The sequence below is a fragment of the Eleutherodactylus coqui genome, chromosome 6 (genome assembly GCF_035609145.1).
Source record: "Eleutherodactylus coqui strain aEleCoq1 chromosome 6, aEleCoq1.hap1, whole genome shotgun sequence".
Classification (NCBI taxonomy): domain Eukaryota; kingdom Metazoa; phylum Chordata; class Amphibia; order Anura; family Eleutherodactylidae; genus Eleutherodactylus; species Eleutherodactylus coqui.
In genome coordinates, this window is record NC_089842.1 from 147143124 (window position 1) to 147215212 (window position 72089).

The 72089-nt window shown below is 43.6% G+C and overlaps 3 protein-coding genes across 3 annotated transcripts; 1 reads left to right on the plus strand and 2 right to left on the minus strand.

The window, feature by feature from the left end:
* Nucleotides 1–14594: 14594 nt before the first annotated feature.
* LIN7B (lin-7 homolog B, crumbs cell polarity complex component) lies at nucleotides 14595–49878 on the minus strand. Its single transcript, XM_066607905.1, has 6 exons — nucleotides 49826–49878; nucleotides 25153–25271; nucleotides 23210–23281; nucleotides 19225–19434; nucleotides 16481–16644; nucleotides 14595–15045 (listed from the first exon to the last, which is right to left on the minus strand). The coding sequence occupies exons 1-6, from the start codon at nucleotides 49860–49862 to the stop codon at nucleotides 15024–15026; spliced, it is 624 nt and encodes a 207-aa protein (XP_066464002.1). The 5' UTR covers nucleotides 49863–49878; the 3' UTR covers nucleotides 14595–15023.
* LOC136631497 (uncharacterized) lies at nucleotides 28095–30266 on the plus strand. The gene is made up of 4 exons (XM_066605798.1): nucleotides 28095–28356; nucleotides 28627–28768; nucleotides 28923–29073; nucleotides 29412–30266. The coding sequence occupies exons 1-4, from the start codon at nucleotides 28219–28221 to the stop codon at nucleotides 29887–29889; spliced, it is 909 nt and encodes a 302-aa protein (XP_066461895.1). The 5' UTR covers nucleotides 28095–28218; the 3' UTR covers nucleotides 29890–30266.
* On the minus strand, nucleotides 30811–35257 carry LOC136631500 (uncharacterized). The gene is made up of 4 exons (XM_066605800.1): nucleotides 33637–35257; nucleotides 33453–33547; nucleotides 32499–32645; nucleotides 30811–31775 (listed from the first exon to the last, which is right to left on the minus strand). The coding sequence occupies exons 1-4, from the start codon at nucleotides 33727–33729 to the stop codon at nucleotides 31526–31528; spliced, it is 585 nt and encodes a 194-aa protein (XP_066461897.1). The 5' UTR covers nucleotides 33730–35257; the 3' UTR covers nucleotides 30811–31525.
* Nucleotides 49879–72089: the final 22211 nt, after the last annotated feature.

Here is a 72089-nt window from a genome sequence, read left to right on the forward strand (position 1 = left end):
ATTACAAAGTGCATTATTATGGCCATACAGAAGTGTATAGACCCACTTGCTGCCGCGGGACAACCCCTTTAAGAAAGACGCAGCAACTATGTGAACAGCAGCTTACAGAGGAGAAAATGAGGTCGGCAAGATATGTCACTGAATATGAGCGTGCTGAAGAAAGTGTCTATATGAAAGAGACCGAAGTGTTAACTTTAACGCACACCCTGAAAATGATGTCAGAGAGGGAAGAGAAACTGTATGAGAACCCTGCATGCTGGGTCACGGTTGAAGAGCAAGACAGTGAAATCCTAGAAGTGGAAGCGCTAAATCAGCTGTTTTGTCTTCAAACTGATGTCTATGATGAACTTGAGAAGTTTACAGTGAGTCTTCAGCAGGAAGTAGAAGACATTAGTGTGGAGCTTGGTTACCAATGTCAGATGGCATCCAACTGGGAGAAGAAACAAAAGAGGTGTGAACAGTGGCTTACTGAGGAGAAGTCAGTGTTTCCTAAAGTTGCAAAAGAAAGGCGTAACAAGCTTGTGCACACTGAAATGCAAGGCTGGATTAGCGCTAAGACAGATGCTAAGAAGAGAACCCAGATACGGGAAAAGTCCAAAGGTGTGTTCCAACGACTGGTAGCAGAAATGGAGATCCTGCTGGAGAATATTAAGAAAGAGACTGAAGCGCTAACCCTGAAGCGCCCCCTGAAAGTAGTGTCAGGCATAGCAGAGCTTCAGCAGTTCTCAGAGAAGTTGTGCATGAAGATGAAATGCTGTAAATCAGATAGCCAAGCAGCTGAAAGAAGGGTTCAGAGACCTGAGATGTCTAAGACCTCGTTCAGACAGAAACGGAAAAAGGTGATCTTGTTAAAGAATTTAAAAGAGTTACAAGTAGCAAAGAATGCCAACTTATGTTTACAAAAGGAGACTACTGAGGCTCAGAAGGTCTCACAAGTGGACGCAGAAGTCTTGGAAGAACTGCAGCAAAAGAATAATGACGTAAAAGAGCAAACCCCGAGAGTGAAGAAACAGTTTGTCCAAGTGATAGAAGCCTATCACAGGGATGCTGGCTCCAAGGACCAACTCATCAGTGAACTGCAAAATTAAGTGGAGACTGTAATCCATAGCAAGGCCATGCTGGAGCATGAGCTACAAGAGGAACTGGAAGAATACAGAGACAAGGTTCTTGCGCTAGAAGAGACCTTCAAATTGGAGGCTCAGTTAGAAAGTCTCCACAGGCCGTCCCGCACTGAAATGGAGGACTGTGTTAGCTCCAAGGAGGATGGTGAAAAGACTGCACCTAAACTAGAAAGAGTCCCCCGAGCTTGGAGCTTTGACCCTGGAGGGCCAAGAAGAAAAGGCAAATGTGTGTGTGTGTGTATGGGAGAAGGCCTGGCTCGCATGGAGCTCTTCCTCTTTCTGACTTTGCAAAAGTTTATCGTGGAGCCCACTGTAGACAGAGAGACTTTGAGCATGGGACCGAAGCCCAACACCCAGGCCTCGTCAAGGACGCATTTCAGGACAGCTAAGTGTCCGAACCCACGGGCTCGAACAGAGGGGGAGGGTATGTGAGACAGTGACTGACAAAGTGCTGGAGGGTGGTTACGTGCCACCGAGCGGCCTGGGCTTGGTGGAGGAAGCCAGCATTTCTGTGTCAGTAACGTTATGTTACTGACACGTTGTAGATTTGTAAGTGGCTCCAAGCCGCATAGTTCGGGCCAGCTTTTCCTGGAGTGGTCAAAGCGAAGGGTGGGATGGCCACTCCCACGTACCAGGTGAGGCTGGTACCAGGCCTTATAAAGCCTGGGCCTGCAGGTTAGAGAGAGAGAGCATCTGGCTGAGAGCCAGAGAGAGGGCTCTGTGGAGCAAGTGTTGGCTGAGAGCGCCAAAGGCGAGGTTGACAGGGTGACGCCCCTAACCTCAACACCCAGGAGGGTGTGGTGAGACCTCCACAGGTCTGAGGACCGGACTGGCTGTGTGCAGCAAAAAAGAAGTATTCTGACAGTGAGTAGTCAGGAACAAGCATATGTATAGTGAGTGCTCAGACAAGCAGGTGTTTATTTCCGTTTTGGTTTTGTTTCTGCTGCAATAAACCCAGGCAAAGCCTGGACTAAAGAACGTTGTTGCCCGGTGTCACTGTCTCTGGCCGCGGATACCCACGCTGCTACTGCCCCTAAACGCTAATCCCTCACAATATATATATATATATCTGTTTGTATATATGCATACATATATGTATGTGTATATATATATATATCTGTGTGTGTGTATATATATATATATATATATATATATATATATATATATACACAAATACAAAGAAATGCAGTATGGCCTGCAGAGGCTGCTAGACAGACATTATGATACCTGCAAAAATAAACCAGAGGGTTAACACCCTGGGTGTGGCAAGAGGTAAGATACAAAAGAGCCAGTTCCTGCCAGACTCAGGGGAAGAGACACCTTAACAAAGCTGAAGGGCTGCAAGCCTGAGGTCCCGTGTGGACCAGTGAGAGGTGGTATGAAGGAGCTGCTTCTGAGACTCAGAGCCTGAGGTCCAGTGCGGATCACTGTGGGTGCTGTCACCCAGTCTGAAAGAGGAGGATGCCCTCTAGATACCCCAGGTGGGGGTTAGTGACAGGAACCCTGTGGGTTGTGTACCCAGGACATTACATCTGAACTGTGTTTTATGCTATGCACATAGGTTGCTGTGCCCATTCCAGTCTGAGAGGTCTGCGATCTGCAAGCGAGAGATCCCAGGTGAGTAACCCTCTTGCCGCAATATATATATATATGGTTGTCTCTGGCCTCTCTGAAGGCCAGAGACAACAAATCCTGTATAGAGGATGGACCTGAACTGTCAGGTACCACAGAAAAGTGGCTCTACAGTCAGCCATGGACACCTGCATTCTCCTCACATATCAACATGGAGAGAGAAAAGCTAAACAACTGCCTCTTTATGGACATCCGTATACCGGAGACTTTGTAGTATTAAGGCGTAAGAAAAAAGAAGACTTTTGCAAAAAAAAAACATATTAGTTTTTGATTGTTTTGTCTTTTGATTTGTTTTTAAGCCTAAGTGTGACCATGCTAGCTTTCTGTTAGCAACAACAGACAGCGAAACAACGTAGTAGTGTTTAAATTTCACTAATACCACTGAGGGATATCTGTAGGGAAATGTATCTGTATAGAATCCCCAATGATTACAATTGATTGCTTGGGGGATGAACAGAGAGGATTTTGTAAATATTTGGCTACTTTTAATTAACATACTGGAAAAATGTTATTGGTTTAATTTCATACCTAACACCACAGACTACTAAATGTAACTGAAAATCATATAGCCCAAGTGGAAATAAAATAATAAAAGATGATTTTAGAGGGCAACATCAAAGCGCCCTACCTGAATGGTGGGAAAAAAAACCTCAACTGTACTAATTGGTGTAAGGGAATATTCGTATAGGTAGGAGGCTTACTTCAAGCCATTGTATACATTTTTTGTTCTAAAACTCTCATACCTCCCATTTAGTGATACTCAGATGCATAAATTTGATATCAGTGGAAACAAAAATTCAAAAAAATGTATTTAGCAGGACTAACAATAAGACTGTCCTTGTTGCCCATAGCAACCAATCACAGCGCAGCTTTCATGTCTCAAGCTGCTAAGGTAAAATGAAAGCAGCGCTGTGATTGGTTGATATGAACAACAAGGACAATCTTACTGTTAGACCGTTTTGCTTTTCACATCTACCAGTCTGTTATTAGTGTGCAAAGTCATTTTCGAATAACGTTTGGTGGGCACATAATTCGTAAGTAGTACTCAAATTTTAAGGAAAAATGTAAGGTCTGTAAGAGAAAATCATCCGGCAATCCATCAGTAAGTGTGAAAACAGTGGAGCGCGTCTGTTCAAGTCTCATAGAAAGTCCTCAGAAATCCACTGTCAGAGCAAGCAGAGAACTGGACGTCATGCAGCCGACTGTGTGGGAGATTCTGCACAAACGTTTGCCCCTCATCAGTGAGCAGGATACTTCTGCGCACTGATGAGGGGTAAAAAACCCCGAAACAGCTGTCTGTGTATGGATTCTAGCTTGGTTTTCAATTCCTAATCAGTGTTACAAAGACCTGTATAAAGGGTCGGACATTGATTTGCATGAATACTGCCATCCAATAGGTGGCGCTGCAGAGGTATTGTTCCATCTTCCTCTTTTGCCAGAGGAGCATGGATGGCCTTATAAGTCTCTAAACCCCCTTCTAGATGCTCTCCTTAAGGAGAGATGATATCCTTCCCGACTCACATCACAGGCCTCTCACTAACCAAGCCAGGATCCTACTGCAGACTGATAAGGGGCAAACACCCCGAAACAGCTGTCTGTGTATGGATCTTGGCTTGGTTTTCAATTCCCAATCATTGTTCTAAAGACTTGTATAAAGGGTCGGACATTGATTTGCATGAATGCTGCAATCCAATAGGTGGCGCTGCAGAGGTATTCTTCCATCTTCCTTACTTGCATGGATGACATATTCACATGTATAACATTGCTTTGCTTTTCTATAACTTGCTAGTACACTACTTGTATATCCCGTTTGCATCTTTTGATGTAGTATGTTTTGCATGGCGATATCTTCCATAATATTTCGGATGTCTTTTGGTATCTTGCATGTGGGCAGATTGAGGATAGACTTGGTGGTTTCAAGGACCTCCTTTCATCTGAGTGTAATTGTACCTAAACTATAAATTATATACAAATATATAGACAGTGAATGGCCACTTTATTAGGGACACTTCATGATTGGAGCTTCACTGTATGGAAATTATACATGTGATCTTGGAGTGCAGCATAAAATCAGATGAGCAAGTTTTCTGCGGATCAGTTTCACTGTGAATCCACATTAGAATGGGAAAATTGAGCAATCTGAGCGACTGCCAGCAAGGCATGGTCTTCGGTGTTAGACTAGCTGGGGCCAGTATTTAAAAAGCTGCTAAGCCTGTGGGCCTTCCTAGATAACAATGTCTAGGGTATACCAAGAATGGTGTGACTGAGGAAAACATCCAGAGAAAGGGGATCCTGTGGAAGTAAATAAAGGAGCCAGAAGAGGATGTTAAAGGGGTTTTCTGGTCAAAAATACTATTGATGACCTGTCATCAGGATATGTCATCAGTAGTTGATTGGCCGAGGTCCGCTGCTCTGGACCCCGACCGATCAGCTGTGCGGGCGCATGCTCTCAGCGCCGCAGTAACAGAGGTCAGAGCAGAAGCCTTCGCGCCGACCTCTCATGTAGTGGCCAGCGCTGGTAATTGAAGGTACAGCTCTCATTTAAATCAATGAGACCCAAGCTTGCAGTTACAAGCGCCGGACACTGCATAGGAGGTCAGCGCGGGGGCTTCCGCTCTGACCCCTGTTTATTTGGAGCAGAAGTCTCCGCACCAACATCCCGTGTAGTGGCTGGCGCTGGTAACTGCAGGCACGGCTCTCATTGATTTCAATGAGACCCTAGCTTGCAGTTACAAGTGCCGACTACTACATGGGAGGTCGGCGCGAAGGCTTCTGCTCCTACCTCTCTTACTGCAGCGCTGACAGCTTGCGCTCGCACAACTGATCGGTCGGGGACCCGAGTAACGGACCCAGCTGATCAACTATTGATGACCTATTCTGATGATAGGTCAGAAATAGTATTTTTGACCGGAAAACCCCTTTAAGAATTATTCCTATGAACAGGCAGAGCACAGTCAAATTGAGCTTCTAATTGTATATTATCTACCAATATCCCAGGCAGCATAGATCATTGATATACTAACACACAGTACTCAGAAATAACAACATGATCACAATCAGAGAACACTACTGCATGATTTACTATCACGGACAGTACTACTTTATTGTAAGTACACAGACATTACAGCAGCATTCACAATTATCTGCTACAGGTTGCACGTTCATAGACTATGGTATAATAGTCTCTTGTAAATTCTTAACAATTACAGGTAGTAGAAAGGTTCCAGAATGACATCGCTAAGTTCAGAGTTCATTGCCATTATGGATACAGGAAGAACCCGGTGTTGATCTTTGGCCTGCGAAACATATATTTGCAGCGCCCACTGTGGTAAAAGAAGGTATGACATTATACAAGAACATCAAAAACACAGGTCAGATATTGTGCTCTTTCTATATGTGTACATGTCCAGTCTACTTGGCTGTCATCATGTACAGGATATAACATGCTTCACTTCAGAAGGTTCACAGTGGAATGAGTAACAAAGAGTGAAGGCACCACACAGTATATACCTAGATATGAGAACCTCCTTCAGTACATCAGGAACATACTCACTCACTACCATTACTTTCATCCTCAAACTAAATGAAGTGCAATCTTTGCCTGGAGACAGTCTCTTCTCTCAACACCTTAACCATTATCAACAGGGATTTTGTGCTGCATTGTATCTCTATGGCCAGCTATCTCCACAGAATGACTACTGAGTACCGTTGTATTGGGTATAAGTAATCTTGGCAAGCATGAAAGGTGCTAATGGGCGTAACACCCTTATTAAAGAAGCCTCAGAGATGAAGGAAGTTAGTGAATCGGAAGAGGTAGCAGAAAGCGTAATACAAAGTGCTTAGAGGTCAAGGGAGTGAAGGGTGCACAGATCAATGACCATGGTTAGTAATGAGTGAACGTTTGAAAAGTTTGGTTTGGTCAGTTTTCGGAATTTTGGTAAAAAGTTCAGTGCAGTCTGAAACCATTCAAACTGAACCTTCACCAAAATCAAACCTAAAACTGGTGTATAACACTGGCTATGAGCCATAAAAGCCCTGTATAACACTCTAATATCACATAGGAGAGTATCTAAGTACTTTAGAGCTGTTTTAAGGCAAAGCTAATGAAGAAAAAAGAAAAAGTAAAATGAAGAAAAATAATGAACAAAAAAGTTTACACTGGTCAACATTATTTTTCTCACAAGAACATTTAATGGTGATTTTAGTAGTATTTCATCTCATGAATTCAAATATCTTAACATTTTTCCATCAGGCAGGATTTTTTTGGGACACACATTTCAAGTTATGTAAGTCAGCACTATGTGAAATACAGTTTACTGAGAAAGTTTTTGATGATGATTGATGGGAAGATTTTACTTGTATGAATTTGGTGATACTGATAAGAACTTGGCCCCACATACATACTGCTTATCAGGTGTGAGTCTTCTTACCGGTTGCAAAAATGGTTCACATTTTATGCCAGTCTGATGATTTGCAGGGAACCGAAGCTCCAGTACCAAAGTATCCAGATTTAGTGACCATAGGTGACAGCTCCGACTCTGACCCAACTCATACTGAAGAGGAAACATACAGCTATTTGAGAAGTGATCCTACGTTTGAAGTAAGGAGATTTAAGGTTATTGCTTTATTGCTTGGAATGCAACTTGGGTCCACTCAATTCTGCTGTTTCTTCTGTGAATGGGACAGCAGGGATAGGAAGTATACTATATTCAAAAACAATGGCCTAAACATGCATCTCCTTTTCCGGGACAAAAAAATGTCAAATGTACTTTTGTGAATCATGAAAAAGTGTACTTGCCTCCACTGTATATAAAACTGGAAATGATGGAACAGTTAGTAAAATCAATTGATAGACATTCTGCAGTATTTATGCATTTGCAATCTAACTTTTCCAAAGTTAGTGATGTGAAACTGAAAGAAGGCATTTTTATAGGGCCACAAATAAAATCAGTGATCGATGATGAAAAATGTCAGGAACTGTCAAATCCATTGCAAAAAGTAGCCTGGCTGTCATTCAAAAATGTCCCCTCTTCTTTCTTGGAAATCCTAAATCAGAAAACTATTGTGATCTATTGAGTGATCTTGTGAAATCACACCAAGCTATGGGATGCAATATGTCTTTATAACTTCACTTGTTGGCCTCACACCTGTACTTCTTCCCAGAAAATCTTGGGGCTGTTAGTGACCGGCATGGCGAGAGTTTCCATCAGCAGATTTCTACGATGGAACAGAGATACAAAGGCAAGTGGAGTCCCGGCATGCTGGCTGACTAAGGCTGGACCATGAAGAGACATCCCAGAAGCAAAATATTCCTGTCAATCATCATTAAAAACTTTCTAGGTAAACTGGATTTCCCATAATGTTGACTTACATGGGTACTAATTTTATATAAGATTGAAATGTGTGTCACAAAAAAGCCCCGCCTTATGGAAAAATTCTAACAGATTTGAATTCAGGAGGTAAAATACTAGTATACCCATTAAATAGGCTTGTGAAAGAAAAAAAGTTTTGTTTTGTAGTCCAGTGTAATTTTTCTTTCTTCTTCTGTTTACTTCATTTTCCCTCTTCTTTTTCCTTCTTTTCAAAATAAGGAAAAGGAAGAATTTTAATGGGTTTGTCCAAGACAAATGACCCAAGGTTCGGGTTCATGTAGAACCAAACTTTTGGCAAAGTTCGACCTAAAACAGGGGTCAACTGTTTCGGTTTGCTCAACGATAAACATAATGATCACAACGTTTCCATTCATTGAACATGATCAGTCATGTTGGCGGTCCTTATAGGGTGCGTGGGACGATATTCCAAGGTTTGCTCTGAGATTCCATGGTTAATTGTTACACCTTAGGTCATGGGCCACTCAAGGCAGCACCATAGTATCTAATGTAGCTGAATAATGATTCTCTGGAGGCAACTGGGTCTAAAAAGACTGGGAATCTCAGCAACACAGGGAATTAGATAAGCAAACTTATGTTCATAACTATGAACACAACTGCAGGAGAAAGAATTAGCATAGACATAGATTAGATTTTTAAGAGTCCCATTCATACTATGCTGAATACAAGGAACTTTTCATAAATGATGTCCACTACCATAGTAGACAACCAAAGAGGAGTTTTTTGGTCAAAACTGTATCCCACTAAAGTCAACATTTAACATATTTTCCAAACAAGATGACCTTAGTGCCAGACAGATGTGAACATAGCCTAAACCTAGTGAAATGTATAGAGCATTTGCCTTATCCATAAACTCTTTTCAGTGTACCCTGGTCACTTGTCCAGGTATAAATGAGCCGCACTGGATGGCTGCTGCAGATTAAGCTTTATAGACTGTCCTTTAATATGTACATGTTTCCCTGCAGACAGTATACACCCTATATGGAGGGTTCACACCTATCACCTTCATGGTCCTAAAATGATTGGTCAGGTCTTCAGAAAATAAGGCATACTGATATTTACTAATGCAATTATATAGCTCAAATAATTTGAAATTGTAGTAGATTTTTTGTTACGAAGATTCATTGGAGGTAGGTATATTCATGCCATGTTCATTAGAAACTGACTTTCTAAAAACCGGATATTGCAGGAAGTTGTGCTTGTAGGCTGGTATCTGATCATTTACATTTCATTGTCATGTATATAATGCATAACCTTTGTCATAGAGGTCCTCAAATTGTTACATCTTGTGAGCCACAATCAACTTTAAGTGATGGGTAGGAGCCACATTCAAGTCCAAGATGAAGAGAAATGTTTAGGCTAGGGCTATAGGACATCTTTGGGAGTGACACTTGTTATGTGACCAAAGATTATTCCATGGCCATACTATATCGCAACATACTGTAAGTAAATGTAGTCATGTTGTAACTAGCAAGTTGCTGCAACCTGACAATCGCAAGAAATCCAAAACTGATGACTTCATTCACTTGCATTCAGATTTAATGTAGCAGGGCTATAGTGTAATATATAGCCACGTGACATGTTTTGCCCAAAGCCATCCATGTAGTCCTAGCATACATGTGAAGAAGGTATTACATAAGTACTAATGCCATCCGAATTGGCACAGTTTAATGGTTCGGATACCTGCAATAATCGTAATTGCCAGTGCACATGGCTACAACACAGGAATCTCTTGGTGAGCCGCACAAAAGAGGTCGTAAGCCACTGGTTGGGGACCACTGCTTTATCACGTACCTCATTTGGCCATGTCTGGATGTCTGGATGGCAAGTGAAGGTGTATGTCACCACTATGAGCTCTCATGTATTAACTAAAAGCAGAAGCCACATCCATCGTGACTACCAATGCTAGGTACAGGTTGAAATTAATGGATATCATAATCCTATTTCTTAATGTACTACAAGTAACAGGTAAAGTTGAGGGTTCACATACTTTGATTTGGGATGATAATTCAAAGCTAAACCTTGTAGCCAACAAGATTCATTTTAGGGAATTGCATTATAAAGAACTCCACATTGTTCAACTTCATACTGGTATTACTCCACTTGCAAGCAGGAGCAATTTAAAGAAGGGCAATGGTGAGAAACCAGATACCCCTCTGCTTCTCAGCAGAATACAACTTTTGTTAATGGCAGCCTGTATTCTCTAAATGGGCTAAGCTGATAGACGCCACTTGTTCCATTTAGAGAACATGTGCAGCTGGAAAAATACAATACATGCTTTAATGTTATCATAAACTCTATATCAAAAAATAAAACATACACATAAAAATATAATTCTAGCATAAATATTTCATTCATTACTTTGAAGCTCCACCTTAGACTAGTATTGGCAGATGTAAGATCTGGCATCTCTACAGTAAACCTTCAATACCAATTAAGCCGATTTGACTTCTTTTTGCACAATATTTTTCTCTGTACAGTGTAGAAAAATCTATTGCTATGTGGAAACCATCATCAGGGTGCGTTCACACATTGGGGAAATTCTGCGGTTTTCTTGTGGAATTTCCGCAGCTGATCCGCAGATTACAGTTACAGCAGAAAATCCGCAGCATTTTCCTGTGCATGTGATCCGGATTTGCTTTAACCCTTTCGAATCTAATTTGTATCCTGGTTTTCCTAGGGGGCTTACTCTTTTTCTGCTGTTATACAAATGGCACTATATGCTGGCTAAAGCCAGTACTGCAGGAGGTGACACGTTGGATAGGCTCCGACAGCAGAGAGGCTGGCAATATACAGTAAGAGAACCCCAACGGATGTCTTCCAACATCAGAGCTGTACAGCCTTAAATCATAATGTCTTTAGACGTCAGACAGTGGACTGGAAAAGGTTAATCCCATTCACTTTAATAGTAAATGTTTCTGCAACGCGTGAACACACGCTCCAGCAGGCTATTTTCTGATTGCAGACTGCATCTAGTGTTATTTAAACAAATGGGCAACTAAATTGGGCATTAATGTATATTAATGTGCAGGATTATGCAGTACAAAACGATTGACCTGCTAGCAGTTGGCTGCTAATTGTTTCCATGAATCAACAGAATGTTACACAGTGCAGAGTAAAAACAAAGTGGAAGCAAAATAAGAAGGTACTGAATACATGGCCTCATGTCCACGGCCGTACCAGTAAAACGCTGCGGTGTTTGTAAATACCGGGTCTGCCGGCATAGACCGCTTATGGCTGCGAGGGTACTGTGCATGCCCACGTGTCTCACGCACACGATCATGCTCATTGTGACTTTTTTTTGCAAAATCCCTCGCTCTGTTTCATATCAGGGTTGCGTATGAAATCGCCGCCCGTATGCAATGTATTGCGTATGGACAGCATTTGCATACGCTGCCCATACAAAAGTATAGGTCTCATGCTGCATGGTACGCAAAGAAATAGAGCACGACTATGATCCATTTCTCGTGCGTATCTACACGCACATGTGCATGGATCAATTAAAGTCCATTAACTTTCATTGACTCCATTCATCCTGTATCACGCGGCCGTGCATCGCACGCATAACACGCAGTGAAAAAATGCCCGTGGACATGAGCCCTAAACCACATAGATTCCACAGTTCACATTGAAACAGTGATAGTCAAAGCTGGAGCTTCCCTTGAAATGATAGGTCAATATTCCTAATTTGAACCACCTCTATTAACGTTCGTACTAACCCAAATCACTAGGAATATGAGGTACTAAATGAAGATCTAGGGGTTTTCTGGGACTGACATAATGATGACCTATCCTGTGCTTAGAAACTCCCTTTTCTAAATGCCTTTTTGCCCCTGAAGTGGCAATGTGGCCTCAGGGCTTCTGTCCCTTTTACCCATTCTGCCCATATTTAAATGGGTTATACTATTAAAAATATTCTGTATAGCTAAATCCAGCCCATAACTATGAACATTTGTATTTACACTTCCATCCGCAGATATTCCAGGACTAATGTTAGAATAGCACCACCCACTGTCATATTCTGTGTCCACCTCAGTAATTGTTCCACCTGCTTAGTCTTGTCTCTCTCTGCCCCACTGGGAATGTGGGGGATGCCTGGCGTGATGAGCGGCTGCTTCTGAAGTTTCTGCATCTTCTCTGATGTCAGAAGAGATGCTGAGGGAGTGATCAGATAGTGAAACTGCACTACTGCAGAGAGGCAAGAAAGATTAGGTGTGTCCCCCTGGGAACAATTAGTGAGCTGGACCGGGCACAAAAAGGCTCTTCAATACAAAGAGCAGGTGGCGCTATTCTAACATCAGTCTCAGAATATCTGGGGACAGAAACTTTTTTAACAAGTGTAAATACACAAAATGATTATAATTATGGGCTGCATTTATAACTAGAAACAAAATTTTTAGTGGGACAAGCCCTTTAAATGAAACAGGGCACTTACCGTTCTCACCAATCAAATAAGTAGGATGGCTGTAGCAGCTTACAGCACCCATGAATTCTGGTTAGAGAGGTTGCTGCTATCTTGTAAGTTGTATTATGTAGTTGTACATAATTAGAATTGTGAATCTTCTTTTGTTTAAACTCCACTGAAGCAGACAGATTTCCCATAATTACAAAAAATTGTCAAGAGGCAAAAAGGAAAAGAAATGTGCTACATTGTAGTCAGGCCTATTTTACCAATCTGCTGCTAGACTGACAATATCAAGTCCCCTGCCGAGCGTGCGCATCATGTGTTATTTTCAATCACTCTCTACAATAACTAATATGTTAATAGGAGCCTCGGAGATTCCCCTCCTGTATTATTCACTATAAATGGCTGATTATTATGTTTTTGGCTACGAAACCACTGATTGCATCTGCATGTATAGAGATGAATAATAACCATATTCACATAATTATCCACATAATGGCAGGATCATGACACACACAGCAAGCGCACATCTCTGCAACGTACAATAATGTGTTGCCGCTCACCACGCTGCCAGGATAAGGAAGCGCAATCTTTTCCCCATATCACAGTCTTCCCATAGAAATACTGAGGCATTCATCAGGCAGCGCCAGTCACATTCTCTATGACGTCACTGGGCTGTAAAATAACACTAGGCTTTCCTATTTAGTAAGGGTCTGGCTATAGTGGGGAAGAAGTTGCAGTCACACCCAGGCCTGTGCCTGAGGGGGCCTAAAGGTTATAGGGGGCATATAGGTGGCCATATAAGAAGAAACTGGCATTATAAATGGTACCTGGTAAGTAGGGGTCCTACTATAATTTTGGCACTGAGGCATTGAAGCTTCAAGTTACACCTCTGCTATTTAGAACATAAATATAATTAATGGCTACCTATCAATGTCTATTAGATGTAGTGGGATTGTTTTCTTCTCTCTGCTCTAAATTAGATCTCTTTCTGGTTTGATGTAAGAACTGGCTTGATCAGATGCTGCTTCTTCTCCCCTCTCACAGCAAGCAGTCTCATACAGACACTACAGGAGAGATACTGCAGCTGCATCCTCCCTCATCCCAGTCTCGTATCTACTGGTTTATACTAGATAGATTTTTTTCTGTTTTAGACGTTAGAAGGTTTAACCCTTTCCAATCCACTGTCTGACCTCTGAAGACATTATGATTTAAGGCTGCGCAGCTCCGATGTTGGAAGATGTCCGTCGGGGTTCTCTTACTGTATATTGCCAACCTCTCTTGTGTTGGAGCCTATCCAACATATCACCTCATGCAGTACTGGCTTTAGCCAGTATATAGCGCCATTGTATAACGGCAGAAAAAGAGTAAGTCCCCTATGAAAATCAGGATATAAATTGGATTGGAAAGGGTTAACATTTAGAGAGAGACTGCAGGTAGGGAGAATTATGTAATGCTTGAATGTGAGGAAGATGACACTTTCCTCTAATTACGTTTATTGCAAAGTTTCATGCATTCCCATGTACTACTGATTTGTGCAAAAATGTGTACAAAACATAATAGTAATTATAGCTATGTTTTAAAGGTCCTGCCGTAACCACAGGTGCTATGCCTTAGTGAGCTATCTTCTCCTCTAAAGCAGTACTGCGTTTTATTGAAAACATAGCTTTAGCACTGGCTTGTGGATAGCGTTATTTGATGGACTCGAGAAGAAGCATCAAACTGAACTCTGCTTATTATGGGCAACAAGGGCACTTTTCCCTCAAAGAAAGGTGTGGTACATAAGGCTCAGTGGTAAAATAGGCCAAAACTATAAGACAATCTCTAATCAGAAGCCCATTTAGAATCTGTGACTTGTTAAATAGTTTAGAAGCAGCATATAAAGGACACATCCTCAATGCTATCCCTCACCTGCACGAGTGCCTAATGGGCAATTGTCTCCTTTTCTCCTTGGCGAGTCCTCCTAGAAGTCTTTTTTCTTGATTTATAGTAAGAGTAGTGTTTATTACTAGTTAACTTATTTTAACTAAGTTTTAACGTTAAGGAAGTGGCCATGGAAAGTATAGATCATATCCTGATCTTATTGTGTAGCCCACTGATACCACCAAAGCTCTATACTATGATGGACCATCTCATCATAGACAGATCAAGATTCCCCCTTCATCATAAAACACCTCTATCAGGCCATCGGCTTCTAAAGGCAATATTGATTAGCTTCAAAAGATACAGGCTGCCATTTGCTCATTTCAAAGAATTGCAAAAACTCAAAGGCCTTCAAAACATGGTACCTATCAACTGTACTCCGCAAGCTCCTCACATCCTCCCCCACACAACATTACATGTACCTGGGACTCCCTCAAACAAACACAACTGAAATAAATACTGTACATGAGTCAGAGATGAGTTGTGTCAATAAATACATAGTAGAGGGTCCGGAGCTCATGAATTCTCTGGAACATCTATGAGAAGGAATGATTATCCTCGAGACTCAAGAGACCTGGAAGAAAAGAGGAGATGTTGGTCAGCATGAACAAAAAACCTTTAGCTATATCAAACAATGCAAAATAAAATCTATTAATATACAAAAACACACTACTAGGAGTCTAAATACGTCAAATTCAGTGAGAGCTTCCTCTAGTAGTGGCTACAGGCAGCGGGAATTTTACAGACTATTGTTGTATGAAGACATGGAGGTTTGGAGCTTTGTATTAGAAAATGGAGCTAATACACCTGTGAAGTTATACTGTATTATGTAATCACTCCACACAGAATTTTGGACGAACAGCAGAAAATAAACAATAAGGTAAACTTTAAGGCCTCCATCCCACGAGCGTGACGGGGTCCGCCGCGTAATATTACGCAGTGAAGCCCGTCACGGCGCCCCCCAGAGCCCCTATACTTACCTGCGGGAGATAGCGTGAAATCGCTTCCCCGCCCACCGCCGCCGCGTCACCGCCCGTCCCCGCCCACCGCCGCCGCGTCACCGGCCGTGTCACGTGCACAGCCGGCCGTGTCACGTGACGCGGCCGGCCGCGTCATATGGCGTCATATGACGCGCGGCGGTGGGCGGGAAAGCGTTTTTTCACGCTATCTCCCGCTGGTTACAGCGGGAGATAGCGTGAACGGACGGCTTCCATTGACTGCAATGGAAGCCGTCAGTGCGTACAGCCCGTCCTCACCCGCAGAAAATAGAGCATGCTGCGGGTGAGGACGGGAGAAATCGCGGTGCGTAATTCCGCGGTGGAATTACGCATCGTGAGCATTGTGCTATTAGGTTCAATAGAACCCAATAGCTGCGGGCAACGCAGCGGATTTTCGCCGCGAATTACGCGGCGGAAATCCGTTCGTGGGAAGGAGGCCTAAAGGGAACGTGTCATCAACTATAAGCACCATAAACTATAAGCACCAGGAACGGCTGACAGGGTGAGTATGAAATGAGGCACCCAGAACTCCACGTCACCTAAACTATAAGCACCATAACTTAGTTTATGGTGCATATAGTTGATAACAGGTTCCATTCAAGCGTAGCAATCATCAGGGTAGTATTTCCCTGCATTCCCCGCGGGAAACACAATTCAAACTCGCCCGTGGACAGGCAGCCCAATTGTTTTGCGGACGTTAATGCAGCCCTATGGGCGGCTTGTTTTGTAGATTCGCAAATCAAATCCGCCTGTGGACATTGGCTTAAGTATGAGGTCTGGAGTCCAGGATATGACAGAGATTTGTGCAGTGCTGCTGTTTTATATTTTCAATGTCAGCAAGCAGAAATCTTAGAAAAGAGAAGGAACTGAAACACAAACTGTATGTTTAAGTCATAACTTTTCATTATACAATAATCAAGCTTCCCTAGAATGGGATTTTTATTCAATGAGAAGTGACCTGCTGCCCGTGTAGTTTAATAACTTTATAGAAGGTAAATACACTTCTCTTACGTGTAACTATTCTGCTGCTGCCGACGTCGAGCTGTCCTCATTTTTTCGAACCTGGCCTCCATCTCCTCCAGCACTTTTGGTGTGTAGCGTACAACTAGCTTCACAGTTCCTTGTGCTGCTTTCAGAAGTTCCACCGCCTTCTCATGCTGCTCTCCCTCCACGCTCTGCAGAGCAGCATATATCAATGATTTTATATCCTAAAAATGTTCTATGTCTCTACAGAATCATGAAGACAGCATCTAAGCTAACAGAATCCTACAAAATTCAAGGCCATACATATATCAAAGAACATTATTGCAGATTCTACAAGGACATAACCACTGGGGTAGCAGGCATGGTATCTGCTATTGCTCCCTGTGGCCAGATTTGGACTATAGGGACAGAATAATGGGCAATTATTCAGGGACCTACACCATCTGTTGTTAGTCATTTAGTCATTCACGACTCTCAGTGACCGTAAAGGCGAGCCCCCTCTATGCTTTTCGGTTTTGCACTGCTTCCTTCAGTTGTGTGATATCCATGCCAGTATCAGCTCTGACATGATCAGCCATGGTGTCCTTTGGTGCCAGGTCTTCTTTTGCCACTGATCTGTCCAAGCATTATAGATTTTTCTAGCGACTCTGCTCCCACTACATGGCCAAAATATGTGAGCCGAGTCTAGCCCTCTCGTCCTCCAGTGATATATCGGGTCTTATACGATTCAGGATTTCTCTGTTTGTTACTCTCACCATCCAGGGCATATGCAGCAGCTTTCGCCAGCGCCACAGCTCAAACACATCAGTCCTCCTTCTATCAGCTTTTTTCTCAGTCCAGATTTCACATTGATACATGGCTATGGGGAAAACGATGATTTCCATTATCTTGCATTTAGTTGCGATACCGATATCCCTACTTTTCCAGATTTTGTCCATGTTTAGCATCGTGCTCCGCCCTAATGCTATTCTACGTTTTATCTCTGGCATAGGTTCTCCAGCCTGGTCAATTTTTGAGCCAAGGAAGATGAAGTCTCTCACGCATTCTATGACCTCATTGTCGATTTTGATTTGAATTTGGCCATTTTTTGCAGTTGTCATAATTTTAATCTTCCTTAATTTCAGGTGGAGACTAGAGATGAGCGAGCGTACTCGGATAAGCACTACTCGCTCGAGTAATTTGCTTTATCCGAGTATCGCTGTGCTCGTCCCTGAAGATTCGGGTGCCGGCACGGAGCGGGGAGCTGCAGGGGAGAGCGGGGAGAAACGGAGGGGAGATCTTTCTCTCCCTCTCTCCCGCCCGCTCTCCCCTGCTCCCCGCTGCGACTCACCTGTCAGCCGCAGCGGCACCCGAATCTTCAGGGACGAGCACAGCGATACTCGGATAAAGCAAATTACTCGAGCGAGTAGTGCTTTTCCAAGTACGCTCGCTCATCTCTAGTGGAGACCCATTTTTTTCACTTTCAGTTTTAATCTTCCATATCAGCTTCTTCAGACCTGCTTCTGTTTCAGCAAGCAGAGTGGTATCGTCCGCAAAACAGAGATTGTTTATGTTTCTTTCACCTATTTTCACCCCAATTTCCAATTTGTCTAGGTCCATTTTCTGCATGATCACTTCCGCGTGTAGGTTAAGCAAGAAGGGTGAGAGGATGCAGCCCTGTCGGATGCCTTTGCCGATTCCAAACTAATTCCAAGCCTTTGCTGATTTCAAGACCCACGATTGTTTCTAGATGTGATCTATAAATATCATTTGCAGGATCTGATACTTGGCATACAAAGTGTAGGGGGATCCCAATCTCCTGGTCTGTGAAGAGCAATTACATATAGTAATATAGTGTCAGAAAGTGACCACTAGTGGGCTCAGTATTAGTCTGTTTGGCAGAGAAAGGGTGCTCTGGCTTGTTAATCAGGAGGCACCTGAGAAATTTTCGTAATGAAGAGGTATGCCAATTAGCTAGAAGCTTATGAGTTCCAGGAATTCTGGTACCCAGACTGTATGGAAGAGACACACTCTGTACTGCAGCATGTATTGGTAAGGGACTTTGGTTATGACGATATGATATGTTAAGGCACTAGGCCTGTTAGTTATGGCCATATATAATGTATAATTAGAGGCCAGGCGGCCAAGTATTGCTTTATGTACCAGTTAACTGTCAAGTGTGAACTGCTTTAAACTATTGTGGTGATGCAATAAAACTAGCAGGTGCCAGATAAAATAATATTTCCGATTGTCAAGTGAGTTTCTGAGAGGGACACCAACTGTCTGATGAAAAAGAGAATGATCCAAGAGTTATTAATCACTTAGTGTCACATAGAATATGCACAAGAGTGAACCCTCCTGGAGGGTTCAACAATGCTAGAAAGCCATAGACATTAGATTTTCACTCATGATCTAAGGTGCATTTTCCCCTAGTATTATTTCTTACGAGGTTAATAGATCCCTCATGTTGATTTTCCTGGTCTTGATCTTTTTAGGCCACTCAGAAAGCTAGCTTCAAGTTTCTGAGGCTTGATGCAAAATCTGTACCATATTGACCCTCTACCATTATGTGCCATTCATACTACTGCTATGCTCTATGTTGGTAGAGGGGTCTTTGGACATCCTAAAGTTGCAAGCTTTAGGTGCAACAACCACCTCTACATTTCTATAGATGTGCCCTGTGAAACATATAAGGAGATTAGAATTTATACAGGATGTTATAATGAGAATATAAATGGTGCCAGTGACCATAGAGGGGTAGTCTAGGTAATATAAAGTTATAACTAACTTACCACTCCATTGACTGAGAGAAGCTGGTCCCCCCGTTTCAGCCCTCCATGGCGATCTGCCACACCACCAGGAATAATACGTGAAATGTAAATAGGGGAGTTTTGTTCTTTGCCTCCCATAATATTGAACCCTAGACCCTCATCTGTTTTCGGAAGCTCCACAACTCTTGGGTGGGCATGGCCTTCACTGGCAGCAAAAGCAGCAACAGTTGCCTAAAAAGGAATGAAAAAAAAAACAGATCAACCCTGAAGGTTTGTTGTTTGCTTTGGTTTCTGCTTTCTTTCTGAGCATTTGCACCTCAAACGTTTATACATTGATGCAGTCAAGAATGAGACTCCACAACTTAGTTAACAGTAAAACGAACAAATGAATGAATATTAGTGTAATATATCAGTTCTTATATACCAAGGAGAACCCACATAAACATCCAGAAAACCATCTAGTTTTTTTCCCATTAAAATGAAGGATGTTCATGTGTAAACACCTTTTGCCTTCAAAACAGGATCAATTCTTCTAGGTACACTTGCACACAGTTTTTGAAGGAACCAAACAAAGATCTATTGTGGATGTAAGCTTGTTCAAATCTTTCTATTTCTTCATCTCACAGACAGACTGTTGAGATCAGGGCTCTGGAGGCCATATCAATACTTCCAGGACTCCTTGTTCTTTTTTACGCTGAAGATAGTTCTTAATGACATTGGCTGTATGTTTTGGGGTTGTTGTCCGGCTGCAGACTAAATTTGGAGCCAATCAGACGCCTTCCTGATGGTATTACATGATAGATAAGTATCTGCCAGTATTTCTCAGCATTGAGGACATCAATAATCCTGACCAAATCCCCAACTCCATTTACTGAAATGCAGCAAACTTGTAACTTGTAACTTCAAAAGAGCTTGAAAAGCACATCTTGAAACCCCAGTCTGCTTTGAAAATTTGGGTAACACCTTGCTGATGCAGTATGACTAACTACATTATGTTTTGTTGCCATGCTCAGTCTTGCTATGGTGTATGACCTGTGACATGAAACTGTCTTCCACAACCTCACCTTTGTAGCAAACTTTGGCTGTTCTGTTTCAGTTAATGACTGTATTTCAACATACACATGAAAATGATGATTATTATCACCTGTTTGGTATAACTGGTTAATTATTCATCTGACCAAAATCCTACAAAATCCCCACTGTCTAGAAGAATTGATGCTGTTTTGAAGGCAAAACGTAGCCGGCTTGAAGGCAAAGGTTGGCCAAACAAGGGATGGTTGATTTGATTTAAGATTTTTTTTTTTGGTTCATTCACTTTTCATTTTGTTAATTGACAAAAATAAACTATTAACACTTCTATTTTTGAAAACATTCTTACTTTGCAGATTTTTTTGCCCACCTGCCTAATACTTTTGCACAGTACTGTATATTAGTCAGACCTTGGACAGTCCCTGTGCCCACATAGAAATCTATGCCAGCTAGGAGCTGGAGTAGATTTCCGGTATCATTTATACCAGTTTCTGAGATACATTTTTCATAAATGTGTTGGTCTGGATTAGAGATGAGCGAATATACTCGTTTCGAGTAATTACTCGATCGAGCACCGCGATTTTCGAGTACTTCCGTACTCGGGTGAAAAGATTCGGGGGGCGGGGGGAGGCGTGGCGGAGTGGGGGGTAGCAGCGGGGAACAGGGGAGAGCCCTCTCTCTCTCCCTCTCCCCCCCACTCCCCGCTGCAACCCCCTACTCACCCAAGGCCCCCCCCGAATCTTTTCACCTGAGTACGGAAGTACTCGAAAAGGGGTGTGGCCGAGTAGGGTCGCTCATCTCTAGTCTGGGTCGGCACATCACCACCCAAACAAGTCATGCCCCCTTTTCAGGAAAATGGTATGGAGCAGCATACATAACAAAAAATTGGAAATTTTTTGTACAGGCTAGCCTTGTGCAAAAATGTGCAACTTTTTATGTGTGTTTTTCATTTGATAAATCTCCCTCTATGAACCTAAGGAGTAACTTGAAGCTCCTGGACTCTGATGCAAACCTTGCGTAAGAGCTCCAGAACCTTCACCATTTATAGTATTACTGCCCTCTTAGTTGTCAGAGGTAGTGTCAGACTGGGATTTCTTGGACTCAAAAGAGGGCCCACCTGCCATTCATACAGAACATCTGAATATCTTCTTTATATTGCATGATAACTATTTTCCTTACCATTGTATGCACAGGACATATCATTACTAATCTCTAATAGGATATTTGAGAATTGAAGTGTATGTCTGGTTATATACTGTAGGAGAGTGCACAATGATGGTTTTTCTAAATAACTTGTATTGCAGATTCTGTTCTGTTAACTTGCTCCAATACAGGAGAATCACATTACATCCTACAGCGCTGGCTCACATACTGGACGCAGGACGCTCAGTCTCCTAGTGCATAGACATGAGCAACTCTTAGAAGCCCAACTATTTAGAAGCAAAATCTGCAGTCCAAGTTATTTAGCAAAATTATTATTGTGCACAGTCCTCGACTATAGTTGTTTCTCTATATAAATGGAGGAACATTTTAACTCATAAGAAATAGACCCTAGTGCCAAGTGGTTGGTTCCAAAGTCATATCTAAGTGGGGTTGTCTTCCGATAAATTTTTGGGAAGCATTATCTTGTGAGAACCTGGGTCTCCAGAGGATCCTCTGGTGTGCCAATGTAACCCTGGTCTTTGGATACCCTCAGAAACAAATGCTAAAGTATGCCTGCAAACTCCCATATGGAACCACTATATTGGACTTACAATATATAGCAGATAGGTCTTCTTAAAGTGGATTTTTGTCCAAAATGTACATATACATGGATGCAATTGGCAGCCTTCTCTGTGTACATACCCTTACAGAGAACACTGTCAATCATTGAGAAGACTCACTCATGCTGCAGGAATAAGGTTGCTCTGTACAATTTCCTGAACAACTATATATGATTACAATTAGCGCCTCCTGCTCTATAAAATATAGAAAAAGAAAATATCCATAGGAATTGTTATATTTGAGCCAGCAACTATATTTACAATTGTGCTTCCCTTTTAACTTGGATCCCCAGATAGCACTATTTGGCCTATTAGATGGGGAAATATAGCCATATTATACCCGAATTTCACTTAGGAAAGTTTTTTTTTTTTTAACCAGGAAGACAAACTGCTATGAGGTGGATGGCAGTGGAGACGCCCTGTTTTAGAATGGGCGAGGCTGGTTAATACAACAATCTCCTAGGAAAAAATAATTTACCAACACAGGGGATGTCCCGATAAATTTTCAAAAGATATGGTGATCCTGGCTTAATTCGTACCAAACATTATAAATGGCTCTATCGAAATAGATGCATAAACTACTAAACTACTACATATCAAATAAGTTTTATATATATATATGTATATACCAATATGTTTGTTGAACTGTTTATTATAAGTTATGAGAACAGAGCCTGTTTATTTCCATACTATAAGGCCACTCTCACACATCCACTTTTTACTGCGATTATCGTGGCATTCTAACAGCGCAATTTTCGAGCGCTGTCTGCTCTATTTTGTCGCGATTAATGCACCTCATCGCCAATCAGTATCATGGGGTGCGTTAAAACCTGCTGTCGGAGGCAGTAACCTGTGTCTGAAAACGGAAGTAAATTCGCGGCAAATTGCTTTGCCAATGCTATGTTTGAGAGTGGCCTATAGGAAGGGAGACGATATCCCTTACCCTATTCTTCCGTATATATGAACAAGAAAAAATATTGTACAAATTCTGTATGTCTGTGTTACTTATACTAATATTGTAATATTCTGAATAAAGCGAAGTACAAAAAACTATATTTAAAAAGCTATAACACTGGTCACTTTTTATGGTTGGTAACAATTGCTTATTGGACAACCAAATAATACACCCTACAAGATGACATCATCTACTAGTGTTCAACTTGCGCAAAAGACATGCAAGATAACATAATAGTATATGGCACATCACAACTCACCTTGGCAGTGGCATGTGCCCTTATTTCAGCATTACCTGTGATATCTAAGGTATCGTATAATTGCTCATACACCTGCATGGAGAGAATACAGACATAATATAACAGTAAATACAATATGTACCTTCAATATAGTCCAAATCTAACTGCAACCATTGATTTGTATACATCATGCACACATGACGCTGTTAATTTTCGCATACTCAGCTACAAACCTGTTTAAAACAAATCACAGAGATGAGAGAAAAAACAAAGACATTCACTGAAAAAGCCCAAAATGCAATAACTGATAGGCAGCAAAGCAGGCACAATCGGTGCAGAGCAGGCACAATCGCCACCGGCACAATCACCCTAGGGCAGGCACAATCGCCGTAAGCCATAATAGAATGCAGTTAGCCAGACTATGACATGGAGGAGCTACTTGTTCAATGCAGCCTAATGTGCAGTCACCCACTCAACCCAGCCCAGATTGGGGAGAGGGACTGCATATAATCATAGCCTGCACATGTGAACGATACCAAAGATGCCAGCCAAAGATGGATTTGCCCCACCATACAAGATATCAACTCTCCCTGATATAGCAGTGGGTTGCCCTTTATCTTCAAAGTAGGCCGCACTAGCTGACATCTTGGGCTCCCCCAAAATCTATAGCAAACTGCATGCAAGTAAGTTAAGTGGGTGACTGCACATTAGTCTGCATTGAACAAGTAGCCCCTCCATGTCATAACCTGGCTAACTGCATTCTATTAGGGTTTACGGCGATTGTGCCTGCCCTAGGGTGATTGTGCCGGTGGTGATTGTGCCTGCTCTGCGGTGATTGTGCCTGCTTTGCAGCCTATAAGGTATTGCATTTTTGGCTTTTTCAGTGAATTTTTCTGTTTAAAACAGATTTTTTTTAAATTATAGAATCTGATTTTGAATAAGAAATAGATTATAATCTGCAATTTAAGCAGCAATACCAAATCTCTGTACAAAAGGCTCCCCATAGGCAGGGACCAGCTAGAGTGTCTCAATGGACAGTGACTATTCAGAGTGCTCCTTCTGTAGTTCAGACCCAGAACTAGTCCTGAATATTCATGAACGGCATGCTAGCCACACCCACCCCACCCTTCAGCCAATGATTGGCAGCTCTTTTTCTATGTACAGGCAGACAGCAGTCAATCAGTGGCTGCAAAGCAGAATGGGTGTAACTAGCCTGCAGCTCCTGAATATCCAGGACTACTTCAAGTAGTCCTCTATACATGTGCTGCCACAGCTACACACAGCAGGTATAGCACTGTGTGTGCCTGTCACTAGCTTGTGCTGTTCTCAGATGGGGGTGCAAAAAGATGGTGATAGAGTCTCTTTAAGTACGGAGGAGGTTACGTTACAGTTTGGGAATGCTTTACTTGGTATGATCCTGGCCTGTTGGGTGTGGTAGCAAAAACCATGAACACGGACATTGATATTCTAGACAATAATGTACTGCTGACAATGTGGCAATACTCTGGGAATGGTCAGCAGTACTTCCAACATGACAGTGTGCCTTGTCATAAATCCAACACTGTTTTACGCTGGTTTAAGGATATGGATGTTCTACAATTGGACTGGCCTACCTGAGCCCTATTGAACATCTTTGGGACAAACTAGAACATCAGGTGAGGAAATATGAACAATATCCATCATCTTTAAGATAACTCACTAGGATGCAGGGTGAATGGAGGGAAATACCAGCTAAAGTGTATTGGACATTAGTAGAAAGTATGCTGCAGAGAGTTTCTGATGTCATTAGGGCCAAAGGAGCCTGCTAAGTATTATCCTATGGGAATAAATGCAACTTTTGATTCTTGATCACGTGTCCAACTAGTGTTGGTAGGATAGTGTATGATAGATTTAGTATTTGGAAAAGCAGAATTGTACAAAGAAGATTGAACAATGAACTAGTCCATGATATCTTATAAACTGACCTCTCTTATTGCAGAACAGAACTTGCTCTGTAAAACACGTTGAAGGGCTTGTAGTTTCTGAGGTGGAACTTCTCCACTTCGTTGCAGTCTTTCGAGCAGCTCAATTGCACGGGAAACATCTACAAGATATAGATGATGATTAGTGAAAATGTACCTTTCAATCAGTATTTCATGCTACTAGAGATCCAGCTAATGCCATAGTCTAAGACCGCCTTCACAAACGCAGGCAGCGTCATTTTAATTGGAGTGCACACACCAGAGGATCCATTTGCAATCCACAAAAGGCTTTTTAAGCACTATGAAGGATGGACATTAATGTTGCTCGACCATTTATGCAAGTTTGTGTAATGATAATGTAAATCTCAATTTATTACGTTTTTTAAATGTTATGTCTGAAATGTATAAAATGTTCTATATATTTTATATTAAATTAACCCTTTGCAATGCAATTTTGGATTCAGGATTTCCTAGGGGGGCTTTCTCTTTCTGCCATTATACAATGGCACCATCTGCTGGTTAGAGCCAGTACTGCAGTATGGGACATGCTGGAGAGGCCTCCGACAACAGAGCGGCCAGTAATTTACAGTAAAAATACCCTGCCAGACATCTTCCAACATCGGAGCTGTACAGCCTTCAATCAAAATGTCTTTAGACGTCAGACAGTGGATTGGAAAGGGTTAATACCAAATAGTAATTTAACTTTTCAAACACAAGGTTGAGGCACAGCCTGTGATATGGAGTCCGGCGAAGGATGGATAAAATGATCAGGACAAGAAAGTGGAAGCATGAATAGGAGTTTTCGGGGTACTATACCCCAACTAGAACAGAGCCATTGCCAAGGAACGAAAAATAATAGGTATTTATAAGTTAACTATTAGAGATGAGCGAGAGTACTCGCTAAGGGCAAATACTCGAGCGATTATTGCCTTTTGCGAGTACCTGCCTGCTCGTCTCAAAAGATTCAGGTGCCGGCGGGGGGGCGGGGAGAGGTGGGGGAGGGCGGGGAGGAACAGGGGGGAGATCTCTCCCCCCAGCCCCGCTCACTCTCGCAACTTACCGCTCACACCCGCTGGCACCCAAATCTTTTGAGACGAGCGGGCAGGTACTCGCAAAAGGCAATAATCACTCGAGTATTTGCCCTTAGCGAGTACGCTCGTTCATCTCTATTAACTATGCGTCAACATTTACTGATTTTTTTTTGCTTTGTTTTTACAATATTTAACTTTTATTACTGTCTTCAATATTAATACGGCATATTGTATTTGGTTTTAAGTATGTAGAAAATGAAATTTTTCAATACATACAATTTATTTTTCTGTTATGTACACTTAGAAGAGGATATTTCAAATATCTTAAAGAGTGCGAAAAAGTGGGTCATCACCAACCAGAAAAAAACGTGCCTACTATGAGCATCTTCAGTTCCTCTGTACAAGTCAGGAACTTCGTGAGTAGTATGCTCTATATGAAATGAATAATGTAACTTCTTCTATATATATAATACAAAGTACTCATGTTAACACTGAATAATTAGAGATGAGCGAACGTACTCGTTTAGGGCTATTTCGCAATCGAGCATCGCTTTTTTTCGAGTAACTGCCTACTCGGGTGAAAAGATTCGGGGGGCGCCGTGGTGGAGCAGGGGGTAGCAGTGGGGAACAGGGGGGAGCTCTCTCCCCTCCCCCCCCCCACACTGCAACCCCCCGCTCATCCCCGGCGCCCCCCGAATGTTTTCACCCGAGTAGGCAGTTACTCGAAAAAAATCAATGCTCAATTGCGAAATAGCCCTAAACGAGTACGTTCGCTCATCACTATTAATAATGTATTTATATATTATGTTATAAACTCTTACCTTTATTAAAAAACATTTGTCAAATTTGTAATAACTATATCCAAACTACTATGAGTTGACACAATTATATTACTTTATTATATAGTAAGACAGAAGGGTTACAGTTATTTTATGACTAACATGAATAGCAATAAATGACCTAATAGACATTACAAAAAAGATTTGTAGGCTAGGTTCACACAGGGCGGATTTAGCCCGTATTTGCTGCGGTCTGCCGTTGCATATCCGCATTGCGGCCAAACCGTTGCGATTGCAGTGCAATGCAGCACAAATGAGTTTGGCCAAAATGCTGTTCTCACAGGGCTTTTTTTTTTCCACTGAGCCGCAATGCAGATAAGCAACGGCACCAGCACCACCGGCAACGTAAGGTACCAGGGGGGGCAGCACCACCACTGGCGGCCCCGCTGCCACCACCGCTACTGGTGGGCCCCCTGCCACCACCGCTACTGGCGGGCCCCCTGCCACCACCGCTACTGGCGGGCCCCCTGCACCCGCCGCTACTGGCGGGCCCCCTGCCACCACCGCTACTGGCGGGCCCCCTGCCACCACCGCTACTGGCGGGCCCCTGCACCCTCCGCTGCTGGCGGGCCCCCTGCCACCACCGCTACTGGCGGGCCCCCTGCACCCGCCCCTACTGGCGGGCCCCCTGCCACCACCGCTGCAGTCGGCACCCCTCCACCCACCGCTACAGGCGGCACCCCTGGCACCACCTACCGCTACTGGCGGCACCCCTGGCACCACCTACCGCTACAGGCGGCACCCCTGGCACCACCGCTACAGGCGGCACCCCAGCCACCACCGCTACAGGCGGCACCCCTGCCACCACCGCTACAGGCGGCACCCCTGCCACCACCTACCGCTACAGGCGGCACCCCTGGCACCACCTACCGCTACTGGCGGCACCCCAGCCACCACCGCTACAGGCGGGCCCCCTGCCACCACCGCTACATGCGGCACCCCAGCCACCACCGCTACAGGCGGCACCCCAGCCACCACCTACCGCTACAGGCGGCACCCCTGCCACCACCTACCGCTACAGGCGTTCCCCCCAGCAACCACCGCTACAGGCGGCACCCCTGCAACCACCGCTGCCAGCACCATTACCAACAGCCACGGAGCCCCAACACACGCCTTATGATACCAACGGCCGAAGGTAAACTTATTATGCGTGTCGTACACTCATTCCCACATTCATCACACAGCCAGTGCTGCAGGCTATGGATCTGCAAACCTTTTTTTTTTTTTTATTTTTTTTCAGGCAGGAAGTTAATAGTAATCCACCCGACCTCAGACAAATAGAAGAGATGGCGTGGTACCAGCGCATGGGGATTAACGTCTCGAGAATGATTATGCTGGTGAGTTAACCACGTCTTTCATCTTTCGTCACATATCTGAAGCCGGCGGCGGGTGAGTGTAATTTGTGTCCGCACCTCTGCGAGCCACGAGCACAAATACAGAATGGCGCCAGCAGCCTGACGAAATGAGGCAATGCCAAAGCCGCCTTTTGGATTGGCCTATGGTCGCTTCACACAGTGGCAATTCGGCGTGACAAAACTACGCGGAATGGACACTCATGTGAAGTGACGTTCTGCTCGCCTGCATGTGCTTATATCCCTTTCTTGTAGGTTGAAAGTAAGCCCCAAATCTGGGACACAGCCGACGAGGGCTACAGTGACAGAGATGTGAAGGCGGACGCCTGGTTATCAGTGTGCTCGGGGATGTATCCGGATTGGGACACCGCCACAGCTGCCCGTCAAAATGAGATATGTAAGTTGACATTCGTATGTACATAAATTGCTGATTCCCTTGCTATTGCAGCGATGATGTGTCTGATTTACCTGCATTGTTCCTTGCAGCAAAAAGGAGAGAATGAAGAAAGGTAAAATTGGATGGCCTTGTGTGTAACATCTTTACCTTGCAGTGAAAGATGTCAAAAATCGATGGCGGTCTGTCCGCGATCGCTACAAAAAGCATGAAAAGGAGTGTGAAAAGAGTGGCTCTTCTCCCTCAAAAAAGAAATGTCCATATGCTGAAGAGCTGGCGTTTATAAGAAGCGGCAGACAACTGCGACCGTAAGTTCTTTGCGCCACAGCCTCACTGCAAACTGGTTGTCCCGTGCAAGCAAGTGGGCTTATATACTTCTGTATAGCCATATTAATGCACTTTGTAGTACATAGCGTCTTAGCGCGTGTAATCGGGCGATTACACACTGAAATTGGACAGGATCATGGCGACGCAGACGCCAGCGCAGGGAAGGTGAGTTCCGTATGGCACATATTTAATGCACGATGTATATTACAAAGTGCATTAATATGGCCATACAGAAGTATATAACCCCACTTGCTTTTACGGGACAACCCCTTTAATATTGTTGTCCTCCTCTACATAATTGTTGTTTTATCTTACACAGAACCAGCGGTAACGTGCAGCCGTCGCAATCCGCGAGCCAAGAAACCTCAGAAGAATCGGGCCAGCAGGCCACACAATTGTCCGCTGATATAGAAATAAATGCAGGTACCCCAACCTTGGACGACAGCCGACTAAGTGCACCTGATTCAGACCCCAATTGCGTTAGCATTGAAGCGTTGGGACAAACAGCGTCGGCTAGCAGGCCAGGGACCCACAGGGAGCCCAGTTGTGAGCCGGCCGGACGTAGCGTTGTTACCCGGGGACGTAAAAAAAAAAAGAGCTTGATGCAGCCGAAGAAGCAATGGCACTGTTGCGCCGCGCTGACACGGAAGACCAATGGGATACGATGGGTGCGGCAGTGGCGGCACGCATCTGTGAGTTATCCGCAGAGCGTCAATGGGCAATATCGCCAGTTATTTATGCTGCTCTGGAGGTCTTTGCGTCTCCACGCCCTCTCGCCGACTCATGCGAGATTATAAAGGCAATGAAAAATGCCGCATTTGCTGTCAACCCCTCCTCACGAAACTTGTTTCCATCACAATCTTGCCCTGAACAACCAGACAGGGTTGCAAGGACACCAGGCTATCCCATACAGTATGTTTCACACGATAGTGGTTTCACGGAGAACATGACGAGCAGTTCGCCATCACAACAGTCGTTCATGTCACTCATGAACAGCCCTTTGTCACAAACATCACAAAACGCTACCTCAGTATTTAATTCACCACCGGGCAGTTCACAAAGAAGTGAAGTCACATACAGGACTTATACGGCACTTCAGTGACCCCTCAGTCATTGTCAGATCACTGCAATGTCGTGTAATTGATAGGTGCCGTTTGCATCTTCTCAAGAGCCGTTATCGTGTGGTACACAACATGGGATTGCCTGGTGTCCCCTAATTACTCTTGAATGCTGAGGGGGAAGATTGTTAAAAAACTGTATGTCCTCTAACCTGAGCTCCCTGGCCGGCTACAACGCGCCTAAATGCAACACATTCCTTTGGCTTTCTTTCGTTACTGAGTAGATTTTTTGGGGAAAGAAAACAAAGGAATCTATCGTGTATGTACATTTGGCCGTCTGTGTGCCTTACTTAGCACATATTGTCTGGCTGCTAGCTGGATGGCTGTCCTCCAAGGTTGGGGTAATGGTAATTCTGCAAGTCTCTGTCATTTGTTATTTATTCTTTTTTAATTTGTTCTTAAAAAATGTTAATGTTGGGATTTCACCCCGAGATACCCAAAACAGGAGATGAGAGTCGTGCGTCTGGTTGAAGTTAGATTATTTTTGTTCCCTTACTTGAGGCTCGCTATCTCACTTCTCATTGTGGTGGCCCAACTCAGCCAAAATAAACCCCCCAAAAAATTAAAGAATTAATCTGCTCACGAAAGTGTTCTGCCAAATTACTTTGTTTCTATTTAGTAACAACTTGAAAAAGCAGTGCATTAGCGCAAGAAACACGATTTTTGTGTTGTGCAGTTTGTCATGCCATGCTGCAAATAAACATTTTGCTTGAACTTGGTCTTCATCGTTCTTCTGGAGCTGGTTGCCGGGGGATCAAACTGCGATTAGGGCTGCACACCACCCACACAGGAGTACTGCCATGGCACGGCGCCTTTGGGACTATGGAAGTAGTCAGTGAAGTGTTCGCGTACCTGCACAGCGGTTGCAGCAGGACGTCCAGCACCCCAGTTGATGACCGTGTCAAAGGCAGGGTGGAGTTCTTCCACATCTACCTCGGGGCGATATTCCCGGAGGTAGTTGTGAAGAACACAACATGCCTTGACAAGGTCATCAACTGTGGTAGGGTCTACCATTAGGGTAGTCCCTAGAACCCTCCACTGACTAACCATAATCCCGAAGGCACATTCAACCACTCGACGTGCCCGATACCATCACGAAGGGGACTGGATGTGTGGTTCCCGGCAAAGGTTGTGGGGCTGGGAGCGTGACGCCATCTCAGAGAATTTGCATCCCAATCTGTGATGTTCGCAGCACCCGAGAATCCCCAGTACTACCATAGGCGCCGACATCGATGCAAACAAATTTAGAATGTGCATCAGCCACCGCCATCAGGACTACAGAGAAATATTTCTTGTAGTTGTAAAACTTTGAGCCTTAGTGCGGTGGCTGAAGCACACGGACATGTTTGCCATCAACCGCGCCTATGCAGTTAGGAAATTTGGCAACAGTTTGAAAGCCTGCTACAACACGTTGCCAAGTCTCCTCGGATGGTGAAGGCATCACGATGGGCTGCAACTTCTGCCAGATGACGCTGCATGTGCACCTCACAATTTCAGCGATGGTAGATTTACCAACACGAAATTGGAGATGCAGGGATGCATAGCTCTCTCCTGTGGCCAGAAAGCTGAAAGGGAAGCAGAGAAAAAGGGGAAAAGGATTAGTGAAATCAAAAGAACAAAAGTAGCATGTCACATACAGATCCACAGATTACATTTGCAGCATTTTCAGTAAATGGAAAGATGTGGCCAAAGTGACTGGAACTTCCTTGCTATCTGCATTCCATTACAACAATGATGTTGAATAAAGCCTAGACTATTTGTCCATTTTTCCTCTTCATTTATCTGCATCGTACCGTTGCACTACATGGGCAGAGTAATTGTGAAAAAATTAATTTACCTGCGCCATTCCTATACTCAATGTTGCTTAGCGGGACAGATGCAAAGCGGTGGGATTTTTTGGGGTTTGTCACCTCCGGTAACTCGGCTCTGAGATCGTGTTGCCACAGGGGTTTGTAATTGTGTTGTCAGATTATTGGGTACAGGTGCACTAGCTAGCAAGGGATTTATATGAAAAGTTACCGTTTGATATAAAACAACAACCTAAACTCACTCCAGGAGCTGACTGATGCAGCGGTAGAGTACGCCTAGGACTCACACATACGCACATCAACGAGACTGAACTGGCAATGAGTTATGTCGCACTGTGCAGGGGATCTAATTCCATCGCGCTCCCAGACGGATACGTGCGTGCCATAATGCTATGTCAGCGTACAATGCCATTTTAACCAGTCTCCAGTCAGACTCAATCAGTAACTAATTGTTACAAAAGGCATATTTTGGTTACATACCGAAGGGTGATGAGCAGCCTTTCCTCTGCAGTGATCGCTTTTCGCATTCGGGTGTCCTGAAATGTGAGATCCCGGCGCACCAGCTCCAGAAGACGCTCGAAAGCCTCCTGCGGCAGGCGGCAGAACAGGATGAACTTCTCCGGATGGCTAGAGAGAGAAAGACAGAGAGAGACAGTGTGAGACTGTGTGTGTGGTGGGCACAGAAAGACATTGCATCAGAAAGAGAGAGAGAGGGGGAGAGAGAGAGAGAGAGGGAGGGAGGGAGGACAGAGAGAGAGAGAAACAGAGAGATAGAGAGGGAAAGAGAGAGAGAGGGAAACATAAGGGAGAGAGAGAGATACAGAAAGGTAGAGAGAGGGAAAGAAAGAGAGAGAGGGAAAAAGAAGGGAGAGAAATATACACAGAGGTAGAGAGAGGGAGAGAAAGAGGACAGACAGAGGGAAAGAGAGAGAGAGGGGGAGGGAGGACAGAGAGAGAGAGAAACAGAGAGATAGAGAGGGAAAGAAAGAGAGAGAGAGGGAAACATAAGGGAGAGAGAGATATACAGAAAGGTAGAGAGAGGGAAAGAAAGAGAGAGAGGGAAAAAGAAGGGAGAGAAATATACACAGAGGTAGAGAGAGGGAGAGAAAGAGGACAGACAGAGGGAAAGAGAGAGAGAGGGAGGGAGGGAGGACAGAGAGAGAGAGAAACAGAGAGATAGAGAGGGAAAGAGAGAGAGAGGGAAACATAAGGGAGAGAGAGATATACAGAAAGGTAGAGAGAGAGAGGACAGAGAGAGAGGGAAAGAGAGAGAGAGACTGGGAAAAAGAAGGGAGAGAGAGAGATATACAGAGACACAAAGAGAGGTAGAGGGAGAGAGAGAGGAAACAGAGCGAGAGAGAGAGAGAAACAGTGATTAAATAACATTACTGCTTCAGTAGCGGCGAAGCAAATTTCGGGCCATACTAGACGTACTTTTTCAAATCTTGGTAAAGGCTTACAAAGTGCCCCTTCGTCCCACGCTCCATCAACAGGGGATGCACCCAATAGCGCCTGGATCCCCATCCGGTCTGCAACATAAAATTTTCAGCAATACATTAGCCCACTATTCGCAAGTTTAGCAAGTGAAACACACATTTTCATTTCACATATAGCTGACCTTGTTGGATTTTCCTGCCTGCATCAGCAGTACACATATCAGATATTTTCTACGGTAATATTTCCGGAGACGTATACTGCGGCCACTTTCCATCTTGCTATGTTCTTTAAGCTCTGCTGCTTTCTATTCACCACAGTAGCTGCTTTCCCTGAACAAGGGGTCAGTGCTGCTCCGAGTTGGCACAGGGTGTTCCCACTTCCTTCCCTGTTGTGGGGAGGGATCATGACATCACAGGAAGCAGTCGAAATCTGCAGCAAAATCTGCAAGAAAATACGCGACTACACAGCAAATTCCGCAGCGGTATTTTCCGCAGCTTTTTTGAGGCGGATTTTGCGGCGGTTAAACCGCAATAAAGTACGCGTATAAAACCGCAACAAAATTAAGGCTGAAAATGCAGATTTGCCGCAGATGCGGCTGGGTTGCGGCAAATACGCAACGGAAAATACGCAGGACTTTCGCAGCAAATCCGCCCAGTGTGAACCTAGGTGTAAAGTATACATAAATGTTATATATTTCACAATAAACTATATAATGTTTGAATGCTTTTGTAGATGAGGAATACAATTTCAGCATTCAAGGCCACGCACCACAGACACAGGGGTATTGCCAGGCTACGGCATCTGCACAACTAATGAAATAGTGAGTGCATCTCTGACATGTGATGCCAAAGTAATTGAGTGACCAGAACCCCAGTTGATAGCTGTGTCAAAAGCTGCATCAAGTGACTCCACATTTATGTCTGGATTTTCATCCCACACAGAGTTGTGAAGTACACAACAGGCTTTGATCAGAGCATCAACTGTGGTGGGTAAAACCTGGATGGCTGTTGTTAAGACCGTCCACCATAATTCCAAAGGCACACTCCATGACTCTTTATGCCTGACTCAGATGACAATTAAAAATTTTCCTCTGGCCATCCAGTCCTCTTCGTGGGTATGGGCGCAGCAGATCTGTCAAAAAAGGGAATGATTCATCCGATTCCATCGTAAAGAATTTCTGAGTCATGGTTCCCAGAAGAGGTGAAGGGGCTGGCGCATTACAAAATATTGAAAAATTTGCAGTCCAATCTGTGATGTTTGCAGCATTTTAGAATCTCCTGCGCTGCCATAGGCATCAGCATCATTGGCAACAAATCTGTAGCGCCCCATCAAGACCACTGAAAAATCCTTTGAATATTTAAAAGTGTATAATCCTGAGTGCGCTGGCAGAAGCAGGTAGATGTTTACCATCAACTGCGCCAAGACAGTTAGGAAAACTGGTTACAGTTTGAAAGCCTGCTGTAACCTCCAACCAAGTCTCCTTGGTTGGGCAAGGCATTACGATGGGCTGCAATTTCTGCCAAAGAATGTGGCATGTACACCTAACCATTCCGAAAATGGGAGGAGAAAAGATGCATAGCTCTCTCCTGTGACCAACAATCTGCAAAAGAAACCATAAGATAACATAACAATAACATGAATTATTGACTTAATGTTCTGGGGATATTATAATAATGTAACAACCATTTCTACTATACAGCAGTATGTGCTACAAACACATTAAACGAGTCATGAACATATTGTAAAACAGCCATAGTAATGAGGAACAATAATGGGAACATATACTGTGACTCACAATAGAAAGATTTTAAGAACAAAAATTTAATAATTAGCAAATTTAAAAAAAATATTTATTATAGTATATCTAACAAGGTTTTACATTATTGTGTGAACATCTCTGTGTCCCGTTATTACAATCGTATCACATTATGAGTGTTTTTAAACAAAGCAGTGTAAATATTGCTTAAAATAGTAGAAATGCATATACAATATAGCAAATACAATAAATGGTACTTAAGAGACTCTTTCACTATTTTTTGCACCCCTAACTGAGGACAGCACAAGGTAGAGGCGATCACACTGATTACAGTGATATGTCTGCTGTGTGGATCTGTGCAGTAGATTTGGAGAAAATTATATTTTATCAGTAGCAGAAAATCCATAGAGGACTACTCAAAGTAGTCCTGGATATTCACAAGCTGCAGCTATTTATACCCAGCCTCCTGGCACTGACTGACAACTCTCCGCCTATCACTTTGCATAGAGAGAGAGGCCATTTATTGGTTAGAGGGTGGGGTGGGTGTGGCCAGCCGGAAGCTCTGAATATTCAGGACTAGTTCTGTGTCTGGCTGATAATAAAATGTAAGTTTCTCCTAAACTACTGCACAGGTACATAAAGCAGACATATTACCGTAATCAGCATGATGGGTACTACCTGCTGGTGCTCTCAGTAAGGACTACAAAATATGGCAAAAGATTCCTTTAAACATAACTCAGCCCTCATCTGCTGAAATTATATTCTGCATCATAGTGTTGGCATATGTCAAGTCCTGATGCGCTCTCTAGCAGTCTGTCAAATGTGCCAATGGCAAGTCTGCAAAAATATGTTAACTTCTCCGGAAACCTTTAAAAACAAAGAAAACATAATTAGAATATTTCATACATACAAACATGTATATACACACATGCTTACTTATCTTCTCAAATCACTGTAGAGGTTCATGAACTGACCCTTGGGGGGTCTCTCCAAAAGAAGAAGGTGCCCCCAAGTAACTTCTTCTTCTTCTCATTTGCTTCTGTGTGCAAGAAAATAATATATCTTAATCACACATATATACGTATTTATCTCAGTTTAAGAAAAAAAAATAAAAATTATGTAGAATAAAAAATTAAAGAGGTAGGACTAAAAGCTTTAAAAATCAATTACCTGCTGCAGACGTTGTCGTCGCAAGTCATCAATGTAACATTCAGCATCATACGCAAATGATGCCTAAGTAGGCGTACAGGCCTCGCATTGGCTGAATTTGTCTCCATGGCACTGAAAAATACACTGAAGTGCAACAAACTCTATGAGGTTTTCCCTTCTACTGCAAAAAGGGCGACTAGGAGGGAATGGGCAGAAACAAATAAGGTGCTCTCAAAAAGTGGTGGGGTGTACTTATTTTACAAATGATCCACACTTGAGTTCTTTAGTAGCACCAACAGATTGCAAAACCACAGCACATTCCGCAGGGAAAAACCTGCTGATCGTCTTGAGCGGCAGACCCTCGTCCATCAACTACTGATGACCTATCCAGGGGATAGGTCATCAGTTAAATAGACTGGAATACCCCTTTACGTGTACTGTTCCCATTCGGTCTCCACACATGGACCTCATACTGTAGTGCAACTACAACAATAGTGCGATGTGATGCAATAATTCTGTTTCATGGATAGCTATGTAAGGAGAAGTCATCTTATTAATGAAGAACTAAGGAGTTTTTCAGCTCTGTTCCACCAAGATTATAAGCCGCAACGGAAAAAGACCTTAGGGGTTCTGCTACAACACGAGGATATGGCCCAGTGATCACAGGAGCTAGTGTCTGAATTTCTGATGAACAATGGAGGGCACAGAACAAAGGAAGAAAGGCACATATGAAAACAGGCTATTTAATTATGAAATGGGGAAACTCAAAATGTAGAAAAACACTGATAAAAAGCTGTATTATGTGCTTCAGATTTTTCATTTATTATATGTCACAGGCCTAGATACTTCAATAGCTGTATCAGCATGTTTGAGAAGAAAACCTGTATAGACTTGATAACTGAAAAACTTGTCATACCGTGTGGGACTCAAAGAACTGAAAGAATCATATACTAGACAGAGTACCAATACATAAATGAACCCCTCAATTTTGATGAGTCCGGCTGACTAATGTATATGGAGCCTGTCCCGACCCTCCCCCATGGCTGATGTCAGGAAAAAAGAAACGGATGTGTTGGACTTCAATATGCACAATCCTTTTCTTTCTGGAAGGGTATGGTTTCTTCTTAGGGAGAGCACCTAGTGAGGAGACTTATAAGGTCATCCATGCTCCTCTGGGAAATTTATGAAAATGGGAGATGGAGCAATGCCTTTTCAGTGCCACCTATTGGAAGGCAGCATTCCTGCAAGTCAATGCCAGACCTTTTAACAAGCCTTGTTAATAATGTCTAGGAATATAAGCCAAAGCCAGAATCTTCTCCAGAAGGAAAAGATAACTGTCATGTTTCAGTCAGCACATAGTTAAAGGGGTTCTGACATGAATAATTTTTTTATGCTTTAGCAGCCATTGTTCCCTGGTCTGCCTAATGGACCCAGGGAACCCATGGGTTAATGGCTGCTAAAGCATAAAAATCTTATACTTACCTGTTCTCCTGTTGTTGTTGACATCGGGGGGTCATCTCCCGGCAGCATATTAGCACTTTCTGCTTAGGTTAAGCAGCCTGACTAGAGCCACCTGATTGGTGCACGCTGTGCAGTCACGTGGTGCCGAAGAGCCAATCAGGTGGCTCTAATCAGCAGCGCTGCTTAACCTAAGCAGAAAGTGCTAGTATGCCTCCCGGCAGGCAGTCTTCTTCCTCCAGCAGCCGCGCCGCTCCGGGATCGCGCGCATGCGCAGTGGAGAGGTGCCCTCTGACAGGAGTCAGGACGGGCTGCGTCTCCACTGCGCATGCGCAGCACTCCGGAGTTCAGCCGGACGGACGGGCCGCCCACAGCAAGCACTGCTTGTGACGTGCTTGCTGTGGCGGTCCGTCCGTTGACCTCGGAAGTGCCTGACGGACGGACCAGAGCAGGAAGCGGTCTTTTTGACCGCTCCTGCTCTGCTTTAAAGGCACAGAAGAAGATGCCGGCTGGAGGGGACATGCCTGGCGATCGGGCCAGGCCAGGCAAGGTGAGTACAATTTTTTTTTTTTCATGTCAGAACCCCTTTAATTATTTGCCAGCACACCTTGTTTCTGTAGGCTCTGTCCAGACAAGCCAGGGTTAACAGCTCCTGTGCTTCCTACCATTGGTTAATTACCCTGCTAGTGTCTAAGAGGTGTGCTGGTGATTGACATGTCTGTCTGCCAATCAGCTTCTCCCGCCTCCCTATAAGTTCCAGCTCTGGCTGCCTGGGAGTTGCCAATTACTCTTCAGTGATCCCTGAGCAGTCCTGCTGCTCAGACCTTCTGAGTGTCTGGCTCTGTTACTTTGTTCCATTCCCTGTGTGTTTGACTTCTGTCCTGCTCCAGTTGAGGTTACCTTGTCTCGATCCAGCTCTGCCTTTGTCCTGTGGTTTTCCTGTTGTGTTGGTTTATTCCATCTGCCTAGCCTGTCAGTACTAGTAAGTTGTTCTCTGCATAGGTACAGCGGTTCCTTCCTGTGCTGCCTCTAGGCAGCGTACGGCCAGTGTTGGCAGCCTGGACCTGTCCACCTTTGCGGCTACCTCCAGGAAGGGACATTGGCATGGGTGAGGGTCAGGGAGTCCCATGCCATGCGTACCTGTGCACACTACTAGTACTGTAACAATAACCATGTACAGACAGCTGTTTCAGGGTTTTGCCCCTAAACAGTGTGCAGTACGTTGCTGGCTAGGGTAGTTGAGGGCCTATGACATGGGTCAGGAAGGGTATCGTTTCTCCTTGGGGAGAGCACCTGGTGAGGAGTCTTATAAGGCCATGCATGCACTCCTGGGAAATGTATGCTAATGGAAGGATGTCTTCTGCGCCTTTCCTATTAATGATCTATCCTCAGGCTAGGTCTACAATAGTTGATCGGCAGGAATACGTCACTCAGGATACCCAGTGATCAGCTGATCGCCCGGTCCGCTGTCAGTACAGTAGGGTGGCACATAGTCATTGGGATTGGATCAAGATGTCTAACAGGTGGCTTTACTTCTAATTAAATCAATGGGTCCGAAACCACCTATAACACTTCTGGTTTCGGCCCAATGAAGAGTCAGAAGTGTAATAGGCAGCTTTGATCACATTGATTGAGGGACACCGTGTAATTCTACAAGTAGGTTTCCTTAGTGTGCTATGGTTCACTGTAGCAATGAAATGGTTAACTTATTAGCTTACCTATTTATACTGGGGCACTTTGTTCTTGCTTTGCCTGAATATCAATGCAGTTTGCTCCTTGTGTTTCAGTAAACTTCCAAACCGGTCAAACTTGCGATATCCAGCCTTGTCAAGCCGGAGTGTGTTCAGCTATGCTACACTGTTGCCAGTAACAGATCAGCTCGTCTTTGCTGCCAGGCTACCCCGTGATCACCAGTCAGATTGCAGCTTTTAGGATCCACTAAACAGTGCTTCATTATGTGTTATTACACTGTGTAATCTAGAAGTCAGTGACTCCTTTTAACCCCTCAATGACGCAGCTCCTTTTTTTTTTTCCATTTTCATTTTTTCCTCCCCCCCCCTTTAACCCCTTGAGTGGCAGGTTTCCTACCACCCTGTCGTGCCCACCAAGGCAGGTTTTTTAAAATGGTCTAATCATTGAATTTCAACTAATTTTGCAGTTGCGTCTCAAGAGCCATAACTTTTTCATTTTTCCATTGACATGGCCATATAAGGGCTTGTTTTTTGCAGGACAAGTTGTGATTTTTTAAAACGGGGGGAGGAAAAAAAGGAATGGGGGAAAAAGAAAAAAAGGGGCCATGTCATTAAGGGGTTAAATAATGCATTAACTTCCTTCTCTGGGTCATTACGACGCACACGGATACCACGTGTATGATTATATTTTTGATTTTTTTTTTTACCAAGTAAAGGGAGACAAATGTTTTTATAATTTTTTTAAATAATTTTTTTACTTTTGTTTTTTTTTAAATTTTTTTTTTGTCCCTTTAGGGGACTTCCACAGGGACCCATCAGGACCCCCTGATCACATTCCGGGGGTCCGATGGTGACAGCCCTTTACATGCTGCAGTGACAGCCCTTTACATGCTGCAGTCACATAGACTGCAGCATGTAAAGGGTTAACACAGCAGAGATCGGAGGTTTTTCTCTGATCTCTGCTGTAAGAGCTGGTACCTAGCTGTCCTCTGACAGCCAAGCACTAGCTCTCCCTGCCACAGAGACCATCGGCTTGCTTCTGACAAGCCGATGGTCTCTATGGCAACCTATAAACAAAGCAGGGGATTTAGAAGCAGGAGATTGCCGGCAGATCGGCAATATCTTCTGCTGGTTTTTCAATATCCTGCTTTGTTCTCTGTGGGACTGTGCAGGCAGAGCACACTGTCACAGCTTGTGGCAGTGTGCTCTGCAGCTCCCATAGTGATACATAGCCCGGAAATCTTCCGGGCTATATCGCTATGGGCAGGGGAGCTCGTCCCGGAAAATTTCCGGGCGTGCCACTCAAGGGGTTAAAAGAATTGTAACTCCTTTATTTATCCATCGACGTCGCTGTATGAGGTCCTGTTTTTTGTGGGACACGTTGTATTTTTCAATGGTGCTATTTAAAGTACCATAAAATGTACTGAAAAACTTTAAAAAAATTCTAAGTGGAGTAAAGTGAAAAAGAAACGACATTCGCCCATCTTTTAGTGCGTCTTGTTTCTACGGCGCACAAACTGCAACAAAAACGACATGATAACTTTATTCTATGGGTCAGTACAATTGCTACGATACCAAACTTGTGTAGGTTTTTTTTTACTATACTACTTTTTTTTTTTTTTTCAAAGACATTTAATTTTTTTCAATTATTTTCTGCAGTCATCTTGTGCGCGCAATAACTTTTTTTACTTTTCTGTCAACGTAGTTGAGTGAGGGTTCATTCTTTGTGGAATGTCCTGTAGTATCCGTTAGTACCAATTCGGAATACATACGACTTTTTTGATCGCGTTTTTTCTGTGAGACAGGGTAACTGAAAAAGTGCATTCCTGGCGTTATTTTTTTTGTTCGGACGACGTTCACCGTGCGGGGTAAATAATGTGCTACTTTGATAGATCGGACTTTTACGGATGCGGCGATACCAAATACGTATTTTAATTTAATGATTTAGATTTTTTAATAATATGGCAAAAGGGGGGTGACCTAAACTTTTATTACTTTTTTTTTACAATTAAAAAAACTTTATTGATCTTTTTTACTTTTAAGTTCCTCTGGGGGACTACAACATGCAATGCTTTGATCGCTCCTGCAGTATGACGTAATGCTACGGCATTACGTCATACTGCAATTTGACAGGCAGCCTATCAAGTCACCCCACGGGGATGACTTGATAGGCAGTCACCTAAGGCAGCCAAGGGGCCCCACGACCTGTCTTCATACATACCCCGACGCTCCAGGACGATGTCCTGGAGCGGGAAGGGGTTAAAGAGGATCTGCACTTTAAGCCGATTTCCTTTTGAGAATAAACTGCCACGTGCGTACAAAGAATAACAGTATTTCACGCCCTTATATGACTTCTATTCTGCATTTTTTTATTATGTCTAATTTTCAGTTTTCACTGAGCCAGCAGATGCAGACAAGCTGCTATGATGGCTTTCATACACTGTACACATAGGTAAGCTATCTCTCTGTAGCACACCCTCATAAAGTAACAACAGTATACAGGACATTATAGAGCAGTACTGAGCAGTGTAGATGTGAATCCAGTAGCTATGAGACAATAAACACTATTATCTGCAGCATCATCTGTGTGAGTCTCTGTATTTATCTCCCTCTACTTTCCATAGGTAGCATAAGACAACACTCTCCCTCACTTCTTATTTTCTATCTTGGTGTCTCTGCTACTAGAGATTGGTTTCACATGACAACAGGCAGTGGACAGAAAATTAGAAGGAAGGCAGACCTCTAGTGACTTGTATTTTAGTTATTTTTCAACAGAAATACTTAATTGTAGGTATATAAAGTGCTTTGCACTTTTTCTAGTTATCACATTGATTATGACATAAGCACAGGTTTGTTCTGCTGACAGATGGACTACCGCTCTAAAGGGCGGGAGCAGAGAAACCTCCAGTCATGTAGCACAACATAGAAGCAGTTTACAGGAGGAATAGTGAAACCTTTGCCACCCACCACAACTCTGTGATGTAATTATGGGGGTGCCAATAGGTTGCTATGACAATGAGAGGTCTGATCATGGCCTCCAGGACCTACATGTAAGACAGATAATTAGACCCTAACTCTGGCAGGATCTACTAGGAAGCTGTTTTAGGCATACTATATAAGTAGAGCAATGTAGTATTCAGCAATTATACATTTCCCTTGAGGGACAAAAAATTGTGTGAAAGAAAATTTAACCTCATAATGATGGGCCCATTATTGACCTTAATAACCAATTTTTCAGTTTTTTTCATTGTAAATTCCTAGAGCCATAACTTTTTAATTTTTCCATTCGACATAGCAGTATGCGGGCTTGGTTTATTTTTTAATGGTATCATTTTGGGGTACATATAATGTATTATATAACTTTTATTAATGTTTTTGGGTGGGAAGTTCTTTGAATTTCATTTTTTATGGTTTTCAGCATGCAGAATAAATAGTGTGATAACATTATTCTCTGGGTCAGCCTGGTTCCAGTACATTTTTTTTAATGTTTTGCTATATTTTACATTAAAAATACTTTGTTTTTGTGCCATAACATTCTAAGAGCCATAACATTTTTATTTTTCCATCAACAGATCTCAATGAGTATTTGTTTTTGCAGGATGAGCTCTAGTCTTCACTTATCCCCAAGACATCTGGACAATCCCTGACGCATGGAATTTCAGGCGTGCCCTAAAGACTCACCTCTTTAAAGAAGCATACCAACTCTCCTGACCTAGTCCCCATCCTGAGATCACTCCCATCATGTACACTCCCTGCCCCCGTAACCCACCTCACCCCATCCTGACTGAGCACCCCATGCCCTAAAAGCGCTGCGGAATAAGTTGGCGCAATCCAAATAATAATTATCATCATCCCATTTTTGGAAACACATAATCACTTTTTATTCCTTTTTCCGTTTTTTTTTTAGAGACAAGATTTATAAAACCTAGAATTCAGACATCTTTTTTTTTTATTTTTAGTACATTCACTGTTCGTTCTATTGAATTAATTCGTCGGTATGCATCAGAATGATTACATCAGAACCAAATTTATATATTTTTACTACCTTTTCACACTTAAAGGGCTCCCACACACTTGTATTTTTTTAACGCAATTGTCAATGGGACTTTCTAATTTTAAAAACGCATCGCAAGTTGGTGCTTCTGCAATTTTTTGCACAATGCGTTTTTAACATTAGAAAATCCCATTGACATTTGCATTAAAAAAACATAGCGTTAACGCAACGTTAAAAAAACGCACGTGTGTGGGAGCCCTAAAGGAAAAAAAAAGATGTATTTCATTTAAAAGAACCATCATTTCTATCATCCATCAATGGTGCTGTGTGGGGCTTTTTTTTTTGCAAGAGAAGTTGTACTTTTTAATGTTACCATTTGGTGATTCATCTGATTTTTTTGATTGCTTTATATCCACTTTTTGTAAGGTGAAATATGCAAAATTAGCTATTTTGGCCATGTATTTCTATTTTCTTTTTTATGGTGTTCATCGGGCGGGTTAAATAATGTAATCATTCTTTTACATGAGTCATTACAAATGTGGTGATAGAAAAGGGTAGGGCTTTGACTTTAGTTTTTTTTTTTATATATTTACTTTTTTTGGTCCCATTAGGGGACTTGAATTTTATCAAGCATGATTGTTCCTATAATACACTGCAATATTTCAGTATTGCAGTGTTTTATATTGGCATATCAGACCCTGCCTCTGGCTAGGTTTCATAGACCATAATAGATGGAATGCCCATAGGCCATCTTCAAGACTCTGGGTAGCTAAGAAACCCATTGGCATCCCACAATCACATCCAGTTTCTCTGCTCCCCACCACCTATCATCAGGCAGCTGAGCCAATACTATTACTGGCACAGGAGATTTGTGCAGACCTTATTAAAAAAATTATAATACATTTTGTTATTTGTATAGTGGCAACGTATTCCGCAGAGCTTACAAGTAATTTTATTATCCCCACCAAGCTGGGTACTTATTTCACTAACCTCAGAAGCATGGAAGGCCGAGTCAAACTTTTGCCGGCTACCTGAACTATGCGGGGATTAAACACGCAACCTTCAGCTTAGGACTGCACTTCTGCTGCCTTAAAGGGGTTGTCCCGCGCCGAAACGGGTTTTTTTTTTTTTCAACCCCCCCCCCCCCCCCCCGTTCGGCGCGAGACAACCCCGATGCAGGGACTGAAAAAAAGAACAGCACAGCGCTTACCTGAATCCCCGCGCTCCGGTGACTTCTATACTTACCGGTTGAAGATGGCCGCCGGGGTCTGCTCCCTCCGTGGACCGCAGCTCTTCTGTGCGGTCCATTGCCGATTCCAGCCTCCTGATTGGCTGGAATCGGCACGTGACGGGGCGGAGCTACACGGAGCCCCATTGAGAAGATAAGAAGACCCGGACTGCACAAGCGCGTCTAATTTGGCCATTCGACCATTTTAGACGGCGAAAATTAGACGGCAACCATGGAGACGAGGACGCCAGCAACGGAACAGGTAAGTGAAAAACTTTTTATAACTTCTGTATGGCTCATAATTAATGCACAATGTACATTACAAAGTGCATTATTATGGCCATACAGAAGTGTATAGACCAGGGGTGGGCAATTAATTTTCCCATGGGGCCACATGAGAAATTGGAATGGTTTTAGAGGGCCAGACCAACATACGAAGGCTCCATGCACATTGCCTTAATGGGGCCGTATTCCAGCCGCCCGATTTGCGGCCAGAATACGGCCGCCATTGAAAATGAATGGCGCTGTAATATCTAGCAAATCTTCAGATACCCGTGCCCGCTCTGCCTCCGTCAAGTTCTTGTATTTCTCTCCGTGTTTAGTCTCATAATGGCGATGCAAATTGTAATCTTTAAATACAGCTATCTGCTCTCCACAAACTAAACACACAGCTTTACCTTTGGTTTCAGTAAATAGATATTTAGAAGTCCATTCTTTGTTAAAAACTCGGCATTCTGCATCAATTTTTCTTTTTTTAATGTTAGCCGCCATATTTAAGGGTTAACAGCTAACCTCGGAAAATAGATTTTTTTAATACACAGTAGTATGCTCCTAGGAGAGGGCACAGAGAGCTGCCCCTAGAAGAGAGATTAAAAAGTGAATATTATTAGTATTATTATTCTAATTACAATGCAAAGGGAAAAGTCCTGACACTTACCAATGACGAGCGTGGAACGATTGTCCTGGCACTCCCCAAGCTCCGCAACGAGCATCCTGGCACTCAGAAGTTACAGTGGCATCACTTACTCAGCATCGGGAAGCAGTGAAACTACAAACTCCGAAGCCTTGTCCATTTTGTTAACTTATGTGCTGTTTAATAAAGTTATTCAAGCCTACGTCATTGGTAGAGGTGCTTGAATAAGTAAGGCCTGAATAACTATTAGCACAGCACAGAAGTGAACAAAATGGACAAGGCTTCGGAGTGCATAGTTTCGCTGCTTCCCGTTGCTGACACCGGACTCATTAGTGAGTCACCAGGACACTCTTTGCGGGCCGGTCCGAGCTATTCAGCGGGCCGGATGTGGCCCGCGGGCCGTGCTTTGCCCAGGTCTGGTATAGACCCACTTGCTGCCGCGGGACAACCCCTTTAACACCCTGACCACATTATTCCAATATGCCATAAAATGCGGCCCATTAGTAAGACCACAGAAAAAGGCCTATTGGTGGACATTAAGGGGTTAAATAAAGTTTCATTAAAGCATCCAGAAGGGAAAAAACATAATTTTTCTGTGCCAGAATAAAAAGTGATCAATTTTTCTGCATGTATCTTCACATGGTATCCCGAAAGCTACAACTCATCTCACAAAAAACAGAACCTCACACAGGTCAGTTGGTGGAGTAACAGAAATAAAATGGCTCTTTGGAATACGACAATACAAATAGAATTTAAAAAAAAAAAAATGATTGCCCAAAAGTATACATAAAAAATATAAATTTGGTATTGTCAGAGTCGTGTTGACCAGCACAAGAAAGTTAACATGTCATTCCTACCATACAGAAAACGCTGTTAAAAAAAAAAGTGGAATTTCCGTTTGATTATTAGGTTTCAAACAATACATTATATGTACCCCAAAGTTCTCTCATTAAAGGGGTTCTGCCATTAAAAAAAAAAAAATTCTGTACCTATTCCTCCCCAAGTAGCCTTCTTACAAGATCTTCCCCTCCCCGATTTTCTCCTGACATCTCCAGTTCCCCGCGTCACCTCACCTGCTGCCTGCTGTGGAAGGCAGCCTTAGTGAGCAGGTGCAGGGTCTCGCTGCTATAGATACTGTATGAACACTAGCGGTGGGACCCGGCGCATGCGCACTAAAGCAAGTTGCTGAGGATCGGAATTCCCCGCTAGGCAGGGAACGCTACATCACTAGTGACCGGGTACACTGACCTGCAGGAAGGAGAATGCCAGCAATAGACTCTACATTACAGGAAGAAGAGGATCCGGCTGACTGAAGGTGAGGTGACCCTGGGGGGAAGGGGACTGGAGGCGCCAGGAGATCGGTGAGGAGAAGATCTGGTAAGTAGACTGCTTGGGGAGAAATAGGTAAGTAAAAAAATTTTTTATTTTTTTATGACAGAACCCTTTTAAGGCTGGGCTCACAAGAGCGTGCTGTAAAACGCTACCCTTTATTGCTGTGTGAGCCGGCATATCGCCTTATATGGCAGCCATTTTTCACTGCACATGACAGCGTATCTCACAAACGCTGTCATGCACAGTCTGACTTTTCTTTGATTTTATGCTGTTGCTTAGTGACACTGTGTATAAACGCAGCACATATACAATGTAATTACATATTACGCGCCCATAGAAAACAATAGGGCTCTGTCGTGCATAATATGGGGTTAAATAGAACATGCTGCATTCTTTTTTACACACATATTATATACAATCTATATACACGCAAGTTTGAATGGATCAATGAAAATCAATGTATTTTCATTGACTCCATTCACTGCATATTATGCGCGTAATGCACTATTAAATTACGCTGTTTTACGCCTGCAAAAAACAAACCCTCAGGGCTCAGTCAGACGGGCGTTTTTCCACGCGATTTGCGCATGCGCATGCGTACGGCGACTTTATAAAACCATTGCTTTGCAATGGTATCGGACACATGAGCGCTTTTTATGTGCTCGTCCGATAAATTATAGAACAGAAATCGCAGATCGCAACTATCTGCGATCTGCGATTCCTGTTCTCTTCTCTATATGCGCTCAATGGGGCCGGCGGCAGCAGCGCCGACCCCATTGAGAACATATAGTAGACAAATCATTCTCCTCTGCCACAGCTGTAACAGCTGTGGCAGAGAAGAATGATGTTTGCCCATTGAATTTAATGGAGCTGGCAATACAGCCGTCTCCATTGAAAGCAATGGGCTGCCGGCGAGCGCGGGATGAATTTTCGGGAAGGGCTTAAAAATATAAGCCCTTCCCTGCGATTCATCCAGAAATGTGTAAAAACAAAACAAAAAAATATATATACTCACCTTGTCCCGGCAGACGGAGTTCAGCCGCGGCCGGCGGCAGTTCTCCTGAACTGCTCTGTGTAGTATTCAGCAGCCGGGGATTTAAAATCCCCGCCTGCTGAATGAGCTGCCTCTGATTGGTCACAGCCTGACCAATCAGAGGCAGCTCTCACTCACACCCATTCATGAATGACAGCTGAGAGCTGCCCCTGATTGTCTCAGCGCAGGGACCAATCAGAGGCAGCACTCACTCACCCATTCATGAATGGGTGTGAGTGAGAGCTGCCTCTGATTGGTTAGGCTGTGACCAATCAGAGGCAGTTCATTCAGCAGGCAGGGATTTTAAATCCCCGGCTGCTGAATACTACAGAGAGCAGTTCAGGAGAACTGCCGCCGGCCGCGGCTGAACTCCGTCTGCCGGGACCAGGTGAGTATATGTATATATATTTTTTTTTACACATTTCTGGATGAATTGCAGGGAAGGGCTTCTATATTTAAGCCCTTCCCGAAAATTCATCGTGAGATCGCCTGCAGCGCATTGCTTTCAATGGAGGCGGCTGTATTGCCGGCTCCATTGAATTCAATGCGCTGGACAGCTCCGGCCCGTTTCTATTGAAACGCGGCTAGGAGCAGTTTTTTCGGGCAATTTTTCGGCCCCGGTCACGCGATTTGCGGATGCGCATCCGTCATGCGATCCGCAAATCGCGGGAAAAAACGCCCGTGTGACTAAGGCCTCATAGAGCAAAAGCGTTATGGTTCTTGGACCAATGAGAAAATGGAAAAACTGAATGGCACACGGAGCAGGCTTACCTCCTGATCCTGCTCCATACACACCCCACATGTGTTGGACGTACATGTACACTAGATGGCGAAAGGGTTAATAAAGTTTATTTTTTTCAAAGAATGTGTCTGTGTATTTTACGGCTCTTTCACACAACCGTATTGTTACACCATATTCCATGTGCAAGTTTTGCATGCGGAATACGCTGTACCAATCTGCCATAGGGTCCCATGCTGCCGAGCACACATGTCGCGCGAAATATGTGCGCAATAAAGATCGCAGCATGTTCTATCTTGGCATGTATTACGTGCGCATTCACATCAAGATAGTGCATGGCAATCCGTGGCCCACAGCAAGTACGCAATGTCATTGCTGCAGGCCACGCAACTGTCACATGCGGATGGCATTCAGCGAATTACGCTCGTGTGCTGCCAGCTTTACCGCAATATTTTCATGGGGACGCAACTCCGAGATGTAGTGTAAAAGTGGACTGAACAGACTCTTATACACTTTTCCGCCACATGCATTAATTCTGCTTAAATAGCCCCACGGTGCTTAGCGCCGCGTTACGGTCATCAATCACATCCGTCGCCACTACACAATCTGTCGTATCTATCCGTCATATCCAACAAATGGCGCACTCCGTGTCGTATATACGCAGCCTGCTACCCTCTATCATCTTGAATACCAATTTGGAACGACTGCGTATCCACCCCGCCAGCCATATACTGCGTGTGTATGGAATATATATTAGTGGAAGGAGGATACGAGATGACAGAGACAAATGTCAGCAGGCACAGGAATTGCTACATACTGGGTGCGGAGATTAGAAGGCCACAATCACCGGACAATATGTTCTAATTCACAGCAGCGCAAAAAGCAGCATTGTGGCAATAGGCAGCCGGGAAGGTAAGTGAAGGTTATCCTGCTAATCAGTCACTTCCCTGATTAGCAGGTGGTGCCAGTGGGGAAAAAAGCGAAGAATAAGCCATTCTCTCCCCCTCCCCCCACTACACTCGTCTGCCTCAGGCAACATCCCAGCCCCTGCAATGCAACATGCATTGTGTCTATTACCTCTCTCCAGACCTAAGGGTTCAGACAGAGCTGCCATCTTAACTCCAGCAGTCACATGCCCAGGAGTTCCCCACTGAGGAGGAGGAGGAGGAGGAGGCAGCTGCTCAGCCCACAAGCCTAGAGATGCTGTGTGCATCCTGGCAGCCCGTATCATCCTCCTCCTCCTCCTCCTCACATGTAGTGTGGTCCCAGCAGCCGCATGGCATGGCAGGCCGATTAGCTTACTATCTAACGTGCCCGCAGTGCCAGCCAGCACGGTCTGCAGGTTTGATTTTGGTGGCTACTGAGGTAATTATTTACTATGCAGGTAAATATGGTGCTCTGCAGTTGTGGTGAAACTACAACTCCCAGCATCCCCGCAGCAGGTTGGTGATCCTGGATATAAACGATAATACACTGCGATGTAAAATGTCACACTAGGGCTCATGTCCATGGCTGGTCGGAAACGGCATATGGGAGGCCACAGCGGAAGTCTGTGCCTGCCTGCGGCCGAGGACGCTGCGTACCCGCCCAGGTTTTATTTTTTTGTACTGCAGATGTGTGCGGAAGCGTCGGCCGGTGCACCAGCGCACATGCACAGTACTGTTTCTTTTAACTCCTGCTTTCCCGCGAAATCCGCCGCCCGTCCGCAATGTCAACAGGCTGCGGATCGGATGGGTTCCGTTGATTCATTGGAAGCCGTGGGCACTAAAATGGAGCATGCTGCAATTTGTTTTCCGCATGCAGAATCCGGAAAACAATACTGCATGTGTAAATTCAAGTGCGGACGCCCATGCTTCCCTATGGGCGGCTTGAGCTGCAGTTTTTCCGCAATTCAAATCCGCCTGTAAAGCTGCGTTTATATGGGACGATTATCATAACTAAAGTTTATCACATAGTGAACGATAATCGTTCTGTATAAACGTGAGCCAATGACAAACGAAACTTGCGCGTTTGTCGTTCGTTGTTTACTTTCGGCCGGCATAAAAATCATTGCTGTCTTCTTGCTGCGTTTAAATAGGCATGTGAAACAAGCAATGAGGAGTTCACAATGCCCAGCAATTATCTGTCTAAACAGGCTGCACGAGCACGAATGAGACGGCGAAAATGTCATCTGCTCGTTTGCTCGGGCAAACGAGAATCGTGCAATGCAGCCCCTTTTACAAAAGATATTTATGTTACAAATTGCTCGTTAGGTCGAGTGGTTTGCATAGTAATTGTGCCGTGTGAACACGTGCAGTGAAAGAGCACTCAGCGATAAATCACTGGTCGGATCTTTTACGCAGACCGTAAAATCATTGCTGATCTGCTGCTTCATCACGCTGTAAACAAGCAATGCATCGCAGGTGCACACTGACGTCAGTGTGCTGCCGGACACCTCCTCCCCTGCTCTCGCGAAACCAAGTAGGAGACATGGGGGAAAGAGGGAGGAGAATCCCTCACACTGACGTTACAGTGTGCGCCGGGATCAGCGCAGATAGCAGCCCTGCTGAGTGAATGCCAGCAGGGAAGCAGCCGACAGCGACGCATGCCAGTAGTGAAAGCTCTGCGTGCTGTCTCTGGCACGTGTGCCATGGGTTCGCCACCACTGGAGTATACGGTCTCTTTGCAAAGCCGGCAGAGACCGCTTACAGGCAGCGAGTGTACTGCGCATGCCCACGTATCTCACGCATGCGGTCATGCGCAGTATGACTTTTAAAAAAGAAATTCCCCACTCTGTTTCATAGAGGGGTTACATATGAATTGCCGCCCAAATGCAATTCATATGTAACAGCTGTGAATGAATGGCTAAGCGCTGCCTGTAATTGGCTGAGCGCTCAGCCAATCAGCACAGACTTTTTAGGAGGCTGAAATTTTTAAATCCCCGCCTGCTGAAAGAGCTTAACAGCAGTGCAGGGGAGCCAGCCAGAGGACACGCACGAGAGGTGAGTGTATCATTTTTTTTTTTACCAGCTAGGGATGATTTTTCAGAGAAGGGCTTATATTTCAAGCCCTTCCCTGAAAATAATGCTGCGGGGGTTGCGTACAACCCACTGCTTTCAATGGGGCCAGCAGCAACAGCGCCAACCCAATGGAAAGCAATGGAATAGCATCCTGGACTTCTGCCACAGCTGTCATAGCTGTGGCAGAAGTCTGCGACATACTCCCTATGTTTTCAATAGGGCAAGTGCTGCTGCCGCTGGCCCCATTGAAAATACTGAGTGATAATGCAGATTTCTTCTCCGCGATGCGAAGCTGGAGTGAAAAATCACAAATGAGTATGAAACCATTGAAAACCATTGGTTTCATAATCATAGCTGTCGCATCGCAGGGCAAAATATCGCTAGTGGGTAAAATCCCTAAAATGGGGCATTTCTATGCAGTCTACTAGTGTTCCTAGGCGGAATCAGGGGTGAGGCTTAAGGTGCATTTACACACAAAGATGATTGCTCAAAAGATGGCTTTTCATCTATCATTTTGCATAATCTACTTATTGGTACTAATGCCTATTAGTGCCAATCAGTAGCGTGTGAGCCGCCCGGAGCTGTTCTCTGAATAAATTCTCTTTGTTCTGCCATGCTGATTACAGCTGACATAATGTAATCAGCGCTTCCCAGTCAGAACACAGCGTTCGGTCCGTCTTATCAGCTGTCCTGCTGAACGACGGATTTTAAGCCAAACTAAAATCCTTTGTTTGGCAAAACTGAAAGATGGGCACATTTACATGCAACGATTATCGCGCAAAAGATGGCTTTTGAGCGAATTTTAAGAGATAATCATTGTGTCTAAATGGGCCTTTAAGGGGACTGGTCATCTCTACTTATATGTCAGTTTTAGTAAGTACAGGTTTTCCCTGCAAATGTTGATAGCCAACGTAAATCTGTATTCCCTGTGTATCAAGGAAATTAGAGGGAAAATAAAGGTAAAAAGAATACTTCCACCTTGCTACACAATCTGGTCATCAAGACAATGATTTCTCAATTCATAGTGATCAGCTTGAAGATCTCTGGATTCAGAGACCATACTCTCAATACTGCGAGACCTCGACTGTGCCACACCGAGAGAGCCTGGAATCTGCACAGCAGATACGTTAGGATCAACTCTGTCCATGTCATGATCATTCCCACTTCCCTGAGAAGGGGTTCTGGCCAGGAGGCTATTCTACCTGTTTATGTAGAGCACTGATGATATGTTGTCCAACATTACACGGACCGCTTTCCTCTGCAGAGCAAGTAAAAGAAAGCAGACAGGGCCGGCCTTAGCTATGTATGATAGCACAGAGGGTTAGAGACCAGCCTATTTTGTGCCTTAACCCCTTAGTGACCACCCATATGTGTTTTCACCAACTGGGTGTTTGGGCTTTAATCCATAAGGACATAAAAACATGCTCGTCCTGTAGACTAAATCTGCGGGGTCTGCAAATGTGACAGCTCCCTGCTACTGGCTGCGCTGTGCGACCCCCGGTCACGTAATTGCCGTTATCCAATGGAGTGCAATGGGCTGCAGCACCTCAGCAACATAGTGGTGTGCCATCAACACCCCTGATGCTGCTGATGTAGAAGGCACCCCAAATCATGCCTCTACGTTGACGCACTGTGCGGTGCCCCAAAATGACAGAAGGACCAGTCTGATTGTCATATTGCCTCCAGATCCCAACTGGAAGTTCATCATTGCTGAGACAGAATCTCAATTTGTCGCTGAACACACCATGCCATTGGTCATGCCAGGTAGCTCTGGAGCAACAGAACTGCAAGCATTCACGCATGCAAGCAGTCATTGATAAGTTGGTAAAGAAACAACTACGCAAAAACAGCCAGCAATCTTCTTGAACTCAACGTGATATACCCATGCACAGAGATTCAGATTTGGAGGGTCATAGTGATTGTAGTGATGATGAGGGAGGAAAGGAAATAAGACCCCCAGTATCATGTTCCTTTATCAACATTTGTTATAGAACAGGCCCACAGATCACTTTGTCCCAAGCTGAAACCCTCAGACCCACCAAGGGATGTCATATGTACAATTTTATACTACTGCATCAAAGAGCACATCCTTCAAAGCGCTAGATTAATAGAGAATCTCTCCTATGATGGAGCCCAAATCAATATCTTCCAAGACCTTACAACAACCATGCTCGCTAAAAGATGTCTCCTAAGACCCTTCACAATGGCCCTCAGTACCGCTGGGTTTTCCTCTTTCGCATCTCAGTCTTAGCCAAAGGCTAGATCATCAACTGATATCAAACAGCTTGGCTCTCAATATCACCCTAGAGATGGTTAATATATTATTAGCAAACATCCAGGCATTGTCCAAACTCATCCAGTGCGAGACAGCACACCAAAAGGGTCAAGGGTCAAGCACAAACCCCATAAAACTCCCATACCTTCTGTTTCCTTGGAAAGCATTTGAAACTAATAATGGTCTTCAAGACACATCTGCTGTATAAGTAATCCATAATAATGTTGTTATATCATTCCTTCTCATCACAGTTAACAAAGCAACAGGTCAACTCCTTATAATAATCTGTTCTTTTGAACTAGACAAATGTAATCATGTACTGCAGAATATGTTGGCGCTATATAAATAAAGATTATTATTATTACTCCAGATGTACTGGCATTATTCCTAGTTAATGTATTATATGTACACTTTTAACCCATTAAGGACCAGATACTTTTTAGGGATTTTACCCATGTGGTGGTTTTACTGCCCTATTTTGTTTCCTTTAGCTACCAAGATTATTTTTGCTGCGTTTTTTTTTCCGTGACATATAGGGCGATTTTTAAAAATATTTTTTTCACTGGCTTTATTCCGTTTTTTAGTTTTGTTGGGGGTAAAATGTTCAAAAAATGATTTTTTTTAACATTTATAGTTTTTTTAAATTTAGTATATTTATGCTAAAATAAAGTATGGGAACGGGTTCCTCTATTTGTTTCGGACGTTTTGATATATAGTATGTATGGTTTTGGTTTACAGGGCACATATGGCGATGGTTTTGGTTGGCGTCGGCCTTGTGTTTTTTTCTTTATGTATATATTGTTGTATTCTGTAATTTTTATTTACTTATGTATGTAATTGGGTTCTTTATTATTTATGTTCCCCAATGACGTCATATGAGACCTTTGGGGGACATCCATTTTTATTTATTTTTTTTTAATTTGACACTTTTTCACTGTAGCTGGGGCATCCATAGGAGCCCCAGTTACAGAGGAAAACAACCCCTGTAGCGACATTAGTCACTGGCAGAGCTTGCCAGGGTCTAGTATGACCCTCCAGCTCTGCTGTAGCAGGGAACCCCGGTGGTCACATGACCCCCTGGCTCCCGCAGTGGAAGAAACCCTTCCACCTTCTAGTACACAATGCTCAATGAGCGCTGTGTACTCGGGGAAGGAAAGGGCAAAAAGGGTTAAAAACCCCTCCTGCCTTCTCCTCCGGGTTATCAGCTAAGGTTACTAACAGCTGATAACCCGTCCTATCTCTGATTGATTGCAGAGTCAGGAGGCTTAAAACAAGGCCATAATTTTACTATCGGCGTGGTTTTAAGCCCAGGACCAGGCGCCGTATATTTATCGCGCATGGTCCCTAATAGATTAAGACTTCATCTTCTCTAATTATTTTAGGTTACATCACTAATAAGAAATTCTCTATGAAATGCTTATTAATGTGCACACATCAAAACCTTACTATGATTTGCTGTGGAATGTTCGAAGGACTATCAAGGTCTCTGGACGGTAGACACCAGTCAAGTACAAAACTACGTGAATAAGACCCTTGAATCTTATGTGTGCTTTCCTTTTTGCTGTCTTGAGAAAAGTACAGACCTTTTTTTTCTGCTTCCCTTGCTGAATTCAATAAGTGTATTCTGTGTGCTTTGTGTGAATCAAACAATGTCCATACTGTGTTTGTACTGTTTTATTGTTAAACAAGTCGGATCAAAAGATTCTTAAATTTATATATAATGGTCCAATATTTCCCCATGGTGATGTCGTTACAGAATTTGGAGACACCTTCAAAGTTTATCATTTACATGTTGTGCTTCTCCCAGTTAAATTGCAATCTAACATGTAATTAGAATGTCCAATGCAGCTTGTTGAAAACATAGAATAGTTTGCACTATTGAATGTCACCCCCTCGCCCCCATTTTTCCATGAGTTTTATTACGCTGCAGATAAGGACTGACAGACTGCTAGTATAGGAAGAAATCTTTTGTCTGATGATTCTGGGTCATAAGGGGTGAAGTCTATACTTCAGCTTGAACTTCTTAATGGATGTGAAAAACCTGCTAAAAATTTGCTATATAAACTATGCAATAATAAAGCACTTCAGAAGAGCTTGGAAACATCACTCAAGTGTTCCTCATTGATAAGGCTATTACCTGTTGAGTATCACGAAATTAAATGATTACTCAAACATCCCAAACAGCCTGGATCACTCAAACTGTAGATACCCTTCTTGCTTTCATGATGGGTATTCAAATTATCGCAGGCGACTAAAATGCTACTCTTGACCCTTTGCTAAACTCTTCAATAAAGAAATCAACTCTATCATAAAAGGGGTTGTCCCGCGAAAGCAAGTGGGGTTAAGCACTTCTGTATGGCCATATTAATGCACTTTGTAATATACATCGTGCATTAAATATTGGCCATACAGAAGTAATACACTTACCCCCTCCAGTGTTGGCGTCCCTGTCTCCATGGCGCCGACCAAAGCCTTCTTCTGCCTGGATTAGACGCGCTTACGCAGTCTGCTTCTTCTGTCCCGCTGAAGGGGCCGCTCCGGCGTGCTTGCGCCGCAGAGGTCTTCTGCGCATGCGCAGAAGACCTCTGCGGCGCGAGCACGCCGGAGCCGGACAGAAGAGGGCAGCCTACGCAAGCGCGTCTAATCCAGGCAGAAGAAGGCTTCGGTCAGCGCCATGGAGACGGGGATGCCAACACCGGAGGGAGTAAGTGTATAACTTCTGTATGGCCAATATTTAATGCACGATGTATATTACAAAGTGCATTAATATGGCCATACAGAAGTGCTTAATCCCACTTGCTTTCGCGGGACAACCCCTTTAAGAGTCCTAGATTTCAATGAAAATTCAACCATTAAAGTCCATGCCTTGGAGTATGAAGGAAAAGTGCATGAAGAAAACATTAATTCAAGCTCAGTTTGCAACACTCTAATGCACACTGGCCAAAGTCAGATACCTGGCAACTCTTCTTGGTTCATCAATCAGTCTTCTTGGTGCAACAATGTTTGGAGTCAGGCTCGGAGCTGAGGAAATCCCCAGGATTGAGTGAAGGTGTTCACCAGTGAAACGACTCCTGTGTGATGTTTTATCTTCATCAAGGAGAATAGTTGCTCACACAGATATGTGCTGCCGAACATAGGGAGCATTTGAGCAGCTTGGGTACGGAGCTGGGGAATTGTGTCAGGGATGTAATGTGGAAACTCTGCAGCGCCCACAGCGTCATACTTTGACTTCAGTGTGTCACTACACTGGAGTTCAATCAGCTCCATTCGGAGGTTAGCTGGTGCGCTTTCCACATCAACGGCAAACACTGGTTAAACTTGGCGCTGAGTTTTTCAGCAAACTGTGCACTTGAGAACACAGCGGTAGAGAACTGCGTTTTTATGGTTTGGAAGCAAGGAAAATGGCCCAGGTTTTCTTGCAGAATCTGAGTCTCCCATAAGCACAATTTCATTTTAAAAGCTCTCCCTGCAGCGTACATGTGATAACGCGGCCCACCCGGAAGATGCAGATTCAGCATATCGAGATGGCTCGTGATGTCACAGAGAAATGGCAACTCAGACAGAAACTTTTAATTCCAGATCTCTGCTGTGTCTTTCCCTTTGCTTTTTAGAAACTAACAAATTTCCTCACACAGCTCGAAATATCTGTTCAGTATTCTTCTTCTGCTTAACCATCTTGCCTCTGTGTGATATGGCATGTCTGCGTATTCCGTACGTCCCTTCCCCGATTGCACAATCCTGGCCCCTATGGATGTGGAATCCTTGTATTCCAACACCCCACACGAAGATTGACTTACCACCTCCCAGACACACCTTGAGGCCAATGAGGTTGCCTCTGAATCCGTGTCACAACTCACAAGATTCATCCTCACACACAATTATTTCTCCATGGCAAAGAGATATTCCTGCAACTCACCGGAACCACCATGGGCAGTAAAATGGCATCGTAATATGCCAACCTTTTTATGGCAAAGCTGGAGAGTGACTTTCTGGCCTCCTGCCCCAGCAAACCATTGGCCTACTTCCGCTACATTGATGACATCATAATCATCTGGACCAACACCGAACAAGAATTAATAACATTCCATGAGAGATTCAATGCATTCCACCCTACCATAAACCTCACATTAAGCTACTCGCATACAGAAATCATCTTTTTGGAGACCACCATAAAGATTTCAAACAACTCAATACAGACATCCCTATACCGAAAACCGATTGATCAGCCCACATACCTCAGATGGGACAGTTCCCATCCTAAACACATCAAAAAGTCAATCATCTACCGCCAGGCCATCAGATACAACCTGGATCTGCTCCAACCCAACAGACAGAGAGGAACACCTATACCATCTTAAAAGGACATTTTTAAATCAGGGCTACCATCCCACCTCAATTGATGACCAAATCACCAAAGCCACCAGGATACCCAGAAATCAACTACTCCAATACAAGGAGAAGAAAAGAAGCAATCATGTACCTCTAGTAGTGACCTACGATCCGTAACTAGAGATACTAAGGAAAACCGCAAAGAAATTCCACTATACCCTACACAAGGATGACCGTCTGAAAACCATATTTCCGGACCCTCCGCTTCTGTGTAACAGGCAACTTCCTAATTTGAGGAACCTTATAATCAGGAGTGCATTGTCCTCCGACACACAAAAAGGAACTTATCCCTGTAATGTAAGGAGCTGCAAAACCTGCTCACATATACTGACTGCGGACAGGATACAAATCCCCAACACACAGCACGACTATAAGATCCCGGGGACATTCACATGTTCCACATCCAATGTTGTGTACATGATCATGTGCAGTAAATGTCCTGTTGGGGGTCTTCATGTCGGAGAAATGAGGCAAAAACTGAAAGCGAGGATAAGATCTTATCGCCACACGATTAAACACAGAAAGAGAGAATTACCTGTGGCCGAGCACTTCTCTAACCATGGACATGACATAGGAGATATGAGAGTTTTGATATTGAAGGGTGGTTTTAAGTCACAAACCCACAGAAGAATTTGGGAATGTAAATTTATAAAAACTTTTGACACGCTGAATAGTGGGTTAAATTATTAACGACACCAATGTGTGGGAGTATACGCCAAGCAACCAACCCCCTCTATATCAAGAGGAAGTGAGAGTGGCTGTCTCATCGGTGCCCTCACAGGTGTAATTCGCTCCCTCATTTGGTAGTCAGCTACCTGCATGGTAAGAGAATGCATCTATATGCACTCCTTACTCAGTAAGTAATGGCCGTTTTTTGTGATTATTTTTAATTCCTTTTATATTTCCCCTTCTGTGATGTATTTATATTAGTGTAGGGACCCACTACAACGCAAGCAACCGTCAAGTGGTTAGTGGGCTCATGTATCTTGGCCAAAATCCAACCAATGCCTTGCATTTATTATCTATCATTCACATGCAGCGTGGCTTTAAGACTCCAGGGGGAGCCCAGGGTGGCAGTACCAATGTGGTTCACTGATGGACGGTGCAGGGCAACCCGCTGAATTATTATGGCATCATTAATAGGTTGCTGGTCAGCATGGTGAACTGCATATATCAGAATGGTCTGGCACTTTGTATCCACTATGTGTGGGAGTATACGCCAAGCAGCCGCCCCCTCTATATCAAGAGGCAGTGAAAGTGGCTGTCTCATCGGTGTCCTGCACAGGTGTAATTCGCTCCCTCATTTGGTAGTCAGCTACCTGCATGGTGAGAGGATGCATCTATATGCACTCCTTACTCAGTAAGTAATGACTGTTTTCTGTGATTGTTTTTAAATTATTCACGAGGATTTATGCGTGAATGGGAGGTATGAGACATCTTTAGCACAGATAAGACTGCTGGCCTGGTGAAAACCCCCATCAACAGTAATTCAGGGACCATAAACTTTCACTCCCTTATCAGTGTCTAGTTAAAAATGTTTGTGTACCTCTTGCAGCATTCCTGGCCTGACGACCCCCCCAACAGTAAATCAGGGACCATAAAACTTTCACTCCCTTATCAGTGCCTAGTCAAAGTTTGTGTATTCCTTTTAAGTGCAAACCAATCACATCTATGTATGTGCCTTGTCATAAGTATGCGCATCATAAGTGTGTATAAATATGCATGCCTCTTCGGATCGATTTCATTTTAGCCTGACGAAGAACCCGAGAGGTTCACAAGTTCGCTATAACATCATGTATTTTTGTTAGCCATTAACAGGCATCATATCTACAAGATTACGTGGTTTCTCTTACTGGGAACAATCACATTTTATATCAGGGGCATTCATGTCGCCTATTTCATAAAGTTTAGCTAAAGTGGAAAATTATATTTTGGTATGGGAGCTGCCCCAGATAAAATTATAAAGAATGGTTTAAAGCTTGGTAAAGAAGAAATGGTAAAATCATTTTAACCCCTTAGTGACCAAGCGTTTTTGTTACTTAATGATCAGGCCAAATTTTCTAAATCTAACATGTGTCACTTTAACATAGAATAACTCCGTAAAGGTTTTGTATATCCAAGTGATTCTGACAATGTTTTTTTTTGCCACATATTGTACTTCATTTAAGTGGTAAAAATAGACTGATATTTGAGTATTTTAACCCCATGGTTTCTTTTCAGGAGTTAATGCAATTTAGAGGAGAAAAAATAAAATTTAAAATTTTTGCAAATATGTCATTTAAAAGACAGATTTTTTTTTTTCTGATGATGGCGATCATGTGACCGGGTGGTTCCCGAGGCCCAGGATGACAGCTCCAGGTTGTTGGCTACCTCTGGGAGCCGGCAACATGGAACTGTCATGTTCACAGCTTGCAGAGTTTTCATCCCCGCAAGGAGCATGTTTTTACGTCCCTGAGGATTAAGGGCTTATTCAGGTGTGCGTAAATTATAAAACTTTTTTTATAGCTTTTTTACCCCTAATAAAACTAAAAAACGGCAGTGAAAAAAAGATTTGAAAAAACAGCCCTGCGTGCAACGGAAAAAAAAACGCAGCAAAAATAATTTTGGTTGCAGAAGAGAAAACCAAAATAGGGCAGCAAAACCACCACATAGGTAAAATCCCTTAAAAACATCTCTGGTCCTTTAGGAACAAAACACCTGGTCATTAATTAATATGATGCATTATTCACCTTATAATATTAGAGTTTTTTGAAGTTAGAGGAAACAGATTGGGGCATGTTTTAAAGTGGAGATGGGAAATGCACCCAGATGTAAACACCCCGGGCTCTCGCGATATAGATACTGGCGTCCTGTGTTGCCAGAGCCTATGATCGCTATATAAGCGATAAGGCATGGCAGGACTTCTCATGCCTTATCACAGCGATCATCAGTGCTGTCCTTTACGTCCCCCAGAGGGACATAGATGGTGTAAAAAAATACTAAAAATGTAAAAAAAGAAAAATGTAAAAAAAAAAAGTAAAAAGAACCCTTTTTTATGCTTTTTCTCATATTAGCATAAAAAAGGTAAAAAAAAATTTTTTAATGGCATATATTTGGTATCAACGCGTCCGTAACGACGTGTACAATAAGTTGAATACGCTTTTTATTCTGCATGGCAAAAAACTGTAAAAAGAACAGAGGCAAAATGCTATTTTTTTTAGCATTTTGCCTCCCAAAAAATGCAATAAAAGTGATTTAAAAAGCCGTATATTCCCCAAAATGGCACCAATAAAAACTACAGCTAGTCTCGCAAAAAATAATCCCTCACAGAGCTCCGTACATAGAAAAATAAAAAAGTTACAGGACTTTGAATGCAGCGATTTAGAAAAAAAAGATTTCCAAAAAAAAGGGTTTATTGCAGAGAAGTGGAAAAACCTAAAAAAAATATAAGAATTTTGGTATCATTGTAATCGTACCGACCCGCAGAAAAAATGTAGTGTGTCATTTATGCTGCATGATTAACGCTGTAAAAAAAACACCAAAAATCTATGGCAGAATTAATGCGTTTTCTCTCCCTGTTATCATAAAAAAAAATAATAAAAGTTTTACAATATAGTCTATGTACCCAAAAATGGCACCATCAAAAACTACAGTTCGCCATGCAAAAAAAACAGCCCTTATATGGCCGCGTCGACGGAAAAGTAAAAAAGTTATGGCTTTTGAAAAATGGAGATGAAAATCTGCCAAAAATCGTTGCGTTCTTAAGCCCAAAATAGGTCATGTCATTAAGGGGTTAAAGACAGATGTCTTAAATGGTCACCTGTATAAAAGACTCCTGTCCACAGACTCAATTAATCAGTCAGACTCTAACCTCTACAACATGGGCAAGACCAAAGAGGTTTCTAAGGATGTCCGGGACAAGATCATAGACCTGCACAAGGCTGGAATGGGTTACAAAACCACAAGTAAGACGCTGGGTGAGAAGGAGACAACTGTTGGTGCAATAGTAAGAAAATGGAAGACATACAGAATGACTGTCAGTCGGCATGGATCTGGGGCTCCATGCAAAATCTCACCTCGTGGGATATCCTTGATCATGAGGAAGGTGAGAGATCAGCCTAAAACTACACAGGGGGAACTTGTTAAAGGGGTTGTCCCGCGCCGAAACGGGTTTGTTTTTTTTCAACAGCCCCCCCGTTCGGCGCGAGACAACCCCGATGCAGGGGTTAAACAAGAACACCGGACAGCGCTTACCTGAATCCCCGCGCTCCGGTGACTTCTTACTTACCTGCTGAAGATGGCCGCCGGGATCTTCTCCCTCGGTGGACCGCAGGGCTTCTGTGCGGTCCATTGCCGATTCCAGCCTCCTGATTGGCTGGAATCGGCACGTGACGGGGCGGAGCTACAAGGAGTCGCTCTCCGGCACGAGCGGCCCCATTCAGAAAAGAAGAAGACCCGGACTGCGCAAGCGCGTCTAATCTGGTGATTAGACGCTGAAAATTAGACGGCTCCATGGAAACGAGGACGCTAGCAACGGAACAGGTAAGTGAAAAATTTCTTATAACTTCTGTATGGCTCATAATTAATGCACAATGTACATTACAAAGTGCATTAATATGGCCATACAGAAGTGTATAGACCCACTTGCTTTCGCGGGACAACCCCTTTAATGATCTCAAGTCAGCTGGGACCACAGTCACCAAGAAAACCATTGGTAACACATTATGCCGTAATGGATTAAAATCCTGCAGTGCCCGCAAGGTCCCCCTGCTCAAGAAGGCACATGTGCAGGCCCGTCTTAAGTTTGCAAATCAACACCTGGATGATTCTGAGAGTGATTGGGAGAAGGTGCTGTGGTCAGATGAGACAAAAATTGAGCTCTTTGGCATTAACTCAACTCGTCATGTTTGGAGAAAGAGAAATGCTGCCTATGACCCACAGAACACCGTCCCCACTGTCAAGCATGGAGGTGGAAACATGTTTTGGGGGTGTTTCTCTGTTAAGGGCACAGAACTATTTCACTGCATCAATGGGAGAATGGATGTAAACATGTACCGTAAAAACCTGAGTGACAACCTCCTTCCCTCCACCAGGACATTAAAAATGGGCCGTGGCTGGGTCTTCCAGCATGACAATGACCCAAAACATACAGCCAAGGTAAGGAACGAGTGGATCAAAAAAAAGCACATTAAAGGGGTCTCTCGCGAAACCAAGTGTAGTTATACACTTCCGTATGGCCATATTAATGCACTTTGTAATATACATCGTGCATTAAATATGAGCCATACAGAAGTTATTCCACTTACCTGCTCCGTTGCTAGCGTCCTCGTCTCCATGGTTCCGTCTAAATTCGCTGGCAGCTTGCTTTTTTAGACGCGCTTGCGCAGTCCGGTCTTCTCCTTTCAGCACGAGCCGCTTCAGTGTGCTCCCCGCTACAGCTCTTCTGCGCATGCGCAGATGAGCTGTCACTGCTCGGGAGCGCGCTGGAGCGGCCATTCTGTACCTTCCTCTGTTAGAGGAAGGTGCAGAGCTGCCCAGCTGTCCGGAGAAGCCGCCCAGCTGTCCTGCCGTCCAGGTAAGTGATGGGCCGGGGGGGGCTGCCGCTGCGCTGGGGGGGCTGTCGTCGCTGTCGCTGCGCCGGGGGGGGCTGCCGCTGCGCTGGGGGGGCTGTCGTCGCTGTCGCTGCGATGGGGGGGGGGGCTGTCGCTAGGCCGGGGGGGCTGCCGCTGGGCCGGGGGGGCTGCCGCTGCGATGGGGGGGCTGTCGCTAGGCCGGGGGCATCTAAGAAAACCAAATCAATTCTTGAGTAAGAAGAGACAAAAAGTATAGTCTCTCTCAGAGCCATAAAGACAGCACCAATCATCATGTAATTCCTTTGTTCGTAGAAGCAGAACAATAGGGGAATGTAATCTAGATGTAGACAAAGAATGTAGGGACGAATTCATTAGAGTTAAAAACTTCCCTTAACAACCAAGGTTCTGTTCCAAATCTTAACAGTTTCTTTCAAAATGTGTAAGAAATATAACTGGCCGCTTATATGGGAAATAAACATTCAGTAAAGTGAAAAGAGCATTATTAATCTCACGTACAAGAATCATAAAAACGACCCAAAAGTTAGTTTTTAGTTATCTGGCTTGGATGACAAGGGTCCGTAGTGCCGATCTAGAATGACCACGACGGAGAGCATTGTTCCATTCAGTGTTGATGTCGGAGGAGGTACCATGCCTATCTTTTGCACCCACGAGCGCTGCGGACAACCAGGAGGCTTCCGCCATCCAACAAGGGGTCGTCTCTTGATTCGCCTAGCAATTGCTGCGGTTAGAGCACTGTGGGCCGGGACAGCTTCTGACACGCGTGCAATATGACCATGAAAGTGCAAGTCGTCTCCTTGTTATTGTTTTTGTGATTGATTCAAGCCCCACAGTACACAGATCTTTTTCAAGACTTCTCACAGTAGAAACGTTGCCAGTTTTACTATGGAGCAATAAAAGCTTATTTTATTTCTAATACACCATTGATGCTGCCACTAATTGGATTTTCTGGAGTACGTTGGGGGTCTGGAGGTCCGTGGCCCCAGGTGTGGCTTGACATAGGCAATATAGCTCTGCACTATATGTGCACATTCGTGGAGTGCTGCGGGACCTGCTAGTTTGGAATTACGCTGTTTCTGATTAAGTCAAACCAACAGACACAGAGAATCTGGCATTGGCATCGCATGTGAAAGGACTCCAGACGCACAGTGGTTTGTGACAGCAAGGTCCAGGTTTTCGAGCTGTACAATAATATTGGCATCATGCAGGTCTGGTAAAATTGAATCTTACTCCTGAGTATGTTCTGCCTGAGTTTATCCAGGGATCTCATTATCGAGGCTGCCAGCGCTATTCTTCGCAGGATGTCTGGAAGCACTCTCCCATCCGTGTGCTGAACGCTTCCGAGGTACACAAACTCACTGAAAGGGTCTATGTAAAGGTTCTGCTGGGAGAACGATACTGAATTGCTGTTTGCAATTAGTATTCCTCTTGTCTGAATTAGGAGCAAAAACAAATGTGGGAATTTAGGAAGCGAGCACCTAGGGTGTCTTTTTATAAAATGTGTTTCTCTAACAAAAAGTACATCAGCAAGTAGTTTTGAGGGCCGTGCACAAGAGTAGACTGCGCTTGAATGGGCTGTTTAATCCCTTAACATTTCAGTGTTTTTTTTGTCTTATTTTAATAGGCATGATATATGGAATAAACAAAAAAGCTGTGCTGTCTTCATGGCTGACAGAGATTGGACATAGTTTAGAAAAGCACCTATCAATAATATAATAAAAACAAAAGCAGAGGTAACAAACAGGAAAACAGTACAATATTGTCAACCAGTACACGCGGCACTAAAGAATAATTTAGGGGTATACACATATCCAAACATCATGAATACCTGTTAAGTATCCATAACCCAAGGGGCCATTTAAAAAGGACGATTATCATGTAAAATTTGTTCAAATTAATGAAAATGTGCTATTATCATTGCATCTAAATGCAAAAACATCATTTGATATTAGTTTACTTTTCGTTATTGCTGAATTTCAACCAGCATAAAAATCATTCCTGCATGACTAACTTCTCGTTGCATGTAGAATGTGAAGTGCTGAGTGAGAAGTTAGCGGTGATGTGCCTGTCTAAATGCTCTGCACGAGCGCTAACAACCTAAGTGGTGACTTCAGCACTCGTGCAATTGTTTAGCCAACAGTCCAGTGTAAATCCAGCATTGGAGAATATAAAAGAATAGCATGTTTACTTTAGTACTTATCAGTTAAAGGGGTTGTCCCGCGAAAGCAAGTGGGGGTATACACTTCTGTATGGCCATATTAATGCACTTTGTAATGTACATCGTGCATTAATTATGAGCCATACAGAAGTTATACACTTACCTGCTCCGTTGCTAGCGTCCTCGTCTCCATGGAGCCGTCTAATTTCAGCGTCTAATCGCCCGATTAGACGCGCTTGCGCAGTCCGGTCTTCTCCCTTCAGAATGGGGCCGCTCGTGCCGGAGAGCTGCTCCTCGTAGCTCCGCCCCATCACGTGTGCCGATTCCAGCCAATCAGGAGGCTGGAATCGGCAATGGAACGCACAGAGCCCACGGTGCACCATGGGAGAAGACCTGCGGTCCACCGTGGGTGAAGATCCCGGCGGCCATCTTAGCAAGGTAAGTAAGAAGTCACCGGAGCGCGGGGATTCGGGTAAGTACTATCCGTTTTTTGTTTTTTTTAACACCTGCATTGGGTTTGTCTCGCGCCGAACGGGGGGCCTATTGAAAAAAAAAAAAAAACCCGTTTCGGCGCGGGACAACCCCTTTAAGAGCGATAAACATCCTTGCCAACTGAAGACTATTCCTGTGTGATCTGGGGTAGTAACTTGTTCGATGAGAAGAATGTGGCTTGATCAACAACAGGGATGTCCCATCCATTTTCCACAGTTGCCGCAACATAGGACGCCCCATTTCTTGAAATATGGAGCTTGGTAAGAAAGTCCTACTTGTACTTGATATTGGCATTGCAAAACGCAAAAGTGACTGGGAATAAATGGTCTACAGAGTTGTAGAATTGCTGGAGAGAGATCATGGAACATCAATATAGCATTATATGGGGCAGAAAAGTTCCTGTTCCTTTGTTTAGAAGTTTCTTCTTGGTCTGATAAAAATGAATTCGAATGAGGACATCCCATGGAACAGACTCTGGTGCAGAGCAATCTTTGAGAATCCTATATGCTCTTTCAATGATGTATTCTAATGGAGATAGGGATGGAAGCCATGTTTGAAAAAGTTGGGAGTGGGTAGTGAGAAAGATCTGCTGGGGACACAGACTCTGCGATCCCCGGAATTTAAATGTTATTTCTACATAACCTGCTTTCTGAGCTATTACTTTTTCATAAAGACGAGAGACCTCTTCTTCCAAGCAGTTATGTGCGTCCACTAACTCATGTGCAGAGGAAAATTCACCCATTTTTTTTTTTGTTCAACATGGGCTGTTGATGATCAATATTAGTTTGTAGTTGAGACAATTTTTTGCATATCAAGAAATGTCTTTCTCTGAAGAGAGAAAAGCAACTCTTTCAAAGTGGTCGTGGTTAAAGGATTATCTGTACCCAGGTACGATTGTAGGGTACAAGAGATGTTCCCCATGTTTAGGTCTTCAGCAGATGAAAAGGGGATCCTTTTCTAGAGGTCTGTAGAGAGCCAGGAACACCTCTTTTAGTGACTTCTCTAGGAGCAGAGTTTTTTCCCCCAAAGTTTGAGAAGAGGAGCCAGCAGACAATCGCCATGAAGAAAAACAGTTCCTGTGATGTCGTTGCCAGCTGGTCTGGCTCCGAGGACGAGGAGGAAAAAAAAATCTAAGCTTTCTTTTTTTTTTCAAATTAGTAATAGCAAGAATTATAAAAAAAGGATATTGCTTCCGATATAGAAGATAGACAAATAGTTGCCTCCAGTGACTTGTTCTCATGGTGCACACATAAATGAATCAAGAATGTTTACCAAACATAGTATAAAGAACAAATGTGGTTTGAATGGTCGCGTTTTAAGACGCTTTTGAGCTATAAATGGTCAAGAATGTATGTTACAATTGACCATGGCTTTATGCAAGCTTATAGTATTGCTATAAAAAAAAATAGCAAGCCTAATTGAGCTGTGCAGAACTGCACTGTTTTAAGTGTCGAACATGTTCAGAACACTCTAAAATTATCAATATTCAATATGGTGCCTATGTGTGCATAAAAAGGGGCAAAGGTAACAGTAAAAGTGACAGAGGTACTTTGGAGTTCCCAAGTGTATTTCATGGTCTCCCAGCAAGGGAGGTAGAAGAGATTACTTTGTAGCACCCTAGGTCCTTTTTCCTGCAGCTCCAAGGTTCAAACTGTTGAGAGTACTCCCCTTTCATTCCTCTCTCCTCTGTTGCAGGGCCAAAGGTTCTAGGCACCACAGCACATCCAAGGCCCCACTTTTCTAGGTGTCAGCACAGCTCTTGTGGACTACCCTCCGACAAGTTGCGATCAAACTCCCCCATCAAGGGAGACCGGGTCACAACAAAACCACAAGCGTCCATCTGGAAGGCACAGCTCTGGCCCATCACGACTCCAGTATGTGCTGTCACCATCAGAGAGTTAATAACCAGACGTACATAGTCTAGCAAACCAGGAAGTCATTGGACATCCAACTATATCCATATACACTCCAGTATAAGGGAGCCTTGGATTTGAACCTCTGAATGACCCTCTGAGGAGTGGACATTTTACCTTTTTGTGTATACCCATTCAGTGCACGGCACCACAGTATATCAACTTAGTGCATAAAATTAGTGTGCACAGTAAGGTGTACAGAACCACTTCAGTATCTCTGCATACCGTAGAGGAATACCCTACTGTATTATTGCAGAAGCACACAGCGGCCTCATGACAGGAGGATATAGTTGCAGCAGCATATGGTGCTTTGTACACTGCTGTAGGTACCTATTGAGTGTAAATACCATTCTACTGGTAATATCATGTCTCTGTCACCAATCCGTCTAGCAGTTGTAATTGCTACCACAAGGCTGCTTTGATGGTCAGGGATTTTAGCTATACCAATTGTATGGGCTCAAAGGGAGATTCGCAGAGACCGTCTAACACTAGATTGACATCCCAAGAGGGAACAGATTTCCTAATGAAGGGTTTGAGTCTATCCGTTCCCCAGAGAAACCTGCAAATCCATCTATTCTCTCTTAGTTATGTGTCAAAAAAAGGTATTAAAGGGCCGCAATCTGTACCTTTAGTGTTCTAGGGCTAAGTCCCTTACCTAGGCCTTCTTCTAGGGAATCTAACATTTTTGTAAAGTCCAGGCTTCTCAGGTCAGGTTTATTAGATCCGCACCAGCTATGGAATCCTGCCTGAGATGCAGCGGAATCAGAGTCTGAACCATCAGAGAGGACAAGGGGAACCAGGGCCTTTTTGGCCATGCTGAGGCTATGAAGATTACCCTGGTCCGGCAGTTCAGAATTTTTTGTAGGGCTTGGGAGATTAAGAGAAAAGGAGGGAAAGTATACGCCAAGTCCATGTCCCATTCCTGGGAAAGTGAGTCCAGTACTAGTGGATTGTCTGCTGGGTTAGAAGAGAATAACTTGCGGTACTTTGTTCTCAGATCTATTAATGGAAAGGATATCATCTTCTCGTTCGGTTTGAGGCAAAAAGGAATAACTTTTGGAGTCGAGGAGAATCTCTTTCGAGTGTCCGGGTCTAGACTGGATTTCTCAAAGTTGTGACAGCCAACCCAACTCGGATAGTAGTTTAACTGTCTGCCCCAGGTGACTCTCCATGGAGTCCAAACTGTGTGAAACAATTAGGAGATCATCCAGATAAAGAATGAGGTTGATTCCTTTACCTCTGAGAAAGCCAATCGCCTCAATCATTACCTTGGAAAAAAAACAACCTCTAGGAGCAGCAGAAATCCCAAAGGGCAGACAAACTGAAAATGACTGATTTTAGAGCCCATTTTAATTGTGAATCTGAGATATTTCTGATATCCCAGGTGGATGGGAATATGGTAATAAGAGGCTTTAAAAAGGTGAAGTGTGCACATGACGCTGCCCTGATTAAATCAGGGGAATCGTGGACCTAATAGTCTCCCTTTTAAAAACAGATATATTGATTAAGGTTGTTTTTTTTTTTAAATAAGTGACTTATTAGAATTTTTTCTCAGAATAATCAACAGTTTACAGATTTAGAGAGGCACAGAGGCACCTTGATAGGTGAGCCATAATCATAGTAAAGTTGAGACTGAAACAAACAAAAACAAACATACAGACAAACGAAAACAAAAAACCAGGGAGGTACATTTCCATAGTTAAGAAAGTGGTTGCTCTAGGGTTCTGTTAACAGGTCGTTTCCCTATAGATCTGAGTTCAGAGATTGGGAGAAATGGAGCTGGGGGGACAAGGATAGGCATGATAGGGGGGGGGGTGGTAAAGTAGGGTTGCTTGAGGTTAATAGGGAGGAGGGGTATCGCTGGCTTTCAGTGGTCTCCTTTATGTATACCTTTCAAGACCCCTATATTTACCTCTTCAGTTCTCGTCTTCTCTATGTGGGGTTGTTGGTTGTGTAATCCAGCCAAGTTGCCCAAAAGGATGTACAGGGATGTCGAGAAACAAATCTGCGCGCGTAAGCTTCCTCTAGGTGGAAGGCGAGTTCCACCGAGTTTCTGACCTCTGAAATAGGGGGAGCTTCTTTTGATTTCCAGTGTTTAGCAATTACCAGACGCGCCGCTAGGATAATGTGCGAGGTGATAGCTGGATAGAAAGGGGATAGTTTATCGGTTTTCAAGAAGCAGAGAGCCAGGATAGGGTCGGGGGGTATGTGCTGGTGTGTAACAATGTATTAAATTAAATACTCGATTCCAAAAGGACTGTATGGTGGGGCATAGCCACCACATGTGGAAATAGGTGCCTTTTGCACCACACTCTCTCCTGATTAAGGTATTTTAAATTAAGTATGGTTCGAAAAGGACCGTTAGGTTCAGTAACAAAAAATAAGAAAGTATTACAAAAAAAAAAAATCTATTCCTCTAAAAAGGTACTGGGATAACAGCTCCCAACTGTATAAAGTCCTGAACTCACTGTTCCAATCTTTCTTGGAGAAGAGGGGACTGGTCTGGTACAACTAAAACATTTTTTAGGGGGAAGGGATGAGAACTCTAGCTTGTACCCCCAAAAGATATAATCTGCAGAACCCAGGGATTCCCATAAATCTGATTTCATCTCCCAAACAACTGAAAGAGCCTACCCACCCACGGGCCCTCCATCTTTGTCTTGGGTAAAAAAAACACAACAGGTTTTTAGTCCTGCCTCCTTTAGGGTATGATCATCTACCCATTTTGCTTTTTTGCTCTCTAGGCTGATACGCCTGTTTACGAAAGGAAGAGTTCTTTTTAGGAAGGTAATCGGTTGGAAATCCTTTCTTCACATTTCCTTTTTCCAGAATTTTATCCAGCTCTGGTTCAAAACAGATATTCCCCATAGAAGGGGAAGGAACATAATTTATATTTGGAGACCGTGTCTCCTGCCCAGGCCTTTAGCCATAGAGCCTACCTTGTGGAGTTTCCCAGCACTGCCTTTTTGGCAGAGGAGCACACGGATTTTGCTGTGGCATCTGCCAGGAACCCAGAGGCCATCTTGAGTAATGGCAAACACTTGATTATTTCTTTGCTGGAGGTTCTTCGTTTAAGATGCGTTCTAGTTGTGAGAGCCACAGACACAGAGCAAGCAACGGCGGTGGCTGCGGTATTTGTATACCAAATTAGCTGTAGTCTCCCATGATTTTTTAAGACAACCTGCTTTCTTATCCATGGGATCTTTCAGTTGGGAAATCTCAAATGGCAAGGAATTCTTAATTATTTTGGCAACCTGGATGTCAACTTTGGGCACTTACTCAAGAGCTTTGTACCTTCTTGTGCAAACAGGAGTCTGTCTTTAAATTCACGGGAGATAGCCAGCCTTTTAGCTGCGTTTTCCCACTGGTCTGTCGCGAGGTATTTTAAGGTCTCATTCACTGAATATAAAACTATTTTCTGGCATAATCATAAGCCTATAAACATTACATTCTTATCTGAATGGGTTGCTGCCACCTCCATAGTATTATGAACTGCTTGCAGCAATTCATCAAGAATATGGTTAAAAAAATATTTATAGTCATCA

Bases quoted from the DNA above. Each gene is read 5' to 3' on its own strand.
- LOC136631497 (XM_066605798.1), top strand. From the start codon at position 28,219: ATGGATCTGCAAACCTTTTTTTTTTTTTTATTTTTTTTCAGGCAGGAA. The intron at 28,769-28,922 runs GTAAGTTGACAT...TTTACCTTGCAG, and splicing joins TGCCCGTCAAAATGAGATAT to TGAAAGATGTCAAAAATCGA. The intron at 29,074-29,411 runs GTAAGTTCTTTG...TATCTTACACAG, and splicing joins AGCGGCAGACAACTGCGACC to AACCAGCGGTAACGTGCAGC.
- LIN7B (XM_066607905.1), bottom strand. From the start codon at position 49,862: ATGGCAGCTCTGTCTGAACCCTTAGGTCTGGAGAGAG. The intron at 25,272-49,825 runs GTAATAGACACA...TATATCTTGTAG, and splicing joins ACCCTTAGGTCTGGAGAGAG to ATGTTTCCCGTGCAATTGAG. The intron at 19,435-23,209 runs GTGAGTTGTGAT...ATTCCTTTTTAG, and splicing joins GGGCACATGCCACTGCCAAG to GCAACTGTTGCTGCTTTTGC.
- LOC136631500 (XM_066605800.1), bottom strand. From the start codon at position 33,729: ATGGAAAGTGGCCGCAGTATACGTCTCCGGAAATATTACCGTAGAAAA. The intron at 33,548-33,636 runs GTCAGCTATATG...TTTATGTTGCAG, and splicing joins AGGCAGGAAAATCCAACAAG to ACCGGATGGGGATCCAGGCG. The intron at 32,646-33,452 runs GTACGTCTAGTA...TTCTCTCTCTAG, and splicing joins CTTTACCAAGATTTGAAAAA to CCATCCGGAGAAGTTCATCC.